The sequence below is a fragment of the Hordeum vulgare genome, chromosome 7H, assembly GCF_904849725.1.
Source record: "Hordeum vulgare subsp. vulgare chromosome 7H, MorexV3_pseudomolecules_assembly, whole genome shotgun sequence".
Taxonomy (NCBI): domain Eukaryota; kingdom Viridiplantae; phylum Streptophyta; class Magnoliopsida; order Poales; family Poaceae; genus Hordeum; species Hordeum vulgare.
Window position 1 is genome coordinate 95911170 of NC_058524.1, and position 72089 is coordinate 95983258.

The following is a 72089-nucleotide window of genomic DNA, read 5'->3' on the forward strand; positions in this document are numbered from 1 at the left end:
TCCAGTTTTTGTCATAACCCTCTAAACTTTCTAGCACATGCTATGTGGGTGAAATGATGACACCATGCCAAATTTTAACCTTTTCAGAGTTCATGTGTACTGTTTTTCAGTTTGAGGGTCATTTAGCTCAAAAAATCATTAAATGCATCAAAAATAGCAAATGAAGTTAAAAAGGGTTGAAAATTAATGATGTTTCTTTGAATGGTGCACATTGAACGCACAAAAAGTATGGAATTGAAGTAAGCTTAAAAAATGAAAAGCCTTTGTAAGAAACTTCGTGCGATACCCTGATATTTCGAAAGAGATTATCCGGTTTGTACACGAAGTGCATCCAGTTTTTGTCGTAATCCTCTCAGCTTTTTAGCACATGCTATGTGGGTAAAATGATGATATCATGCCAAATTTTAACCTTTTCAGAGTTCATTTGTAATGCTTTTCAGTTTGAGGTTCATTTAGCTAAAAAATCATTAAATGCATGAAAAATAGCACATGAAGTCAAAAGGGTTGAAATTGATGATGTTGCTTTGAATGGTGCATATTGAATGCACAAAAATTTTGGGGTTGAAATAAGTTTAGAAAAATGAAATGCCTTTGTTATAGATGAGTTTTCATGCGAAACCGTGATACTTCGAAACAGATTGTCTAGTTTGTACACAAAGTGCATCCAGTTTTTGTCGTAACCCTCTCAACTTTTTAGCACATGCTAGGTGGGTGAAATGATAATACCATGTCAAATTTCAACATTTTCAGAGTTCATTTGTAGTGCTTTTCAAATTAATAAGTGCAAAATTAATTATGCAATTTCCTTTCAAAATGATACTATTAGTTGATAGAAATCTTCAAGATGAATCCACAAAACTTTTAATCAACTCATTTGGTTTAATTTCAAATTGTTATGTATTTTTCAAGAATTAATTTCAATTTGTCAAATAATTAAAACAAAGTAAAAAGGTATAAAACTAAAAGAGCTAAACAAAATATGTTTTTGACTAAAACACCTATTTAATATACCCTAAAAATTCCCAAATTGAACATACTTATAAAACACACTGATAATAAACAGCAAAAAAAAGAATCACTCAAAAATCTGTTTTAAATTAAAGTTATTAACAAACTAGTGATTCACACAAATATCAAAGATTTTAAATTTAAACTATTCAAATCTGAAAACTACTAGCACTAACACAAAGTTTATAATTTTTTTGACCTAAAGCAAAACGATTCACCCAAAAACCCTAAATATTCTAACATTTATTCAAAAAACTAAAAAAGAAAATGTTGTGTTTAAAAAACAAAATAAAACAAAAGTCCATCTTTAGTCCCGGTTGTTGTCACCAACCGGGACTAAAGGTCCCTTCCCGTGCGGAAGATGGGACACCGAAAAGGACGCCTTTAGTCCGGGTTGCTGATACCAACCGGGACTAAAGGTCACGTGGTATTTAGCTGTCCTCTTCTCCTTCCCCTTCATTTCCATTGAAATAGAGGAGATCACTACCACCAGCTCTCGCGACGCCGTTAGGCTACTCGACCGCGCCCCTCGATGTCCGCTGCCGTCGGCCGCTCTCCGTCTTCGGTCGCCATCGCCAGCTCTCCCGCTAGCCACTCTACTCCATGCGCCGCCCGACCGTGCCCTCGATGTCGGCTCCTGCCAGCTACTCTCTGTCTTCGGTCGCCGCCATCGGCTCTCTCGTCGACCGCTCTCCTCCGCGCGCCGCTCCTCCACCTCCGGCGTCCTCCCCGCCTCCTTGCGCTCCGACGATCCCGACGGTGAGCCTCTCCTCCTTGTTCTTTTTTTTCATTTTTAGATGCTTAGATATGTATACAATGTGTATATATGTATGACGTACTAGCAAAAGATGATCTTAGCCTGAAAAGGCGCAATTTAAGATTCCACGGGTCTTCCATTTAAACATGTCTTGCATGTAGATTTTTTAAATGGTTAACAGATAAAATACCATCATATTCAGATTCTACGATTTTTCTAATCAAATTCCATATATAACATGTTAAATTTGGAGTTACAGTTTAGAAGATATGAGTATTTAAAAAAACATTTGATATGTACCGTGGGTTTAATGTCAGAAACATGAAGGGGTTTCTTACAAAATAGCATGACGAACTAAGAATACTTATTTTCTTTATTAGTAGGTATATAGATGTTGTAGTGACTTTATTTGTGGAATAGTGAATTACTTTACGTGATGTCAGTTAAATAAGGAAGTGTTGAAACACTAGTCTCACTAGGTAAAGACCCTAATGAATACATGAGCCTGATTTTAATGATCGACAGGTAATTTCAATCATTATCACTCTTTAGTTCATTTATTGATATCAAGTAACTAATAACTCATTTATTCATTTTCTTTGGCGGGCAGGGTTTGGACAAAGTTCATCAAAAAGGAAGCCGGTGCATGGCAATCAAAGCTGAAATGGCGATGGTCCAATCTGGTAATTAAGTAGTACTAGCTACGTCCGCGCATCTCTTTACTTCTAGTTTCAATATCATTATCATGCTTGATTATTATCTGATTTAATTCTATTTTGTAAAGTACATGAAGCAGAAACATAGGACTAGTTTATGTGCATACTACGTTTGCGAGAACATTCGCTTTATGACCGAACTGCGCAGAGATGATAAACATCGTTGGATATGTAAACACTATGCACAATTTTGTTTATCATGATCTAATATATACATACACAACTAATATATTCATATTGGTCTCCTTCTTTAAAGATGACGGAGATGCGGGATAGGCTCTTACCAACGGACCGCATACGAGCACTTCGAGAGGAAATTGCAGGATTTTTGGTTGAGGATGTCATATATTCCGACGAGAATACCATTACACCTGACGCTTGACTATAATGATCTGCAAATTATAGCACAAATTATATATACCAAATTGTGTGTGTGTGTGTATGTGTGTGTGTGTGCATGCATATGGTCGTACGAGAAAGTCTATGATATTCGTATGATTGGTCGTACGAGAAATTCTATTATATATACATAACGTGTGCAATACATGTACTAGCGGAGACAAGTTACGAAAGCCATAACTAAATTCTCTTTTCCGAGGCGGGAAAGATGGCTCCACCTACCTCTCGGGGCGACACGTCTCCTCCACCTACCATCATTAATGGCACTTACTACCCACCACCACCACTCGGCCTCGAGCTGCCCCACCGCACTTCCCACCAACCATCGCGCGACGCTTGCCTCGGGCAGAACCACCGATCATCTCCTTCCTCTGGCCCTCCTCTCCCGCAACCACTGCGCTCAATCGATGGCAGGAGAGAGGCGAAGATTCGAGTGGGACGACTTTGCGGGGTGATGGTGTCGCCTCCACGGGCCCTCGCCGTTCCAACGCAAGTGACGCTGCTGCCAACAGCAGAGTTTCACTCATCGGAGGCCCGCGCGGAGATGCTCCGGGTTGTTCGAGGGAAGTTCCCGGATCGAGCGAGCTGGCCTGGGATTATGGTGGAGATAATCCGCATGGCGTCGTTCGCGTAACGAGCTCGCTTCTACGGGGACAACGGAGGCATGGATTACGAACTCATATATTGGTCGATGCGGGAGGCGGAGGCTACGGATCCAGTGTTGGCGATGAAGTGGAGCAGATTCAAGACGGTGGTCCCGTTCCTCCTCAACGTCGACCCACCTCCGGTGCTGGAGCTGTCCCAGATGCCTCTCAAGCACTGCCGTCGGGGGTCAACCCCCCTCACACCCGTTGATCCCTCGGACTCCCGGCGGGCGTGCTTTGCGGTGGGCTATCTCGCAGCAAGGACATCAAGCGGGGAGGGGGCTACTTCATAGCTTCGAACCGCCACCATGGCCGGGAGATCGAGGGGAGGTTCATCCGCTCCTCCCTTAGGAACGTGCTTCCTTCTCTGCTCCTGGTTATCGTTTTCGTGCTTGGATTAGGGATGGGAATTTTGCTCCCATGGAATCTAGTGGTCAACATGCTATTTTTAGATGCGAACAGGTTGCTGTTAATCTCGCTACTATGCCTGAATCGTTGCCAAAAACAACTGACACCAATGTAAGGAATTTTATCAAAAACACTAGTTCTGCTCGATTTCTGTCGAATGCAGAGGTTCTGTTAGATGTTACTAAGAATGGAGTTTCTACTCCTGAAGCTTTAGATATGTCAGTAAACTCTCTGATCGAATTGACAGTAGGTATAGAACTGGAGTTTCTACTCTTGATGTTGTAGCTGGGACGGTAGGGTCCCGAATTGATAAGGAACATAGTGTCTTAGATCAAGGTAGTTTGCCTAAGCAATCTAATTATATTAGGGATGATCCTGCTCAAACAAATTCAGACAATATCAGTCGATTCCCTTGTGTGGATGGAGTTTCTGCTCCAATACATCATGGAGTGCTAGCAGTGAGACATCCTGATGACAGACACAACCAAATGCCACAAAAAATTACCAAACCAGCAGGAATTTTTGCTCCTGATGCTTTGACCTTGTCAGCTAACCTTTCTGATCTAAACGCCAGAGAGCCTGTGATAGGAGTTTGTACTCCTATTGTTTCTGTTGTTTCTGATGGCCTTAGATTCGACCCAGATCAATCCAATCCAGAGACTTCCAGACATTCTTCTCATGGTGATGGAACTTTTGCTCCAACTAAACATGGGGCTCTGGTGGTGGGGTCTCCTGAGGACAGAAACAGCCACCAACCAAAAATCACTGTCAGTGGCCCCAAACCAATTCCCCCTCCCCTCATAAGTGGATGTGTGGTTGGGAGGAAAGCGCATTTGAAGAACTTGTCTTCCCGTGTGGGAAACAGTTTGGATGAAACAGTGGAGGACTTTTTTGGGCAGCTGTGGGTTATCCCCTCCCCTATATCCCATCGTCCCCCTCCTTCCTCCCATCCGCCCCCATTGAACCCTAACCCTCCCTTCCCAAAAATCTTCTGGATCAGGAAGGATCTTTTTAGATCCAGAGTGTTCTCAAGGGATGACTGCTTCCCTGTGAAGAGACTAGGTAGATTTGATCCTGCCCCAACTCTTTTCAAGATTTTGGTGGAAGGAGTTGGCCATGGATCCCTCTCCTTTGCTGAGGTTGTTAAGGGGGACATGGATCCACGTCGTCAACAACAACAGCGACCTCCTCGCCGTCAACCCAGCAAGAAGGCTGCTCCTGAGCAGAAAGATCAGCCCCTACCTCAGCATCCTCCTCCCCCCATGGCTGTCAAACCTGTCCTGAACAAAGGGGGAGGGGGCCCTAGGAAGAACCAAGCAGGTGGGGGTAACCCTGCCCAGCCTGTTCCTACGGCCCCGGTGATCCCAACTCCTCCTCCTATCCAAGCCTTGGATCCCAGGTATAAGGGGATGACCATTTTAATTGCAGATGGCCGGGTCACTATATTGGCAATTGTGTTGAGCCCAAGAAATGCTTCATTTGTGCGGGTGGACATAATGTCAATAATTGTGCTGCTTGGGCTCGTCAACATCCTACAGCCACCTATTTTAGAAGTGTTGCAGCTGGTTTAGGTTTTTATCATGCAGGTGTCCCTGTGGCTGTAGAATCCAGTTGGATAAATTACAAGAACTGTGCATTGCTCCATGTTGTGAGAGGTGAGGTTTCTGCCTCTGAGCTATTGATGCAACTGAATGGTATCTTCTGCAAAAACAAGGAATGGCCGTGGCAGATGAGGGAACTAGAAGACAAGAAATTTCTTCTGAGGTTTCCCCCTTGGAAAAATGTAGATGACCTGATTGAATTCCAACCCTTTGATCTGCCTATTGATGGGGTTTCTGTAAAAGTGGTTGAATGGTAAGGTATGCTAAACCCTTATGGGGAATTGGTTGAAGCTTGGGTGCAGATAGAAGGTATTCCACCTAAATGGTGTGCACGAAAGTCTTTGCTCATATCATCTCCTACTTTGGCATCCTTGTGGATGTGGACTGGAATGGTATTTTTAAGAGTTTTTATGAGACTATCCATGTGAAAGTTGCTTGTAGAGATTCAGCCAAGATTCCTTTTGAGAGGTTAGTAGAAATGAAGAAGAAACTCTATTTACTTTTCTTCACGGTTGAGGGTTTTTATCAAATTAGGGAAGAAGGGGATGATGGAGATGATCCTGAGGATGATGGGTTGGACAATGATAAAGATGAGGAAGAAGACCTAGAGGGTAATGACCTGACTGACAAGGACGGTTTGGAGGATGGTGCTAACCCAATAGATGAACTAGACAAAGCCAATTTTGCTAAAAACAATACTTCAGGTTCAGCCACCAGTAACAAGCAAAAAAGTATTGTTTCTGTAGTTGATTCCCACCCCAAGCCTATGTCAGATGGTGAGCATGCAGTTTTTTAGGATAGATACACCCAGCCTCTTCTGCTAGTGACAAACAGATAGGAGTTGTTTCTGCAGCTGAGTTCCACCCCCAGTTTATGTCAGATGGAGACCATGAAGCTTTTGTGAAGGAGATTAAATCATGTGGTCTTATGGCCAACAATCCTGGTGACATTATGGATGACATGCTGGACTCCCCTATGAGGATATCCCCTCCTCTTGGTGGAATTCTCATGTCTGCCCATATGGACTACTGTTCTGAACAGCTCAAAAAATTTGATATGGTTGAATCTGATGAGGAATGTGTGGACAAGCTTCCAGAGATGCAATGCCTCCCTGATGAGATGATAAAAAATTTCAGCTCCACTAAGAGATCTCTCCTTGATACCTTGGAACAGACTGAATCACAGAAGAAAGGGAAATTTCAAGAGGAATCCACCAAATGGGGTCCAGTTTTATCCATCAGGCCTACTACTAGAGGACATGGGGGACATCAATATTATGGATAAAGCTAAGGAATATCAAAAGAAGAAAAATCTGGAGATTCCCAAGACTTTCAAAGGTAACTCCTTTTCTTGTCTTGATAAACATGTCCCTGGTGATCATGCTAAGAAAGTGGACATCTGTCTAGGTAGTAATGATAATGAACAAGATTCTATTATTAACAACATGATAGATAATGAGAAAATAAGATGTCTTCAATTTGCTCATCTTAACCCGGAGATTGTTCTCCCTGATTATCTAGATGTGGAGAATCAGTTTTAAAGTTCTCCTAAGGGTACTATTCCTAATTCTAAAACATGGGCCACTGTTGTTTTAGTTTTAGATAGTCCATGTTTTAAAACCCTTCTTACTAAAGGCAAGCCTTGTGGCTTATCTCACCCTTTTAAGATCACATGATAGGAGCCTTTCGGAACATTAGAGGTCTAGGGCAACATGGCAAACTAAAGTTCCTAGGAGATTTTATTAGTAAACACAGAATTGATTTTGTGGGTTTCTTTGAAACCAAGAGAGAGATTATTGAGAACCACATGTTGAAGACCATTGCTAGTGGGGGAGACTTTTGTTGGCACATTCTCCCTGCTGTTAATACTACTGCTGGCATCCTTGTGGGTCTTAGAAACAACGTCTTTGAGATAATTGGTGTTGTTAATAAGAAGTTCTGCATGGTTATTACTGTTAAAAATAAAGATGATTGTTTTGTTTGGCAATTGGTTGTTGTTTATGGTACTGCCTACAATGATCAAAAGATTGATTTCATTGCTGAATTACATGATATCATGCTCCAAATTTCCTACCCTGTGCTGTTTGGTGGGGATTTTAATCTTGTTAGATCTACTTTGGACAAGAATAATGGGCTGATTAACAGCCAGTTTTCCTACTTGTTCAATGATTGGATCAACAAATGGGGTCTTATGGAGATCAAGATTGCTAATAGGAGTTTTACCTAGAGTAACAACCAAATTGATCCTATCTTTGATATGATTGATCATGTCCTTGTATCCACTTCTTGGGATGCTCGTTTTCCTTTGTCTGTTCTCTCTGCACTTCCTCGGGTTGGGAGTGACCATACCCCTCTTTTATTAGATACGAAGGCTAGGAGGGTTACCTCCCACAAACCTTTTCGTTTTGAGAAATGATGGTTAGACCAACCTGATTTCAAAGACTTAGTTTGCAAGACTTGGGCTAACACTCCATGCCACAATGTGGTTGTTGAGAACTGGCTGAATAAGACTAGAATTCTTCGGAAAAAGATTAAGGGCTGGAGCATCAATATTGAAGCTGCCCTTAAGGAAAAGAAGAAGAACCTTCTTCAAGAGTTTGATATCCTTGATGTGTTCTCTGAAACTAACCGCTTAAATGAGACTGATAGGACCCGTATGGAGATTATTAAGAAATAATTAGATGATATCTGGAGGAAAGAAGAGACTGCCTTGTGGCAGCGTTCCAGGGATAGGAAGATTTTAGATGGAGACAAGAACAACAGATACTTTCATGCCTTAGCTAATCACCGCCATAGGAAGAATCACCTCTTTGAACTTAATGGAGATGATGGCCCTGTTCACTCTACTAAAGAGATGTTGGAGGTTGCCACATCTTTTTATAAAAATCTCTTTGGTTTTGAAGAGAGACACAATATCAGTCTGGGTCCTTCCTTTTGGAAGGATGATGAATTGGTTACTCTGGAAGAAAATGAAGTGTTACAGAAAGATTTTTCTGGAGAAGAAATTAAATATGCCATCTTCAATTCCTATGCACATGGTGCACCAGGACCTGATGTCTTTCTTTCCTATTTTGCCAGGTTTTTTGGGATCTGATTAAAAATGATTTCATGGCCATGGTTAGGGATTTCGAAATGGGGAATCTTGATATTTATAAACTGAACTTTGCCATCATTGTGTTAATCCCCAAAGAAGTAGATGCTAAAGATATGAAGAAGTTCATACCTATTAGTCTGGGGAACTGTGCAGTTAAGATCCTTACTAAGGCCATGACCACCAGACTATCCCCTATTGGGGATAGACTGATCTCCTCAAACCAAACTGCCTTTATTAAGGGTAGATTTATTCTAGAGAGTGTGGTGCTGGCCCATGAAGTTATCCATGAGATTAAGAGATCCAAAACTCAAGGGCTTGTGCTCAAACTAGATTATGAGAAAGCATATGATAGGGTGAGTTGGGAATTTCTTTTTGACATGCTCGGATCTAGGGGTTTTGGAACCAGGTGGATTTCTTGGATTAAGAGTGTAATTCTTAAAAATACTTTCAGCGTCCGAATTAATGATGTGATTGGGCCCTATTTTGTGGGTGGTAAGGGTCTCAAACAAGGGGACCCCATTTCTCCTCTTCTTTTCAACCTAGTTGCTCATGTGTTTTCCAAAATGTTGTCTAAAGCTGCTCAACAAAATTTGATTTCGGGGCTTCTGCCTCATGTGGTTAATGGAGGGATTATCAGTTTACAATACGCTGATGACACTCTCCTTTTTTAGCTAACTCCAAAGACAAAGCCAGAAATTTCAAATGGATTATGTCTTGTTTTGAAAACTTGTCTGGGATGAAGATCAACTTTCATAAGAGTGACCTTCTTACCATTAATATTGAGGAAGAGGTTGCTAAATCTTTTGCCCGGATTTTTAGTTGCAAGATTGGTTATTTTCCCATCAAATACTTGGGGGTTCCCCTTCATTTTGACAAATTGCGTAGAGAGGATCTGCAACCTATCATTGATAGGATTATTAGTTGTATTTCTGGCTGGCTGGGTCAGCATCTATCTTACAGAGGTAAATTAATACTGCTTTGTGCTTGTATAGTCAGTATCCCTGCCTACCTGATGGTTGTGATTAGGTTCCCTAAATGGGCGATAGATGCTATTAATTCCCAGATGGCCCATTTCTTCTGGGGGAATGTAGGTGACCAACACAAATATCATTTGGCTAATTGGGGCATGATCACCAGGAAGAAGGCTTTTGGGGGCATGGGTGTTCCCAACTTAAAAGAATTTAATATGGCCCTCCTAGCTTCATGGGGGAGAAGGTTGTCTAATCCTCAACCTAAAGATTGTAAAGAAGTTACTCCCTCCGTCCCTAAATAAGAGCCTGTTTGGGACTGCTCTGCTCCTCAAGATTCAGCTCTGCTCCAGAAAAGACAGGCCAAACGGGATAGCTTCACGATATGCTGCTCTACAAAAAACTAGAATCTGGGGTAGAACTTCAAAGTTTTTATGAAGCTCGTGAGAGGGTGCTTCAAAAAACTCTAGAAGCTGGAGTTGGGGGGAAATTACCAGCCACTGCCACCAGTAAGTGGATACCCCTTCATTTATTTCCCTTCAACCAATCAAATAGATTCTTTCCACCAAATTTTCTGTTATTGAAGTTGGAGCTAGAAGGAATCCAAACATTCTCTTGATGGTGATATAGCTTCTGTATGAAACTGCTTCAAAATAAATTTGATGAAGTGAAAGTGATTTTTAATGAATTGAAGCAGTCCCAGACAAGCCCTAAGTGTCTCAACTTTGTACTAGCTCTAGTACAAAGTTGTACTAGGCTTGAGACAGTTATTTTGGGACGGAGGGAGTATTTCCTTCAAGTATAACACTGTTTCCCCCAATATCTTTTAGGCTAAAGCTGACAATGGCTCCTCCTTTTGGAAGAGTGTAACTTGGGCATTAAATGCCTCGAGGAATTTTTATAAATGGGATGTTGGTAATGGGGAGATCATCAAATTTTGGTATGATATATGGTGTGGGGATTCTTCCCTCAAAGTTCAATTTTGGGATTTGTTTTCCATTTGTAACCGGTCTGAATGCACCATCTCACAAGTATGGGATGGTGTTAATCTCAAACTTTCTTTTAGGAGATGTGTTGACTATAATGGGTTAATTAGATGGAACCAGTTGCTTGAGATTGTTCAAGCTGTCCACTTAACAGAGGCCCCAGATACCCCCAATCTGGATGTTAGAAAAGAACGGGGTATACTCGGTTAAATCATTTTATCATACTATCAATTTTGGGGGAGTGGTTTCTACCATTGGGGAAAAACTGTGGAAAAATCTTTGCCCTCAAAAGATTCATGTGTTTCTCTGGCTGTGTGTGTATAACAAGGTCCTGACCAGGGACAATTTAGCGAAGCATAGGACTGTTAGTGATCCTACTTGTCTGTTCTGTAAAGAAATTGAATCGGTGCAACATCTATTCTTTGATTGTGTGGTGGCTAGATGTGTTTGGAAACTTTTTTCTATTTCTTTTCCAGATTATGATATTTCCTGTTTTAAAGACGTTTGTGCCTTATGGCAACTACATAAGAAACTGCATGTGCAAAATATGATTGCTGCGGCTTCCTTGTGGAGCATGTGGAGACTGAGAAATGACTTTTGTTTTCAGGGATGTTCTTCGAGAAGTCTTGCCCGCGTCCTTGTGAAACTTCGAGCTTTTGTTTTTAGGGATGTTCTTGGAGAAGTCTAGCCCGCGTCCTTGTGAAACTTTGAGCTTTTCTTCGACAATGGGTTGTGCTCTGCAACGCCACACAGGAGGAGCTCCTTCGTCAGTTCGTCGCTAAGATGGACAAGTTCAAGGGAGAATTGTTGAGCATCGCTTGGTCATAGGCCTAGTCCTGGAACTATGATATATTTGCGTCTGTAATATACTGTGCTGGCTGCTGTAGCTGAATATTTTCCTGCTTTCAATGGTTAGTTGTCTGGTAGTTTGCGAGGTTGAGATGTTTTGGCTGAATGCTTGGGCTGTAAAAACTATCTGGTTCGATGCTTCAATAAAATGGAGCAGGGGAACCCCTTTTATTTAATATATATATATATATATGTGTGTGTGTGTGTGTGTGTGTGTGTGTGTGTGTGTGTGTGTGTGTGTGTGTGTGTGTGTGGGTGTGGTATCGTAAAATAGGTTAGAAATGGAAAACACAAAATGAAAAAAAAAACATAAACCCAAAAAGCCTAAATCCCTAAACCCCTAAAGTCCTAGTCCCGGTTGGTGACACCAACCAAGACTAAAGGTCCCCACCCTCCGACGCTCGTTATTTGCCACGTGGTGGAACTTTTGGTCCCGGTTCGTGTTCAATCAGGACTAAAAAAGGGGAGGCTTTAGTCTTTAATTATTAGTCCCCGCTGATGAACCGGGACTAAAGGTCCTTCCCAATCAGGACTATAACCCTGTTTTATTACTAGTGTAAGTCACTGTTCACACTATTTTGATCAAAATTTTGACTTTTTTTAGAAGAAGTCAAAGTATAAAAAATTATGATTTTCTTCTTACAAGTATAATGAAAGATCAAGTTTATTGTATATACACCCAGGTTTCAAAGTTCCCCTCCAGGGTAACTATAACTAAGAGGCCACAGATAATAGAAAACTCTATGTATATCTCCATCCCTGACGCACAAGCATTTGCTCTAGCCTCTAGGCACCGTGCATTGAGACGGGCCTGATGGTGACTCGCACACGATCTCAACAGATAGAATTAACATATCACATGCATGCAACTGGATACACATCGTCCATGATCGCTCACTGATAGCGTCCCGGGGCAATGCGCGCACGCTTCCATGTCGAGCAACTGCCAGTTTTCTCTTGTCAACTTCCACCCTGCCAGCACCATCACACTGTAGCTACAGTGAGGACACAGGCAGTCTGTCTGCGCATGGCGGCCGGGACGGAGCTTCCAGTGTTGGGAATAAGTCGTGACGGAGCGCGGTGCGACCGGCGTTGATGCGTCAGGTCGGGTCCGTAACGGTGCGACCGACGTCGGTGCGTTGGGTCGGATCTGCGGGCTAGGTCACGGTCATGTGGGTATGTGTAGGTATAGACCGGACGCCAGTGCGCGGCTACGTCCGTGATCGAGTGTAAGTCGCAGTCAGTTGGCGCCGTAGTTAGTTATGTGCGTAGTTATTTTTGGTCGAGTCATGTGGAGCTCCGTGCTGGTTTGCATGCATGGACAGTGATAGTAGAACACTTCTACGGGTCGTGCGTCGTGCGGTTAGTGGCCGATGGGGCAGTGTGCGCTGTAAAAATGCTAGACTTATTAAAGCCTATATAACAAGTTTACTAAACCTTCCAACTAATTTAAACATGCCTTCCTGATTTTTAAGGATGGGTGGGCTTCATCCTTCTCTTAATCCAATCAGTTATTGTCAAGTCAGACTATTACGTAAACGTACGTAAACATTTACGTAGATGTAGCATTGCTCGTGTGCGCTGCGTTTTCAAGAGCTACAAAAGCGACTGTACTCTGAGTTTGTACCTGGGTGAATCAGTATGAGCTGAGATCAAAGGCTGTACGCGCAGCCGGAAACTACCGCGTGTTCAGCTCGTTCCTCTTCTTCCTTCGTCCAGTTGAGAGAGAGAGCAGTCCCAACACAGAGAGAGAGAGCAGTCCCAACATCCAGGCATGGACACGCGCTGCTGGCATCTGACACCGGCCCGTCTTGCCTAGAAACCTGCTCGGCACAAAGAAACGAAGCACGAGCTAGGCTAGTCCCTGTCCGGCTAGCCGGTCGCGCCACCCGAGTCGCTGTCTCCTCTACATATAGCTAGGCGGGTTGTAGCGACCAGCGGCCATGCATGCACAGATGAACGCACCGCACTGCGGCATCTCGATCGGAGAAGCTTCTGCTGGTTGGTCTGGTTGGTTCCACGTACCCGCTGGCCCGCCGTCGGCGCAGCGCGGAAAGCCACGGGATCGATCATCGGCCGCCATGTTGCGCGGCAGTGGCCTGACGCGATGCGCCGTCACGACGCGCTCGGCGTCTCGCGCCGGTGATATCCGTGACGCCGACGGGGTCTTGGTTGATGCGACCTCGTCCCGGCCATGATCGCGCCCTGGTGGTCGTACGGGGTGGGCGCGGCGTCCATTGCGCGCGGCCGGATCGAGGGAGCCGGTGGCGGCTTCTTCCCGGACGACAGGGCGGTACGGGCCGCCGGGAGCCCGACAAGCGCACGGCGACAACGCCCCGGTGGCCGGGAAACGACGCGGCCGGCCAGCTTGTAGGCAGGCAAGGCGGCGGGCCCGATATGGCGATATCATGCACTGTTACTGCACGCATTGCGTTGCGTCCCCGCGCCTCTTTCATCCGTTTCTTCCATCAGCACGTACGGTACGACGGTGGCATCTTCCTGCTATATGTCTTTCAGACTTTCACGCAACAGCGGCGCCACCACGGACGAGGGGGAAGCGTCCGTGAAGCAGGCCACGGCCGATGCCGATGGACGCGCCGCTGTGCGTGCCGTGGACGTACGTGACGAGGCCACGGGCAGCGCACGCATGGGAGCGCGGCGATCGAGACGAGAGGCAGCCACCAGATGAGAGCAGTCGCGTGAGGATCGGAGCAGTCTCGTTGCCCGGCTCTCGGCCGGCAGCGCAGTGGACGACGAGGGGCAAACGGTCCAAGGGCTTTACTGGTGCTAGGACTCGACTACTCGAGGCTTCAGCACCTTCTCTTTGCATTCTTATTGGACAGGGACCCTGGCTTATTATTCTCATTGTATTGGCATATCCAGGCCGGGTGGCCAGATTTCAAAATGACTTCCAAGTAGTAAAGGGAATGTAGAGTGTGATCGCCCTCTTTGGTTCACGGGATTCTAGAAACATGAAAATGGTGTTTCACCGTACCACGTTAAAAATAGAGTAAGAGCGTCTACAGCCCACGCTCCAAAATCGCCTCATACTCCCGGTTACTATCCGGTCATGAAATTTCAACTCAACCGGACACCTCAAACGACCGGGCTAACCGACACCCCTCATATACAGCCTGACTATGTGACGGATATAGGGACTACCATATGCATCCAGGCACGTCCGCCACGTTGGACCTAAAAGCCCAACCCCACTGCAAATTGCATCAAATTCATCCTGCGAAACTATCAGATCCATTTGCTCTTTCCTCTCTACTTCCTGCTCCACACCGTCTGTCTCGCAGCTCCGCTGTCGCGCGTGCTCCGCAGCCGTTCCTAGCCTCTGCTTCGACAGAGCAGTCATGTGTCCCGCCCTCGTCGTGGCGGACGTCATCGCCGGCCCGGAAGCCATCACGGTACATCCAGCAACTCTCTAGCTTTGCCTTGGGCTGATGTGTTCGACATATTGTTTGATCGGATTTTTTGTGATTTTTTTAGGAAAAACGATGGATTACGATGCTTCATCCAACGAGGAGTATGGACCAGTGAAGCTTGATCAAATGATTGAAGGTCAGTTCTTCGATTCGTCGTATTTGGACGAAGAAGTGAACATGATCATGCTTATGAGCATGCAAGAGCAAGGGCTTAGTCAAAGAGAGAATAGTGATCAATCGAGATAGAATATTCGAAGCAAAGCTACTACAGAGGGACTACTTTGTTTCAAACCCAACTTTTCTGGATGATCCATGGTTTCGTCACAGTTTTCGTACGTGAAACCCATTGTTTTTGCTCATTGTGGACGAAGTGAAGGCACACAATGACTACTTCAAGCTCACAAGGGATTGATGAGGTCAAATCTCTTTCTCTGTCAAGTAGAAGTGCAAGACACGGAAAAGTTGTTGGCTATGGATGTGGTCAGTGGGTTTTTAGGAATGCTCGGATTAATTGATTGCATCCTTTGGCAACGAAAGAACTACCCCAAAGGTTTGTGTGGAATGTATCAAGGTCACACCAAAGAGGCCACCATTATACTAGAAGCGGTGACATCACATGGCTTGGATTTCGTATGCTTTCTTTGGATGTCGGGTTCTCACAACGACATCAACATGCTTCAATGATCTCCGGTGTTCAGAAGGCTTTGCAATGGGAAATCACTGCCGTGCAACTACACCATCAACGGCCAAGACTATAACATGGGATACTATCTTGCCGATGGCATCTATCCTTAGTGTGTTGCGTTTGTAAACATAATGTTCAAACCAAGGGGCAAGAAACAAAATCACTTTGCATCAATGCAGGAAGTAGCTAGAAAAGGATGTGGAGAGGGCATTCAGAATGGTAAGCTCGTTGAAGAATTGTTCGTATGGCTCCAATGATGTAGAAATCAAAAACTTTATGATGGCTCATGACATGTTGAGTTATTTTCCACAATATGATCATCGAGGATAAGGATGATGGTGTAGCCCAAATCAATAATTTCAAAGTACCTGAAGAAGTTAAAATCCCAAAAGATCAAGATGCAGCTCATTTTATGAACTTTCTGCATATGCATCAGAATCTCCAAGATCATCAGGTGCACGCACAGATACTCAATGATTTGGTAAAGCATATGTGAACCCATAGTGCAACCAAAGAGCGAATAATTGATTGTGCACTTCAAATAAATTTTATGTAAACACTATTTAGATTCAGTACCAACACTTTACATGCGATGATGATTTGTGTAACCAACATGCATGATGTTGCATGGATTTAAGAGTACATATATCATATATGTTATATGTGGATACAGGGAACGAAATATAAGGGGCCATCCGAATGCGTCCACGGACATGCCCAAACGAGTCCACGAACATATAAGGGGACAGATTTACCCAGTCCGGCTATAGATGCTCTAAGTTTCATACAACTTCCTTTCCAATGAATAAAGCATGCATGCATTCCAACATTCAACTTCAACTGCGAATTGGACAAATGCTATATAAGTTACGAGACTTAAAAGTCATACTATCATTGAAAACTTCTTTTGAATACGAATACGAATCCGAGATATAATCTTTGTCACGCACAATCCATATTTAGTTTGTCGGACTGATGATCAAAGTTGAATTTTGAAATGAGTGCACGTCTTATTCATGGGAATGGAGAGAGTATGAGGTTTGGACTCAATGGGAAGTTTCTTTTCAAATTGTATCCTAAGACCTTCTAGAGATTTTGCTACATACTGGACGAAATGAGTGAATCTACACTCTCAAATATGTCTATATGCATGTGTATGTAGTCTATAGTGTTTAAAAGGTCTAATATTTAGGAACAAAGGGAGTACAAAGCAGATCACAGAAATCATTCTTATAGTAGCTAATGGATACATCATTTCAAATATGTTGGAGACTTCAACCGATGAGTTCACAAAAATTGCTACAATTTGTGTTTTTTTGTGAAAAAAGATGCTACAAATACGGAGAAAATAAAGAAGACTGTCTACAACTTCCTGCTGATTTATACATAGGCATATGGGAAGTAATCTCACCGTTCCTACGGAAGAAGTGAGCTGAATCAAATTCCTCGTATTAATACCTTCAACCAAATTAAGGACGGAACCATTATGTTACTTTTTGATTTCCAACCAAAGCAAGAACAGAACCAACCCATTTCACTTAAATGGAACCATGATATTTCATTCTGTTTGGTCCCTCAACTATACAAACCCACCCTCCTAAGTTTCAAACGCTAGAAAAACACAGTATCCAAGACAACTCTTCAAGCATATAACACTGCAATGCTGGCAATAACATATGTGTGTGTCACAACTCACAACCCAGTACCATACATAGAATAGTCAGTAGCAAGATATAGTCATGAGAAGACAAAATAATGCGGAGACGGTTGGAACATTTTTTAAACACGGTGAAGTGTTACAGTGTGCGGCGCTGTTCTTGATAATGGGGGCATATCCACTAACACCATTGAAAAGGACTCAATAATTTCACACAAAATAAAATTGGCAAGGCCAAAAGTGATGTGTTGTGTGTATTCAACAAAGATATTGATACTAAATCATGGGATCCAACGAATGAAGCGTCCCAGTGTGGTTGAAGCTGGCCCAAGTTATGCTTCATGTCTTTCAGGACTGCAAAACGGCTAGTGGACACCATCTCAATGATGGCTGCCACTACTCTGTGCAGAACTGTGACAGCTGACGACTAATTCAGGCCTACGAGAAAGAACAAACTGACCAATCACCTCGAGATTTTATCTTACCTACTATGAGTACTCTTTTTGTCGGAAGATTTGAAGGTTGAAGTTGAAAGAAAATGAAAGTGCTTACATGTATTCCATAACTGGTCCCTTTGATGTCAGCTCAGTCTAAAATGTAAGGCATAAGGAAAGCTAAATATCTTCCTTTTAGAAAACGGAAAGTAAAATCAGATCACACAGATTTGACCATCCATGGCAGCATGACCTTGTGCTGATGCACTTTCAGACGGGGTATTATAAGACATGTTACCTACCCCAGCCATAAGATTAGAGTGATTTGAATGGGATTTCTGCATCAATCATTAGTGCTTAGTGCAGCTTCCTTATTAATCAGTGGGTTTAACGTCAAAGTGTTACAGGACACATGAAGAAAAAGAACAGTAACGAAAATGTGGCCTCTTAGCTTCATGCAAGAATGATCGTTCATCAAAACCGAAGCTTGGATAGATATATCTGCAAGTTAATAACTTGAACCCAGCAGGAGGTATCACAATTGTGGGACCTAGCCTAGGATAATGATGGATAAGTGATTACATGATTGGCTCATATAATCAGTGACCTGCAACGGACTCAAATCACATGGAAGAATACTTACTATTTACAATTTACAACAAAATGGCCCAGCTAATGTGTTGACCTTTCATCAACTTGCCAAAAGCTTGGTCCGTAGCACAGCTTATATATTTTGGCGAGTAACGTTTTAAATAAACAATGCAACAATTGAGACAACCATGACTCTTTATTTATAAATTTAACAAAACGAGGTTCCATGACAAATTACAAGTCCATACCATTTATATTGACACTTTCCATTTGATACTGAAAGCAAAAGAAAAAGATCTGACAGAATTACCTTCAAAGTTTTACACTGAAATTCTTCAGTAAATGTCTGCAGCTTATACACATGAACATGGAAATCTCTTCATTCTTCATCATCCGATAGCCTTGTCTCTCCTAACAGAAGGAAATGTAGCACCACAGGAAAAGTCGTTAAGTATAAGCAATTTAGAACAGTGTGCTGATTTTAAGCAAAGAGACAAAGAGTGACAGCACATATCGAATGGTAGATTCACATTCCCCTTACAAACATACACTACCAGCTAAAATGGGGTATCAACTGGTCAGGTCGGTTGAGGAAGACACAGAAGATTGTGGCGGCAGGTGCAGAAAAATATATCAGCAATTGAGCTGCAGACATTTACTGAATATAGATCAAATCCTATCAATATATACTTGCATGTTTTAATCAGCACATAACCACTTTAACAGGAAGTAGGTAGTGCATCTGTAAATCAAAGTAGCTATGTTTTCATGTATAGTCTGGCACACCATTGTTAAAAGTAAAATCCAACAAACTTATATAAATATCAAGTTTCATAGAACTACAGGTTTACTGATCAACTGTATCACAAGCTACAGATTAGTGTGCTGTGCACCGAAGTCTCCACCCAGGTCACACCATATGGTACATGGAGCCAGGTCTACAAACAAAGTGGAGATCCAGGAAACCCTAAAATCAATAGTTTTGGGACAGTTTGTCCTCAAACCTATAGGCCTGCAAAATTTACTCGTAATACTGTTATGCAGTATTATCAAAAAAATATCAACACTATTGTCTTCCATTTCCCTTTTAGATAGAACTCTTCCCATTGTTTCAAAAAAAAGTATGGAGGTATACTGGCTTCTGGGCTTTGACCTCAAACCTATAGGCCTAAATATCAACACTATTGTCTTCCATTTCCCTTTTAGATAGAACTCTTCCCATTGTTTCAAAAAAAAGTATGGAGGTATACTGGCTTCTGGGCTTTGACAAACAATTTCACACAGCTTCCTGCCTACACGTTCCAGACTTACCAAAGTGTAAGGCTGCATTTGACAATGTGGTTGATTATCATAATCATGTTTGGTCCACCCAATTTTGCCAATTTTAGTGTTTGTTTGACCTGCTTGTGCCTATTTTTGTGGCTAATTTTCAACATCAGATTATAAAATAAGCACAGTTCAGCAACCACAAACTGAGCCTAATCCAGCACAAACTCTTTAGTCATTCTTCAACACTCAAGTAGAGGAAAATAACTCTTAACAATATGTGCTAACTTGCCCTACTATTATAAAACCAATCATCTTGGAACAATAATAGCTGAACGATTGATTCAGCAGTTGTCATTCTACAGTTCTACTTTTGAGCCCCACTCACAACGAGAGGCTGGCTCAAAAAACCCTGCTAGGATCCAGTTTCATGAAACCAATCAGAATTTGGTTGTTTTGCCTGTTCTTTCAACTGAACATGAAATCTGCTGGTCATTCAGGATGCAAATGTCGTAAGCTTTGTGAAGATACTAAAACCATCTGTAGATGCTTACAGGCAAGGCAGTGGTTTTGAGATTGTACAGATCGTAGGTTCAGAACCTTGTTTCCATGCCTGCATCGCCAAAGCAATTTTCTTCAAAGCAGTAACGCGTACTACCTCCATTCATAAATGTAAGACATTTTTGCAGTTCAATTAGAACAGAGGGTGTATGAGCTGTGAGGAAAAGGTTCCTGTGCAGAGTGTTCCTGTGACCCCTTACCCTCCCGCAACCCCCGCCGCGGCCGGGCCGCGCCCTCCGTCTCCTAGCCCCCCCCCCCTCCTCCTCCCTCCCTCCGTCGCCGGTGTGCTGCGCCCGCCCTTGGCCGGGCGGCCCCGGTGGCGGCGGACCTCTGGCCTTTCCCTCCTGGTCTTGGGTGGCGTGGGGCAGCCCTGGCCTAGGTGGTGCTCATCGGCGGCGACGGTCCGGCGCGGCGGCGGATCTTCCCTGGTGCTGCGCGGGTGGCCAAGGTGGTGATGGCGCTGCCGTTGATGGCTGGGGGCGGTGGTGGAGCTCCGGCCCTGCATGCCCAGATCCTGCAGGCCTGATCTGGGTCAAGGCGGGTCTGCCTCGTTGCCTCCGGTTGGCCTGATAAACGGCTCGTGATGGAGATGGCAGCAATGACATCACACCGCTGCAACATGGCGATGGGAGCTTCACGGGCCTGTTTGTGTCCGGCTGAGCCTATGGACTGATCAAGAGGGTAGCGGCGGCGGCGGGGACTTTACGAGCCATGGGGCTCGGCCGGGCCTGTTTGGCCTGGTGTGTCCCTGCTGCCATGTCCGGTCGGCACCCGCCGAGTTGCTGCCGCCCTCTGGTTCCAATGGCTCGGTGTGCTCTTGTCGTCACGTCCGGACGGCTAGCGTCTTTGACGGTGGAGGTTGTTCCCTCCTGCATGGTTGTAATATTGTCGGGCCTTGTCTATGGTTGTTTCGTTTCAGGCTGGCAGCCTTGCTACTTTGTCCATGGTGAGACGGCGATGGTGACCGCAAGACCATAGTGGCGTATGTTGGTGGATGGCATGATTGGTGAAGCGCCTCTGATTGACCGGGAGGTTGTATTTTGGGGGTCGGGAGAAATCTTTGTCATTTTGGCACCGACACGGTGATGCCTGAGGGTGTCACCCTTCCTTCCTGAAGGGCGTCGGGTGTACCTCTTCCCCACTCCCCGGAGCGTACCGGGGGAAACCCTAGGACCTGTCCAGGCAGCAGTGTCGTCGTCGTCACTATCCTTCTTGGAGGTGCTGCTTGGTACGCGGCGAATCAGAGTGCACCAAGCGGCGAATCAGAGTGCTAGGATCGTGGTGGGAATAATCCGGAGAGGACGCAGCAGTTGCGAATCATTTTCGTTTTCGTTGATCCGCCAGTGTCGGCATTGTTTTTCCTTTCTTTTCTTTCAGGCGTGGATGTGTTGTTTGCCCCAGCTGTGGTTTTCATGTTGTATCCTATGGTTGCTATATTAACATAGCGGGGCGAAAGCATATTTCGAGAGAACAAAGGGTGTATTTTACAGCAGAGGAATATGCTATTCGGACTGCAATTATGCTCATTTTCCTGAGCTGTGATGCTTGTTATGGTTGTTGGCAGAAACCAGAAGTCTTAACAAACAATTCTTTATTGCATCTTACGGGTAGGGGATGATATACAGAAACAGAACTTTCATGTGAATCATCAAATGCAGCAGGTAGAGAAAATGATGATGTACTGAAAGGGATAGACAGCTATGGATGCACTAATACTGGCAGTGAAAGGTACACATTCAGTATCTGTTGGAATGGCACTTCAGGCCGCACACCCCAAAGATAAGCTCGGCTTCCTGGAACAGGCCAGGCGCAGCCCACGCCCACGTCTGCCGCCTCTTATGCACGATGACCGTGTCTGCCACGGCTGCAGGCATGGCTCCCTGAATCCCCGCCTGAATATGATCTCATTTCAAAAACGCATTCATTCAATTTATAAGGAAAACTGGGTCAAAAAAATTAAACTGCCCAAGGGGCAATACATCTTGCTGAGGCAAGAAACACAATAAAACACCAAGTGCATTGATACAGGTACAACAAAGGGCAAAGATCAACTGCCTAAACATCCAATGAATCTAAGTTGTTGTTGTGATGCAGCACAGGATATGACATAAGCATATACAGGGTAGAACTAGCAGCAGAGAGGAGGCTATCAAGGTAGCACATCATGCCAGTCGGCAGCAGAGGCAAACTTCAAAGAACACCCGTGAGAGCTCCACCGAGGCAACACCGTAGCCACCGAAAGGGGGAGACTGCAGGTAGTTACGTCAAGGAGTTGTGCCATTACCAACTCCGTGCCATCCAGCACTCAAAGGAAGGGTGCTCATTGTCACACGGCAGATTGAGAGTGAAGACATGGAGGCTCTAGCTTGACAAGCATGCACAAGGGAGAAGCACCATTTCACCGCCGGAAGGGTGGGAGGTGGTGAGGTAAGGCGATAATGAAGAAGTGACATGCTTGTAGAGAATACCGCTAGTAAAAATGTATCCGCCGGAGGGTGTTTGTTGCCCAGAGTGAACTGTAAACAATGAGAGGGAAGACAACAATGGCCACCCAATGGTGGCTTGATGGAGAAAATTGGAGGGAGCTAACACAGAATGCACAGAAATTCACCGGTGGATGGGAAGAAGATGAAGACAGCACCACCTACATGGGCGACGGCATGGATGCACCGCGCTGTTGTGTCGGGGGAGCTGGCAAGGGATTTCTCCTCATACCCACACACACACCACAACAAGTGAGGATGACGGGGCCTGACATGCCACCAGGGGTGGGATGCAGAACTCACAAGCGTCGCCATAGTCGACATGCGGTCGCAAGGATCTCGTTGAGGTTGATCTGCGGTCGCAAGGATCTCGTTGAGGAGACCTTTGAACCCCTTCCCGAGAGAGCTGAATGAAGGAACAACGATGTCAACATCGCTCACGAGATGTATGCCACAATCATGGACAAGCTTTACAACGCCGTGCGGTTGACGATCAACACCGCCTACATCCTGTGAACTTGGCTCTACACCTTCTTCTGCGCCAACCAGCTAGGCTGCGCCATTCAAATCGGTGTTAAATTCTACACCACCATCCAAAAGCAACCAGACGATCCCTGCTTACTTCCTCTAGCTCAAGAGCCTGACGTCGCTAACTCATCTCCAACAGATCGCTCACGCTCCATACGATTTGAGGTCTCAACCGCCGCTTCGATAGATCATGGCCACTAGTTTGCCCATGCAGGTCCCATTCCCCAAGTTTGTTCAGCCATGATCTTGATCCTTCTCTAACAGGTCACCCTGGCCGAGAGTGAGCACATCTTTGGCAATGGATCTTCTCCAGACACTGATCGCTGCCACAAGGGTCAGCCACCGTCCGAAGGTGGCCAGCACAACACTAGACGCATACAACAAGTGTCAGCACCTGGATGGAGTACTTTGCAACATGGGGAACAACCATCCCACAAAAGGTGCGGGCATCGGCATTCGTGGCCCACACCCAACACCCAATCTTCCTGAGGAATAACACCCATGCCGCTCTATCTGTCACTAGCGTCAGAGATTTATGGCATCGTCACATCGGCCACCCGGTCCAACCAATTTTTGTATTCATGTGATAAGCCACTAAAAATTTCAATAGTTTGGGTGGCCAAGGCGGTGATGCCATAAATTTTCGGCTGGTCACGAATAGAGCAGCATGGGTTGGCGTTATTCCTCGGGAAGAACGGGTACAAATCACCATCTCCATTGGATCTTACCAGCATTTTCTTGGTGGCTCGGTCCTTCATAGAGAACCGAGGAGCAATATTGCATAAGTTATCATGAGTGCAAAGGTGAAAAAAGAACATTATGGAAAAAATTGGTTGAGAGGTGAGGAAAGCCAGACTATTAGCTACGATAGGGATCTTAGTACCGTTACATAGGACGATGTAATGAGGAGAATGCACTCAAGAGGAATAGAACCTGGAGAGGTCATCCACATCACCAGCGAAGTGGGAAGAAGTGCTAGTATCCACGAACTGGTCCATGTCGGAGTTCCATTGAGGGTGACACTCAGCATAGAGTATTGGTCCCATGCCTACAAAGACTTCATGGTAGGCGAGACAATCGGGAAGGCCACGTGTTAGGCACCAAGGCACGAGTCTAGATATTGGGTGGTACCTATGATGCACTCACCTTATGGTGTGAAGTACCCCACCATCCAGGGTTGATTGCCGGTGACAAGCACCAACTAGCCCTCGATGCGCTCACGCTCGGCGAAGCCTACTCTTCAAGGAGCCAGATCGTGCCTGAACAAGCGTCAAGAGGTGGGCAGGAGGTGGACCTGCATGGCAAAAGAGTGGCCATGATCTAGAAGCGGCGGTAGAGACCACAAAACATCTGGAGCATGAGCTATCTGTCGAAGACGGGTTTGCCGGCATCGACAAGCCTCTTGAGCTTGCAGCAGTAGGTGGCGATCGTCATGTCGACTTGGACATTCACGCAAAAATGCACACTAGCGTGAATGACGCAACTCAGTTGGTTGTTACGGAAGGTGCTTAGCCGAGTCCATGCCTCATGGAAGGTGTTTGGCAGAGTCCACGGGGCATAGACCGTGTTGTTCGTCGACCACACAACATCGTAGAGCTCATCGATGATGGTGGCGTAGATCCACATAACGATGATAACCTCATCGTTCCTCCATTAGGCACTGTCGTGGCGGGGTTTGAAGATCTCCATGTTATCTTGCATACGGAACTTGCAATGGACAAAGTGGAAGTATCCCGCCACTTGGAGTAGTTGCCCCCCACCGAATCAAGCTTGAAGTTGATGTAGTGCATTGATGATGATGTGGTGCATCGACAGCGCCGTCGGCATGGCTAGAGGTGTAGCATGATTGCTGCTGTCGACGACTGTAGTGTTCAATCCCGGAACCACCGTTGCGAGAGTAGCAGGTAGAGAAGTAGGCATAGGGGTAAAAATGTTATCATGGTTTCGACGATGTCACCAAGGGAGTGGCTACGAAGAGCTCTAATCCCAAGAACAGTGGAAATAGTTTGTACCTCGTAGCGGTCAAATAGTGCATGTGTATATACACGCACATGAGAGAGATACAAGGGGAGAAATCTAGTTTGGCGCTCGTGGCCGAGGGAGTTGCGTGTGTAGTCATGGGGTACACGGTCATCACACACAAGAGGCGACAAACATGGGTGTGCTCTATGCCTAACCCATTCCAAGAAGCTAAGCTAGACATTGCGGCGTATGGCCTAAAGTTCCATTCCAACATGGTCAGGTCTCCTTCATAGCAAGTAGCTTTTGGAATCAAGTTAGGGGTAAGTGGTAGGCCGGTTTCAAGGTTTTGAATTTCAACAGCAAGAAAATCCTGCTTACCCTCGAAACCATCAAAATTTCCAAAGTTACGTAAATATCGAAATTTGTTTCGTACAAATCAACATTTTTTTATTTAAAATTGGATAAATTTGAATTCAAACAATTGGATATACTTCTATTGTAGCGGCTCACATAAAAGCTCATATATCCAGCTTGTGCATTCCTAACATGCACTTCCGTAGACACGGGATCGTTTCTATGTAACCTCAAGTTTTTTGACATATTTTCCTACAGCAGGCATAAATTAAAATAAAATTAAAGAAATGGAGTCGTGGGTTCCAAAAACCGCAGACTTGTGGGATGAGAGCAGAACCTGACACTGGGTTATGCAAGGGGTTATGTACAAAAAATAATTCTTCTTATAATTTTCCACGTTCTTTATAAGAACAATTTTAAAATAACAAAATATTTTAAATGAAATATTTTGCTTCGTGAAATTTCAGAGATTTCATCGAATTCTTTTCCTTGGTAGGTTTGTTAGGGGGAAGTCCCGACTATAATTGGCAGCCACAACGATTTTATCCCAACTGTGTGCCCCTCTTGGCCTCACAATTGATGACCTACATGGGCCGCATATATGTAAGCAGGCTACCTCCCAGGACCATCCCCGATACTGTAATCCACCCTAGAACTACCTACCATAACATTGTCGCACAAGACACTACTAGAACATTCAGTTCAAGTGGCAAGCAAACTCAATCTAGAATCACCTAAAATTGCCATGCAAGGAACAAATAAATACTCCCTCCATTCCTTTATACAATGTGTATTTGTTTTTCCTAGAAATTCCACAATGTAAGGTGTATTTCTCTTTTCCTCAGTTTTCCATTTGTGCCCTTCCACCATCCAGTACATGCCTTCCATAAGTACTCCCTCCGTCCCATAATATAAGAGCGTTATTTACACTATACTAGTGTCAACAACGCTCTTATATTATGGGACGGGGGAGTAGTACGTAGTCCTCAATAGGAAGGTAGGAAAAAAAGAATCTCTCTCCCTAATTGCATGCACTCACATTTCTCTCCGTCCCATCCCACCGGTTTATTTCATTCAGTTGCCTTTTATTAGGTCACTGGTTATTTAGTTGCCTCTAATTAAGTTGCTAGGTAAGGATATTTTCCTCCAATTCTTCTCAACTCTGTGCCTTGGTCACCTCGCCCAAAAAAATACACCTTACATAAAGGAACGGAGGGAGTACATCGTTTGTGGGATTAGATATGAAAGTAACTAAAATGGTGAAATTAACTCTTCAACAAGAATAATTCTCATACACATTTAAACATGCTCTAATGTTCTCTTACATCACTAAATTCAGTATTACTACGAAGTTTGCTCACGGTTCTTTTTTAGAAAATTCTTGTTTTGCCACAAAAAATTAGTCTACTTCTGGATATGGCATTGGAACTTCCTCCGCCTAGACGTGCCACTAAAAATTTCTTGCTGTTATGGATTTTTACCAATTCAATTAGTTGACTATGTAATGACCCTTAAGTTTGATAGCTGAAAAGACCATTTTGCCCCTTGTTTTTTGTGCTTGTGAAGAGACATGTTTCAGCAGTTACTATTGATTGTCCCTAGTTTTTGTTTTGAAGCTGCCAAGGCCAGGGGAAGCATATCCCTTTTTTCTTATTAACGGGTTCAAAATGGTCATTATCGTATTGACTTGACGGTCTGATAGGAAGTGGCAAATCAAAATTCCATTCTGGATTATAGTCTCAGTAAAGGCAAGGTGTTGTTGGGAAAAAATTGACACTGACCAGGGAACAACCAATCTGCAAAATGCATTAGCCAGGATGCCAGAGGAAGAACACAAGCGCACAAAAAAGGCCAAATGATGAAGTCACAAGGGGATCCAACAAGCAAAGGAACCCACTAAAGTGCACCAAGCCCATGGTAGGCCAAGAGCATAGAACAATTAGACTAAAATACTCCAACCTTATCCTTCCACCTTAGTTCATCACTCATTTGACAAAGAGTTCTGCCTTTCCTAGGCGTGGCCTAAGGTTTTTTGAGGTGATACTTTTTGTACCAAAGGCTCTCCATCGGCCCAAGAGGAAGCATCCCAAATAAAAAGTTTACACTGTTGCCCACATACCCTCCATAAGCACGGAGCCGAGCAAACCGATTAATGGGTTTACCCTTCTCCCAGGGCACGCAAACCCAGTAAATGTCATTGTGCTTTGCGTTTGTGTTCAATGTCAAACATCACAGTCACCGAGCACGCCCTTTTTATTTTTTACGGCGATCCTATCCGGAGCTTGATAGACACCTCTTCTCTATTGCCAGTTTTTTTTATTTTTTATGGTGACAACACATCCCAAATCAGTTAAGAAATTAAACATTTGGCACTACATAATACCAAGAGTCACCTCCCCTCAATTAGTTCATCAACATATGACGTGACCAACTAGCATAACAAAGACAGTATTCCTCAAAATGTATTCTGCAGACTCCCCTTGTCTCATGTCTATCTTCGTAGTTAGAGAAGAAATGTTGTATATAAGTCAACAAGTGTATGTGCCCCATTTCCTTAGACCTACCTTTTGTAGCTTACAAACCCTAATTTTGTTGAATGGTTTATGTGAAAAGCAAGCACTACAGCTTGTGATCTCTCGGCTTAATTTTAAGTGAGGCACTTTCTTCCACTAAATCTCATATTAGTACTTCGTCGTCTCCAACAAAAATGCTCTAAGTTCACATATTATTTTTACCTATGAGTAGTATTGCCAGTTCATTAACCATGTACCCTATCATAATCATCATCATTCAAGCAAAGGCCAGGTAACAGCAAAGAGTAGTCTCTTATTGCTTCTAAAAGGAGTGCACATACATCTTATCTGGATGTCTTACTTTACTGCGGTGACTTAACCCATGACTTTTGAGCGCCATCCAGCAATAACATCCTCTGGCAGGCCCCGAGTATTGACAAATGAATCCATTGAGAAAATAGTCTGCAACCAAAAATTCAAATGTTACAGTTAAGATAGGATGTTGAAGATCTACACTCCTTAATAGTATGCCCCCAAATACTTTAACATATTAACAGTCAGATGGCTGACATAATATACTAATAAAAAATCAAAATGGCAGATTGCCCATAAAAAAGCCTAGGATTGCCCAGTTAATTATGGAAAACTGGGCAAAAACCGTTACAACCGTTGAGCGGCACACATAAAATAGCCCACGCACACCACTCCAAAGAGGGTCTCGACGAGACAACACGCAGGCGTCATTGTCATCACTCCTCCCCTAGAGGTGTCATCGCCATCCCTACACTCTGAGCAAACAACTCCGACTCCACCGAGGCGATCGTCAACTCAACCCACATTGTAGCGAACACGTGAAGCTGCATGACGATCTATGTTGGCGCCACGGGAGATCGCCGAACAGGCTATCTACAACCAATCATCGTGTACCACAGGGCCCCACGGACGCAGCTTCGACTCCATAGCAGCAAACGAAACCAAGGCAAAATCGTGGACACGCCGAAGAGCCGACTACAACAACCATTGTCGCGTCGCCGACATCGCTCCCACCATCGTCGTTGCCACAGAAACCTGGACGCCACACCCGCCGCCAACCGCCATCCACCTGTCCCGCTTGCCGACACCAAGCTCCCAAGATGAAGCCCCCAAGAGGGAATACGACACCGAGGCGCCGCCATTGTCCGATCACAAATCAAGGTTTTCCTCGGAGATGCTGAAATGGCTAGATCCGCGCGGGAGGAGTGGTAGAACAAAGCAGCGATGCCTCCATGGAGGTCAATGATGGCCACAGCCGCCACCATCGTTGGTCACGGCACGAGGCCAAGACATGGTTTTCACCAAGCTCCACACCACGTCGGCCGCACATCATCCCGCAATGGTGTCGGCAAGCCCACTAAATATCACCACCATCGAAGCTGCCCATCAACGAAGAAGCACCAAGACTCGCCGCAGCCAACCGCACCTCACGGAGACCACCGATGGTCAGAGACCAGATCCGCATCACACGCCACCGGAGCGCACTTCCTTGTCACCATGGGCCTCCAATCCGCGCACCCCGAGGGGCGTCCACGCGATGCCAGACCACGCAGACACACACCGGATGCGCCCCTCGCGGCCGAAGCCGCCGCTCGAGAGCCATACAGGCCGCTCAAGGCTCTCCACCACGAGCTCAGCCAGGGCAGCAACGCCGCCTGAGCACCAGCATCACGGCAGTCCCCCACCATGCCGCAGCAGGCACCTCACCGCGCCATCCTGGGCCTCCGAGCCGCGCCCCCAAGCACCAGATCCACGGCGCTCGAAGACCCCACGACGCGTTGTGCGCGCCCCCCGACGCCGGATCCCCGCGAGTCTGAAGCCGTTGGCCCGAAGCCGCCAGATCTGTGGCCTCCCTGACGCAGCCATGCCGCGCCGCCCTGCGCGTGCCTCCACGTGCTCGGCTGCCCCGGCCGTGCCAGCACCCGCACTGAGCATCGTCGTCCTACCGCCTCGCTGCGCTGCCCCCAACGACCGCAAGCTCGAGCTCCCGCCGGTGTGACGGCCCGCGTCGCCCGACCAGGAGGAGGGAGAGGGCCCCGCCGCCGCCGAGCTGCGCAGGCTTCGTCCGGCGACGGCAAGGGGAGGGTACGCCGGTGAGAGGCGCTGGCGGCAGGCTAGGGTTCGCTCCCTGGTCGCCCGCGGGATCGACCGAGGGGAGCGTATTTTTTCCGTCAATCTATAGTCTATTCACATAATATAATAATAATCTGTGTTCAAAGTACTAATAATATTCCAGTTTCTCTGAGGGTAACTTGCACCATGTAGTCAACATAAAAATAGGCCATTATGACTTCTAAATAAGTAGGCCACTTGTATTATATTCAACTCATAATTAGGCATGGTCAATTGTTCATATAAATGCCGGAATGATCTAAATAACATTTGTACATTCAGTTTCCATCTGCTTAGTCATGATTCGTACTAAATAGTGAAGGGCAGAGCACACATGCCATGAAAATACTCAAGAACTAGTATTTTCTGCTTACGCAACAGACAGAAAGACAAGCCTGTAGCACCTTTGATAGTTGCACTAGGTGAAGAAAAGCGTGGAAATCCATTCAACCAAAAAAGCAAATGTGAATTTCTTGTACAAGATAAAAACATACCAAGACGGTTGCACCTTTGATAACTAGTTAACTACCCTAGACACATATAGCTTTGATTGTTACACTAGGGGAAAGATGGCATGGAACTCCACTCATTGATATCATTAAGTACCAACTACCAAAAGAACAAACGTAAATTTCTTGTACAAGAAGAAAAATATATACCTTCATGTATGTTTTCACATGTGCAAGTGCATCTGGGACAGACCAATTCTTATAGTGACCTAGAGCAATCTCCATGTGATATAATTTCGGAGCAAGAGAGAGATCAGCGGCAGAAATTGTTCCACCATTGATAAATGGACCCTGCATTAAACAGCATCCAAGATCAATATCTAGTAAATTTAATTTATACAGGCAAAGCCAAGTAAATATCAACAACAAAATTAGTGATTATAAAACTACTACCATGACTATATATCGTTACTGCAATAGGTCAGCATAAGGTATCTGAAGAACTATGAATATCAAACTCGAGTATGTCTTCATGAATGTATAGGCTGGCAATAATTTCTAGAATGAGGAGAAACGGTAGAAATAACCTTAGTTATATACAGAATTAAGGCCGGAGGGGTATCTTTAACAAGAAAGCAAAAAAAAAAAAAAGTAATGGGCACATTAGAGCCACAAAGATGATGGAGCGTGCTAGTGGTAACAAAAAATGCCTAACATGAAGTACTCGTACACGCTCGCACTGTTGATGTAAAACCTTGTGTACTCTCATTTTACATGATTCAGCTACAAACCAAAAGAGAAAAAGGTATGCAAGCAGGTATCAAAGCGAAACAAAGAACCAACTTATTCCTTGTTTGTTTTTTGTTTAATTAGCTCAATAAGTTTAATTCACATTCGTGCGTACTACACATATCATATACTACCTCCGTCCCAAAATAAGTGTCTCAACTTTGTACTAGCTCTAATACAAAATTGTACTAACCTTGAGACACTTATTTTAGGACGGAGGGAGTATAAACCTAAGTACAATTCTAATGTGAGTTTACAGTTCCCCTATTCAGTCCTATAAATGCAATAATATACAGCTCTACTTCTTCCAGGGGAGACGTTTGCTCGGGGCTCATATGCTCAGTGTGAACAGCAAATAGGAAAAAATAGTTAAAAAAAAAACAATCTGAAATCATATGCTCCTGATTTTTAATTTATTTTGCCCAGACCTCCACACATGTCTTTTCTTCACAAAATATTGCATGTAGTTAGAAGATACATTCATGTTGATTGTAAAAAGAACTGGATTTTCCCCTTTTTTTTACTTTTCTTTCGATTTTAGTGTTCACTTAGGAGCATATGAGCCCTAGCCCGTTTTGATATTCCATACTTTTTCCCAACTATTGTAGGAAGTACTTATTTTGCATTTGTTTTTGTGTTTGCAAAAACCGATGGCATGTAAGGCACACAGATGGATAAAACTGTGACACTCCACATTTTATTTATATCACTGTACAGATATGGAAAGCAGATAGAGCTACAACATTGCAGAAGTAACTATTCTCGTCAAACTTATATTGGTCATACTATCTCCTGAGACATTGATATTACCACCAAGCACACTTACATTGTCTTTTAGATAGCTATCAAAAGAAGTCAGCTCACTGAGTAGTGTCTGCTCTGTTCCATCATTGGTATCTTTGCTCTTGAGAAAGCCAATGAATGTGGAGAATATTTTTGACCCTCTGGAAAAAAAATTGTGCAAATTGTTAGGATGGCAGTACCAACTGTGACATCCTGGCTTAAGAGGAATGGTAGACTACTCATATCAACAAGGTGCACCTTCTTTTCCAGGAGCCCATGCAGAAGGAACCTCAAACTTAAGCGTGCTCAGCTTGGAGCAATTTGAGGATGGGTGCCCGACCCGGAAGCTGATCCCGGGTGCGCACGAATGAGGACAAAGCGCGCAAGAAAGTGTTGGTGTGTGGGGCCAGTCTAGATCCCAGGCGCAATGGCCAGGAACCGATGGGTGAACCGGTGGGTTTGGTCGAGGCATTACACCAACCCAAATGCCTTATAGTAAAGGGGAAAAAATCCATAACCAAAAGTAACAAAAAAAGGGCCATAAGCTAAAGCTACAATTGTTGACAACATAGAGATATAATCATATAAGGGATGTGCATGTAACAATTCTAATTTCATGTAATACTATTGACAAAGGCACCGGAAATACCACTTACATTGAAGCCTTTTCTGGTGGAGTTGCCAAGGATGGTTGAGGATACTTTTCTTCTAACACTTGTGTTATAACATCAGAATCAGCAACCCATTTGTCCTCGAGCTTGACAATAGGCACCTTACCTTCTGGGTTAATGGTAAATAACCTAATGAAGTGCCAAAAAAAGATGATGACAATGGAACTATCAACAAAAGTAACAGCCACTAATAATATGAATTTCAAAAGGTTAGTTTTCTCATCCAGATGCTTACCAATCTGGTTTGTTAGCAAGATCAACTAGTTTTAATTCATAAGGCAGGTTTTTCTCCTCTATCGTCAACAAAACTCTCTGCGTGAAAGGACCTGCAACCAACATGTAAATTTAACACAGAATAAAAATGTTTAAACAATCGATTGTCAAAGTGATAAATATGCAATGCAGTCAAATTTATCAGTTGGGGCATTGCACTCCCAATATCACAGAAGACGGTAGTTCATGCTCTTGGATTCTAGGAATACACTGCTGCCCACATGTTGTTGTCCTTTTGTAAAATTTCAGACACCAATATAGATGGCCATCACTAACTTGCAGGATGAATACTTCTATTTAAAAAAGTGATTACTGACAAGAAAAAAACAATGTGGTATTCTTATTACTCTAATCAAGTGAAATGTGCATCTCTTACAACCCACACAATCTTCGGTTCTCGGCGCATTTACGTATTGATGTAAACAGAGTTTGATTGGTCTCTAGTCCATTATGAAGCCCGGTCATCTTAAATGACATAGACAAATTATTTGAAAAAAAATGCTAAGATTACTCTGCATAATAGACTCTTAAACTGAGGAAAAACTGAAATGGTGGACTAAATGGAATTCTTAGTCTGTCAAACTAGCAATATAGTACCAGAGTCATCATCAACATTCTCAAAAAATTCAAGACAACTCGTGAAGATGAAGAATTACCAAGAAAAGACGAGTCAATCTTCTATAGTGCATTGGGGTAACCAATTATGTTTACATATATATCTTATGGACAAGTATTTGACACCCAGAACACAGAGATGATAACTCAAAGAATCACACAAACCCGAATGCCGTTTGTCAAATCTGGTTCAGCCCCAACTATGCGCTGTAAAAACTAAAACCACTTCGCTGACTCTGATATCTCCTTTGCTCCATGTGCCACTAAGCTTCAAACCATCAAATATCTGATGCTCTTACCTGCAGTTTTCCCCACTTCTTTTGCACAGCTAAGTATACTTCTGCCCAGACCAAAGGCAGAGCAAAAATAACGGATATGCCATAAACAATCCTATACATTACTAATACGCCCAGTCCCTTGCATTTCCAATGCATATGACAGAAACAAATCGAGCAAGCGGGGGCTCAGATATATAGAGAGAGAGCTCACAATCGCCGAGGCGGTCGGGGACGGTGATGGAGGCCTTGGCGCAAACCTCCAGCGGTTCGGCCGAGGCGCGGGTAGTGAAGGCACGGCGCGCCGGCGAAGCGCGGGACGGGAGGAGGCGGCGGTCGCGGCGGAAGGTTGTGGCGAGGAGGGTCGAGGAGGAGCCGGCGGTCGTGGCGGCGGCGCAGCTGGTGGTGCGGAGCAGGACAGCCATGAGTAGGTCTTCGAGGGTGGTCTCCGGTGTCAGGCGGCGGCGAGCTGTGGGTGGAAAGGTGGAGGCGGCAGGAAGCTTATCTCGGCGAGCGTGGTACGTGCGCTTCCTTCGGATTCCGGTGCGTCTCCGTGTCCAGAGGCTTCTCGTCGCGGGTTTCCTGTGCAAGGCGTGAAGCATTTGGAGCCCATTAGGCCTTCTTGGGTCCATTTAAGCCTTTCTCAGTCACCATTTAAGCCTTCTTGCCTTCTTGGTTGTTTTTTTAATCACACGTTAAGTGTTCAAGCGTACCCCTTGTAGAAGTCACTTCGACCTTCTCTTGTGGTGATAAGTAGCTCACTCCATATGCAACTATAGTCATAACTTCGGAGTTATGTGCATTTTTTTTTGTTCATTCGGGTTTTCTCTTGTCGTGAGTTCAAATTACGAACAATTTTCACTGTTGTAGCAAATTCCCTAATTCCCTCCGGTGCTTGGTCGATTCATACGCAAGCTCGCTTCGCTCGAGCGCCAGTGGGCTGTACTATTCGGGCGGCCGCTGTGCACTCTCCTGACAATATGCGCAGTACAAGTCAGAGCTCCCCAATACTGGGAGTACTTGCGACCAACATGTGCACCGTAGCGAGCCAGTTCACTTTAGTGAATATCTATTCTTTTAATGAGAACACTTCCTGAAAAAAGTGAACACTAATTAAAACTCTAGCATTTTTTAAAAAGCCCAAAATAGTTATTTCAGAAACAGAAATATTTTTTTGAAACATAAACAATTTTATAAATTGAAATTTCGCTAAAAAATACTCTGTTTTTTAAAACAAGACAGCTCTTTAGAAAAATAAATATTTTAAAGAAATATCAAATTTCTTATTAAAAAGGAGCATTTTGTGGAAAGGAAATCCATTTTTTTCTTGAAAATTATGATCTTTTTAATAAAAAATGGAAAAAGTGAAATTATAAAATTGAAACATAACCTTCTAGAAGGTTCCTAAACATGTAAAACCCAGACAGGGACCCTCTCGAATGTTTCTCAAAGCAAGATTTTTTATAGCACCTGGCTGCTGAATTGGTCAGCCCATTTCTCGCTCACTCTGTCGTTCGCCTTTGTGAAGCACCGATTGTTTGTCATGCAATGCGTCAAATAGGTATTTGTGAATTTTCCACCCGTTTTGTGTGTATGTTGTGTGCGTTTTTTTTATTATTGGTGAGGTAAGCACACCTTGCTGCTGCCCTAGCCTATTCGGCGTTTTATCATGGGCATTTCGAATGATGTGATCTTTTCAGAGGGACAGTCATTGTTACTCCGTGTCAGAAATGATATGTGTTGCCCGTTGTTAGTAAGGGCATGTACAATGATGTTATTTTAGAAATACCATGTAGGATAAATGCTGAGGTGAAGAAGAGAGAAAATTTGTAAGAACAAACTTGCCTTCTCTTATTTAAGAGATCATCTCTTAGCACAATATGTCTTACCACGTTTTTAGGAATATCTAGTTATTGTAGAGGATCCTAAGAAATAACCCATCATAGACATGTTTTCATTGTCATTTCTAAATTACATGCAAATCTTAAGGTAAAATTGTCTTACCAACCATTATACATGTCCTAATGTGCTTCTCAGGCACGCTCGTTTGTGGCCTGGCCCATCAACTATCTTCAAGTGTTTTCCCTTGGAGTGGTTTTAGGAAGGTTCCACGAGGTTCTCATTCAGTTTTCTTAATTCTTTTGCAGATTTTTGTTTTATTTTTTCCATTGTTAGTTTCATAAAGATTGTTTGAATTTGGAGAATATCTTTTGTATTCTCATTTTTTGCATTCGTCAATCTTTTTAGTTTCGCGATGGTTTTGAATTCGTCAATATTATTTCAATTGGTGAATAATTCTTGGATCTCATGACATATTTTGAGTTTCGTGAATGGTTTTTAAATTTGCTAACATTCTTTCAAACACATGAACATGTTTTACATTACAAAATATAATTTTAAATTTCAGGAACATTTCCAAAAGCATCTATTAATTCGTAAAGTTCTTAAAATAAACAATTTTCTAATTTTTGTAGATTTTTTTCATTTATGAACCTTTTTTCAAATTCATGAACATATTTGGAATTTGTATTATTCATCAATGGTTTTGAATTTCGTGATTTTCTTAAAATTCATGAAGATTTTAAAAGTTAAACCAATCTTTTGTATTCCTGATTTTTTAATTGCAAGTAAATTGGCTGGAATAAAAAAAGGTGTGCATTTGTCTCGCCGTCTCTGCTTGTGCTCGTTGTGCTAGGCCAATGTCGCATGGGCGTGTGAGTACCGCGTGGTGTGGTGCCCGCGACGACCGCTCACTCTGCATTGATAATATGGCGGGAGGACCCTCCCCCCCCCCCCCCCCCAGCAGTTTGGGTCAATTTCTTTGTAAAATTCTATTGGTGCACGACATGTTTTTACTCCTATTGTCCGTATTTTCAGTTTTTTCAAGACAAAAATCAAGAACATTTTTCAAATTGAATAATTCCTTTTAAAAATTGTGATTTTTATAGAACCTCTCTTTTAGTTTGTGAGTAATTTTCATATTCGTGAACTTTTTATCAAATTCATGAAGATTATTTAAAATTTAGGAACACATGTAATTCATAAACATTTATTTATAATTAGTGCACATATTTTCAAGTTCATTGACATTTAAAAAATCAGACAAACAAATTATGGTTCTTTCAATTTATTGCTATTTTGAACATGAACCAGTAGCTTTTTTTAGCTAAAGAGCCAGCGTGCGGGCAAGGCGATCCAGCAAGGGAAGTGAGAGGTCCGGTCCAAGCCTAGCTTTTTTAGATAAAGTAGTAATGGGTCGCGTCCCACCAACATATTACCCGAGCAAGCTATTGGGTTACAACTGTACTGCTCTTTATTTGTGTGGAAAGTGATGGTCGAGCCGGTGGCCTTGTTCTGTTTTATCAAAGTATGAATAAAATTGTGTTGAGCTATGCTTCGTCTCATTTTATTAATATTTTGTTTATGCACGACGACACAGTGGCGATTCATAGGCTTTTATGGTTATCCAAACTGGGCTGAATGCAAATTCTCATGGGACGCAAATTCTCATGGGATGATATTCGCAACCTGCATAGCAAAGGGGAATACCCTTTGGTGGTTATGGACGATTTTAACGAAATTTTATATCCCTAGGAAAAAGAGAGTGGTAACTCAAGACCAAATGTAATGATGAGGGATTTCCGTGAATGCCTTATAGGTTGCGGTTTGGAGGACTTAGGTTATATTGGGGATCCTTTTACTTGGAGTAAAGATGAAACACGAGAGCATCTTGATCGGGTAGTCTGCAATATAGGATGGGCAAGTAAATTCCCCCGAAAAATGGTGATTAACGAAGAACATGTCCATTCCGTTCATTGCCCGTTGGTACTGGACATGGATTATTTGGATGAAAATATTTTCAGGCGCCCTGAGAGGCATGTAAAACAATTTGAAGCTAGGGGCCTAAAAAAGATACCGTTGCAGAAATTGTTAAAGCATCTTTGGAAAAGGTCAAGTTAGCGGGTATTGGTCCGTCACTCGCGAATCGCACGAGAGGTGTGCAATCTGATCTACACTCTTGGGACCGTGATATTCTCAAGGGTCCGAAACTAAAGGATTGATAAATTAAAAAAGGAGTTAGAAAAATTAAGGCATGGTCGAGTGACTACAGAAACACGTTACTCCTACGGCAACAAAAGTCCTTTCCCCGCAATGGTGTCAGAAATCCTTCTGTCGTCTCTTGAGCTTGAGTTGGTTTTTCCCTTGAAGAGGAAAGGGCGATGCAGCACAGGAGCAGTAAGTGTTTTCCTCAGCTTGAGAACCAAGGTATCAATCCAGTAGGAGAATCTCGTCAAGTCCAGAGTACCTGCACAAACACAAAGAGCTTGCACCCAACGCTATAAAGGGGTTGTCAATCCCTTCAAGATTGATTGCAAAGTGAGATCTGAAGGCGGAAAGTGCAACGAAGAAAAAGAGTAAGGCTCAAAATATGGTGTGGAGTAGACCCGGGGGCCATGGTGTTCACTAGAGGCTTCTCTCAAAATAGCAAATATCACGGTGAGTGAACAAATTACTGTCGAGCAATTGATAGAACCGCGCAAAGTCATGATGATATCTAAGGCAATGATCATACATATAGGCATCACGTCCGAGACAAGTAGATCGATACTTTCTGCATCTACTACTATTACTCCACACATCGACCGCTATACAGCATGCATCTAGTGTATTGAGTTCATGACGAACAGAGTACCGCCTTAAGCAAGATGACATGATGTAGAGGGATAATATCAAACCAATGATGAAAACCCATCTTTTTACCCTTGATGGCAACAACACGATGCGTGCCTCGCTACCCCTTCTGTCACTGGGTGAGGTCACTGATGGGGTTATAGTCCTAGGGTAGGGTCATAGGCCTGCCCTGTAGGTCCTACCCAAGGACTACCCCTCACAAAGGACAAGGCCCTTAGTCAGTTCCGACTGAACTAAGGAGTCCCCATCATCCAGTCGGTAACAGGTCCTCGATCATCCAGTCGGAGACTAGCATTCGGAGGATATCAAGCTAACCGACTGTATACCACTCGGAACATCGTAACCCCCCTGGAGGGAAACGATCGTACGTTTCCAGGTGCATTTATTAGCATTTAGGGTGTACGTTACCTCTAACGTACGCATTCAATCGCCACTACTCCACCCCTGTACCGGAACCATTGTGGAGGGCAGCGCACTCTATATAAGCCACCCTCCCCCGCTGGTAGAGGGGTTAGCAACTCATTGTATTCCATATTTCCACTCGACAACAAGCTCCCTGAGCACTGAGACGTAGGGCTATTACCTCCACCGCAGAGGGGCGTGAACTCATACAACCTCGCCGTAGCTAAGGCTCTGCCCATCCTTTTCGTACCCTACACATCTACTGTCAGGCTTATACCCACGACAGTTGGCGCCCACCGTGGGGCAGGCGTCTAAGCGACTTCTGGCGAGTTTGCGACTACTTCCTTTCGTCATGCCGTCCGGTGGAGGTTCGAGCATGCGTCACCAGATCTTCTTCGGCGCTCTCTCCTTCATCATCGACGATTCGGCGTGGCTTCGGGATGCTCCTCTCGACGTCGAGGCGCTTCCCCGTCGTGGGGCTACGCACTTCCGTGCCGGCTCCCGCGACATTCTTCTTCTCCAACAGTCGGCTCCGCTGTCGACCTGCACCGCCGTCACGCGCCGTAGCAAGCGGTCTCGCCGTCCGCGGCTCCAACGTTGGGTGCAACACGCCCAGGCGCGCCAGAACACGTCTTCACAAGTGACGGTTCTAGAATCCGTTGTGGTTGCCCCGCTGTCCCAGCACTCGGACTCGGTTCCGACTGAGTTCCCTTCCGAGTATGCGGGTCGCGGGCCCGCAGCAGAAGTACACATGGCCAACTCCCATGAAGATCCCCGTCAAGCTGGCCGGAGCGAGCGCGAGGTCGGCGAAACGTGCGGCGCGCGCCGTCCACCTCGCCATTCTGCCAGTCGGCACACTCGACGGAGCAACGTAGAGTTGTTCCGCACACCCCTCCTCAACTTGGCTGCGGCTGCCAAGATAGCTGATTCCCTCCAGCCGACTGATTCGGAGGCTGGTAGCGGGATCGAGCAGATCCGAGCCCTGTTGCACACGGCGCAGCAACATAATTCGGCGGTCTCCCAGTCGCACAACAAGATCCATAATAGTTATGTTCATGCGAATACGCATCGGGCGGTTCACAACCCTGGTTCCCATCAGCGGCATAGGGGAGGCACCCATTCCATGAATCACGAAGATCGTCGTCGTTCACACACCCCTCCGCGGGGTGGGCCCTATGGGTCCCGACATCATGATGATCGGCGTTCAGTCGGCGACACTTACGACCCAAGGCCCGACGCAAGAGGGCGTATCGCCCAGCGAAGGGTCGACAGGGGCCGAGCCCACCGCGATGGTCACGATATGGACCGTCCAAGTGGAAGTAGGACCATCGTGTCTGGTCTCGAGTGTTTTAGTCGAGCCATCCGCTCGGCTGACATCCCGCCCAACTTCCGATTGGCGACGGGAATCAGCAAGTTTACAGGAGAGTCCAAGCCGGAAACATGGCTAGATGACTACCGAGTGGCGGTCCAGATCGGAAGAGGGGACGACCATGTCACCATGAAGCACCTCCCTCTGATGCTCGACGGCTCGGCGCGAGCGTGGCTGAATCAGTTGGCCCCCTCAAGCATCTACAGCTGGGCAAATCTGGCCCGAGTGTTCATCAGGACCTTCGAAGGGACGTGCAAGCGCCCTGCTAGCCTCGTGGAGCTCTAGCACTGCGTCCAGAAACAGAATGAGCCCCTGCGAGATTTCATTCAGCGTTGGACAACTCTCTACCACACGATGGAGAACGTCACTGAGCATCAAGCAGTCTGCGCCTTCAAGGCAGGCGTGCGGTACAGGGATCTGTACCTGAAGTTCGGCCGAACAGGCGACATCTCCATGAGCAAGATGATGGAGATAGCGACACGCTATGCAAATGGCGAAGAAGAGGACCGCATCCGAAGCGGCAAGCACAAAACAGTCGCTGATGGAGATGGGGGCAACACTCGGAAGCAGAAGCGGAAAGCTCCGACCGCTCCGCAAGCAAAAGCTGCAGCCGTAACCAATGCCAAGTTCAAGGGCAAAGGGAAGGCTCAGTTCACCCCCAAGAAGAAGCAGTTCAATAACCCCATCCTGGACCAGCCATGTCCGGTTCATACGAAGATGGATGAAGAGGGCAACCCCATATATGCGAAGCATACCACTCGACAGTGTCGCCTCCTGATCCAGGGGTTCAGCGAAGGGCAACCGAGTGAGAAGGACCATAAACAGGATGAGGAGGATAAGGAGGATCCGTTCCCCCAAGTCCATGCAACCCTGATGATTTTTGCTGACGTCGAGAGCAAGAGTCGACTGAAGCTGGTGAACAGAGAGGTGAACATGGCCACCCCTACCAACCTCAAGTTCCTCAAATGGTCTCAGACTGCGATCACCTTCGACCACTCGGATCATCTGGCACATGTACCCACCCCGGGGAGACAGGCTCTGGTCGTCGATCCGGTGGTGGAAGGAGTCCGACTGCGCAAAGTCCTCATGGATGGCGGCAGCGGCTTGAACATCATGTACGCCGACACACTCAAGGGGATGGACATCCTGATATCCAAACTCAGCGAGAGCAGCATGCAGTTCCATGGAGTCGTCCCTGGACGGAAGGCCAAGTCACTCGGCCAGATCGCGTTGGACGTCGTTTTCGGCTCCGACAAGAACTTCCGCAAGGAAAAGCTGACGTTCGAAGTGGTCGACTTCCAGAGCACTTATCACGCAATTCTGGGTCGCCCAGCGTATGCGCGTTTCATGGCCCGTCCATGTTACGTATACCTGAAGCTGAAGATGCCAGGCCCGAAGGGTGTGATCACCATCACGGGCAATCGACAGCGAGCCGAAGAGTGCCTGCAGCAGGGATCAAGAATCGCCAACCAGCAGATGGCCGTCCTCGAGCTCGACGAGTACAAGAAAACAGTCGACCCCGCCGACCTGATGCGCTCAAAGAAGCCAGCTTCTGAATCCGCATTCCAGTCGGCGGGAGAGACGAAGAAGGTCAGCATTCACCCGACAGACGACACTGCTGCCCCGACGAACATCTCCACCACCCTCGATCCTAAATAGGAAGCCGAGCTCACCCAATTCCTCCGTGAGAACTGGGACATCTTCGCATGGAAACCCTCTGACATGCCAGGTGTACCCAGGGAGTTGGCTGAGCACCGACTGCACGTGGATTCCACCGCTCGGCCCGTCCAAGAGCGCCTGCGCCGGTCCGCCGCGCACAAGAGGAAGGCAATCGGGGAAGAGGTGGCCAAGCTGTTGGCAGCCAACTTCATTCGCGAGGTTCACCACTCCGAGTGGCTCGCCAATGTTGTCATGGTACCCAAGAAGGACAAGTCGCTCCTAATGTGCATCGACTTCAAGCATCTCAATAAGGTCTGCCCGAAGGACCATTTTCCGCTCCCCCGCATAGATCAAATTGTCAATTCGACTACGGGGTGCGAGCGTTTGTCATTTATGGATGCCTATTCGGGCTATCATCAGATCCGTCTGTATGGTCCCGATGAGTTAAAAACAGCCTTCATCACCCCATTCGGGTGCTTCTGCTACATCACTATGCCATTCGGTTTGAAGAATGCAGGAGCTACCTTTATGCGCATGATCCAAAAATGCCTTCTCGACCAGATCAGTCAGAATGTGGAGGCATATATGGATGATATCGTAGTCAAGTCACGCAAAGGTTCCGACCTGCTGACTGACTTGGCAGAAACATTCGCCAACCTTCGTAGGTATGATATCAAGCTCAACCCCGCCAAATGTTCATTCGGCGTTCCCAGCGGAAAGTTACTCGGTTTCTTCGTTTCCGAACGAGGGATCGATGTCAACCCCGAAAAGATCGGGACCATCGTCCGAATGGAGAGGCCGGTCAGAATACACGATGTTCAACGGCTCACAGGTTGCCTAGCGGCTTTGAGCAGGTTCATCAGTCGACTCGGCGAGAAAGCACTTCCTCTGTACAGACTCATGAAGAAATCAGATACTTTCGAGTGGACAGACGAAGCCCAAGTCGCATTCGACGATCTCAAAGTCCTACTTTCCACCTAGCCGGTTCTTACTGCTCCGCTCAGTAAAGAGCCCCTTCTTCCCTACATTGCAGCTACAAATCAAGTCGTCAGTACTGTTCTTACAGTCGAACGAGAAGAAGAAGGCAAAGCATACAAAGTTCAGCGGCCAGTGTACTACATCTCCGAAGTCCTGACTCCTTCCAAGCAGAGGTATCCCCACTATCAAAAGCTTATCTACGGGATCTACATGACTACGAAGAAGGCGGCCCATTATTTCCAAGACCACTCGGTGTCTGTCGTTTCTGATGCTCCATTGTCGGAAATTCTCCACAATCGAGACGCGTCAGGCCGAGTGGCGAAGTGGGCGATGGAGATGCTGTACTGCGATATCAAGTTTGAGGCCAAGAAAGCGATTAAGTCTCAAGCTCTGGCTGACTTCATAGCAGAATGGGTAGAACAACAGCAACCGACCCACATCTACTCGGCCCATTGGACAATGTTCTTCGATGGGTCCAAGATGCTGAATGGCTCCGGCGCTGGCGTTGTGATCATATCGCCAAAGGGCGACAAGCTCAAGTACGTGCTACAGATACACTTCGATTCCTCCAACAACGAGGCAGAGTATGAAGCTCTCCTCTACGGGTTGCGTATGGCCATCTCACTCGGCGTCCGTTGCCTGATGGTCTACGGAGATTCGGATTTGGTGGTCAATCAAGTGATGAAAGAGTGGGACGTCAGGAACCCCACCATGACCACAGACTGCAATGCAGTGAGGAAGCTTGAGAAGAAGTTTGAAGGTCTAGAACTTCACCGTGTTCCGAGACTGAAGAACCAAGCAGCGGATGAGTTGGCTAAACTCGGATCCACTCGGAGACCAGTCCCGAGTGACGTCTGCCTCGAGCACCTCCACCTTCCCTCAGTCAAAGAAGATCCTTTTACAGAGGAACCAGTACAACCAAAGAGTTCAACAGATCCGACTGAAGTCGATGTACCTGCTGTGGTTGATCTAGTCATGGAGATTCTTGCTGTCATCCCCGATTGGACTGTGCCGATCATTGCATATATCCTGAGGCAGGAATTACCAGAAGACGAAGTCCAGGCTAGGCAGATAGTCCGCAGGTCGAAGTCATTCACTGTCATTGATGACCAATTGTACAAGGAAAGCGTTTCAGGCGTTTTTCAACGATGCATCTCCCCAGAAGAGGGGCAGCTGATCCTGGAAGATATTCACTCGGGAACCTGCGGTCATCATGCTTCTTCGAGAGCAATCGTCGCCAAGGCATTCAGGGCTGGTTTCTTCTGGCTGCAGGCAAACGAGATGGCTAAAGATATGGTTGACCGATGTGAGGGCTGCCAGTTCTACTCCGATAAGTCCCACAAGCCGACGTCGGCGTTGAAGACGATCCCTCTTGTGTGGCCGTTTGCAGTGTGGGGATTAGATACAGTCGGTCCATTCAAGACAGGCCAAGGTGGATACACACATCTGTTGGTGGCAGTCGACAAGTTCACGAAATGGATCGAAGCCAAGCCCATCAAGAAGCGCGCTGGATACACACATCTGTCCGTGTCCATGGGGTCATCCTCTTGGCGCGCTGGAGAGGTGGCAGAAGTAGCGACTCTGTTGAGTGAAATCCATTCGACCAATAAACAGGATTTCACTCGGATATCAGAAGAAATTAGAAGATCGATACACTTACGTGGAGGTGACGGGGACGGCAACCCTCATCCGCGGCAGAGCCTTCCGAGGTTTGGGCCCACTTGGTTTGGCCGCCTTGGAAGACTGACCCGCAGGCTCAGCGGCAGCGACCCTGGCCCTCTTGGTGCTCCGAGCACTCGGGACCACTGGGGTAGTGGGCGGAGCACTCGAAGATGCCGGAGGGACCGAGGGAACGGCAGGCTCGTGTCGGCGCTTGGTCCGATGCTCTAATTGCGGAGGCGGCGAGTCCTGCTCTTCGCCTTCCTCCTCTTCCTCGCTAGTCTCTTCCTCTGACTCCCCGCTGTCGGAGACATACTCAGCGCTCTCCATGCTGCCCTCTTGGCTACCTTCTTCCTCCTTGTCGTCCGGGTTCTCGTTCGAGATAGGAGAAAACCAGTTGGTCCACTTCTGCGTGAAATACAGTCGGCGACATCAAGTGACGAGCAGAGATTCAAGAAAGCAATAAAACTAAAACAGATACGTGCACTCGACACATGGTACTCACCTGATTCGGAGGAGGATTGTCCGCGCTGAAAGCCCTCACTCGCCGAGACCCTCTGGGGTTCTCGCAGGTGCCTGTGATCTGGAGCACCCACGACGCCACCTTCTCCTCGGTCACGCTCAAGACGTTAGTCCGAGTGGAGTCCTTGGTCCCCGAATAGTGCCACATGGCATGGTCGCGAGCCTGCAGTGGTTGTATGCGCCGACCAAGGAAAGTCTCCAGCAAATCCATGCCGGTGACTCCCCTCCTGACGACGTCTACGAGTGCATTGACCAAGGGCTGGATGTCGAGCTTCTCCGCCTTCGTGAGCACGAGCTGCTTAGGTGGAGCGGGACGATCAAGGCTAAAAGGGGGCAACCCTGAAGAGGCGTTCGGACAAACAACATCTTGGCAGTAGAACCACGTCGACTGCCAGTTCCTGACCGACTCGCTCAGCTGAAGAGCAGGATAACTACTCCGACTCTTTTTCTGGAAACCTAAGCCTCCGCAGAGTTGGAGAAGATGCGTTTTATTATCCGACTGTCTGAGTCATTTGATAGTCTGAGATCTAGCAGAGAATATATGTTTGAACAACCCCCAATGGGGGGGGAGCAGCCGATGAAGCACTCGCACATAACGATGAAAGTAGAGAGATGGGCAATAGCATTTGGAGGGAAGTGGTGAAGCTGTGCCCCGAAGTGGTTCATGATGCCCTTAAAGAAAGGATGCGGGGGCAGGGAGAAACCTCGGTAGACATGGTTGAGCAGCAAGACGCGCTCCCCCTCCCGGGGTGCCGGTTCGACCTCATTCTCCGCCGGCAGCCTCCAAGACTTGTGGACGGTCATCCCGTCCTCCACCAGCTGCAGCAGATCCCCCTCCGTCACCATGGAGGGGAGGAAGTCACCTTGAATCCACCCCGCCGGCAACGGCTGCTGCCGCCGCTGAGCAGGAGCCGCCGCCTTCCCCTTCTTCTTCCTCGCCTCCATCTTACTGGTCTGACCCTTGGTCATGGCAGAAGTTGCGAGTTCGTGGAGAGGGAGGAGGAGTGGATAGGTTAGGTGCGCTGGAAGAGGCGAGGAGGACGAAGCAAAGGCAAAAGATCCGGCGGGCGTAACGAAAAACCCTTGCCGCCGGGATTTAAGTAAGGTTCCGACTAGGTCGCTGGCAGGTGGCCCCGAAACCTTATCCCCCGACTGGCCGTGGCGATATCAGTGGAGGAGTTGAAGGCGCGAGAATCGAGGCGTCAGGCGCTACTTGAGCGCGCTGGCGTCATCCCCGCTGAGCGCGCAGAAACCGAAATTTGAAGGTCCCGGAAAATCCGCTGCTGTCAGTTGACGGGTCGCGTCAAGAGATACCCCGAAAACACTCGGTTTCTGACAGTTTGTTCCACGGAGATTTCCACTCGGATCGTTGGTCTGAAAAGATAAAATGGATCGAGGCAAGCAACACCCAAGCCAAATCCGTTCCAGTCGGATCCAAACTTCAAGCATCGCTTCATCGTTCCAACCCCAATCCATTCGGGGACTAATGATGGGGTTATAGTCCTAGGGTAGGGTCATAGGCCTGCCCTGTAGGTCCTACCCAAGGACTACCCCTCACAAAGGACAAGGCCCTTAGTCAGTTCCGACTGAACTAAGGAGTCCCCATCATCCAGTCGGTAACAGGTCCTCGATCATCCAGTCGGAGACTAGCATTCGGAGGATATCAAGCTAACCGACTGTATACCACTCGGAACATCATAAACCCCCTGGAGGGAAACGGTCGTACGTTTCCAGGTGCATTTATTAGCATTTAGGGCGTACGTTACTTGTAACGTACGCATTCAATCGCCACTACTCCACCCCTGTACCGAAACCGTTGTGGAGGGCAGCGCACTCTATATAAGCCACCCTCCCCTGCTGGTAGAGGGGTTAGCAACTCATTGTAATCCATATTTCCACTCGACAACAAGCTCCCTGAGCACTGAGACGTAGTGCTATTACCTCCACCGCAGAGGGGCCTGAACTCATACAACCTCGCCGTAGATAAGGCTCTGCCCATCCTTTTCGTACCCTACACATCTACTGTCAGGCTTATACCCACGACATTCACCGCATGGTATGAACCCAAAACCAAGCACTTCTCCCATTGCAAGAATCATAGATCTAGTTGGCCAAACAAAACCCACAACTCGAAGAGAATTACAAGGATATGAAATCATGCATAAGAGAGATCCGAAGAAATTCAAATAAGGTTCATAGATAATCTGATCATAAATCCACAATTCATCGGATCTCGACAAACACACCGCAAAAGAAGATTACATCGGATAGATCTCCATGAAGATCATGGAGAACTTTGTATTGAAGATCCAAGAGAGAGAAGAAGCCATCTAGCTACTAGCTATGGACCCGTAGGTCTATGGTGAACTACTCACGCATCATCGGAGAGGTCATGGTGTTGATGAAGAAGCCCTCCGTATCCGAATCCTCCCTCCGGCAGGGCACCAGAACGTGCCCCAGATGGGATCTTGCAGAGACAGAAGCTTGCGGCGGCGGAAAAGTACTTTCGATGATCTCCTGATTTTTTTTGGGATTTTAGGGAATTTATAGGCGAAAGTCCTAGGGCAGAGGTGGCCCAGGGAGCCCACAAGCCAGGGAGGCGCGGGCCCCCCTGGCCGCGGCTAGGGGGATTGTGGGGTCCGTGCAGGCCCCCTGCCCTGATTCTTAGGCTTCCCGATATTTTTCTGTTTCGGAAAAAATCTTTTTAGCAGTTTCGTTCCGTTTGGACTCCGTTCAAAATTCTCCTCTGAAAGGGGTCAAAAACATGGAAAAAACAGAAACTGGCACTTGGCACTGAGTTAATAAGTTAGTCCCAAAAAATATATAAAAGGCATACAAAACATCCAAAGTTTGACAAGATAATAGCATGAAACCATAAAAAATTATAGATACGTTGGAGACGTATCAAGCATCCCCAAGCTTAACTCCTGCTCGTCCTCGAGTAGGGAAGTGATAAAGACTGAATTTTTGATGTGGAATGCTACCTAGCATAGTTGTCCTTTGTAGTTTGTAACCTATTTCATGTGACATGAATGTTCAGATCCGTAAGATTCAAAAAAATAGTTTGCTATTGACATGAAAACAATAATAATTCAAGAAAACTAGCAAGGTAATCATGAACTTTCAAAATAACAAGGCCAAGGAAAGTTATCCCTACAAAATCATATAGTCTGGCTATGCTCCATCATCCTCACACAACTAATGTAAATCATGCACAACCCCGGTATTGGCCAAGTAATTGTTTTCGCACTCTTACTTTCTCAAAAAAAATTATAACTATCACGCAATACATGAGCGTGAGCCATGGATATAGCACTATAGGTGGAATAGAGTGTGGTGGTGGTTGTGAGACAAAAAGGAGGAGATGGTCACATTGGCTCGGCGTATCAAAGGGCTATGGAGATGCCCATTAATAGGCATCAATGTGAATGAGTAGGGATTGCCATACAAGGGATGCACTAGAGCAATAAGTATGTGAAAGCTCAAAAGGAGAACTAGTGGGTGTGCATCCAACTTGCTTGCTCACAAGACCTAGGGCAATTTTGAGGAAGCCCATCATTGGAATATACAAGCCAAGTTATATAATGAAGATTCCCACTAGCATAAGGTAGTGAAAAAGCAAGAAGCTCTCAATCAAGAAGAACATGGTGCTATTTGTTGGAAATATGCCCTAGAGGCAATAATAAATTAGTTATTATTATATTTCTTAGTTCATGATAATCGTTTATTATCCATGCTATAATTGTATTGATTGGAAACACAATACTTGTGTGGATACATAGACAAAACACTGTCCCTAGTAAGCCTCTAGTTGACTAGCTCGTTGATCAAAGATGGTCAAGGTTTCCTGGCCATAGGCAAGTGTTGTCACTTGATAACGGGATCACATCATTAGGAGAATCATGTGATGGACTAGACCCAAACTAATAGACGTAGCATGTTGATCGTGTCATTTTGTTGCTACTGCTTTCTGCGTGTCAAGTATTTGTTCCTATGACCATGAGATCATATAACTCACGGACACCGGAGGAATGCTTTGTGTGTATCAAACGTCGCAACGTAACTGGGTGACTATAAAGATGCTCTACAGGTATCTCCGAAGGTGTTCGTTGAGTTAGTATGGATCGAGACTGGGATTTGTCACTCCGTGTGACGGAGAGGTATCTCGGGGCCCACTCGGTAATACAACATCACACACAAGCCTTGCAAGCAATGTAACTTAATGTAAGTTGCGGGATCTTGTATTACGGAACGAGTAAAGAGACTTGCCGGTAAACGAGATTGAAATAGGTATGTGGATACTGACGATCGAATCTCGGGCAAGTAACATACCGAAGGACAAAGGGAATGACATACGGGATTATATGAATCGTTGGCACTGAGGTTCAAACGATAAGATCTTCGTAGAATATGTAGGATCCAATATGGGCATCCAGGTCCCCGCTATTGGATATTGACCGAGGAGTCTCTCGGGTCATGTCTACATAGTTCTCGAACCCGCAGGGTCTGCACACTTAAGGTTCGATGTTGTTTTATGCGTATTTGAGTTATATGGTTGGTTACCGAATGTTGTTCGGAGTCCCAGATGAGATCACGGACGTCATGAGGGTTTCCGGAATGGTCCGGAAACGAAGATTGATATATAGGATGACCTCATTTGGTTACCGGAAGGTATTCGTGCATTACCGGAAAAGTTTCGGGCTCATCGGTAGTGTACCGGGAGTGCCGGGAGGGGTGCCGGGGATCATCGGAAGGGGTGTCACGCCCCAAGGGGTCTCATGGGCTATGGGAAGAGATAAACCAGCCCCTAGTGGGCTGGAATAAGTTCCCACTAAGGCCCATAAGGTTTGAGAAGGAAAAAACACAAGGTGGAAAGAGTTTCCAAGTGGGAAGGTGGAATCCTACTCCAAGTAGGATTGGAGTAGGACTCCTCCACCTCCAATTTCGGCCAAACCTTTAGGTTTTGAGGCTGCCTCCTCCCCTCCCTCCCACCTATATATACGGAGGTTTTAGGGCTGATTTGAGACGACTTTTCCACGGCAGCCCGACGACATACCTCCACGGTTTTTCCTCTAGATCGCGTTTCTGCGGAGCTCGGGCGGAGCCCTGCTGAGACAAGGTCATCACCAACCTCCGGAGCGCCGTCACGCTGCCGGAGAACTCTTCTACCTCTCCGTCTCTCTTGCTGGATCAAGAAGGCCGAGATCATCGTCGAGCTGTACGTGTGCTGAATGCGGAGGTGCCGTCCGTTCGGTACTAGATCATGGGACTGATCGCGGGATTGTTCGCGGGGCGGATCGAGGGACGTGAGGACGTTCCACTACATCAACCGCGTTCTCTAACGCTTCTGCTGTACGATCTACGAGGGTACGTAGATCACTCATCCCCTCTCGTAGATGGACATCACCATGATAGGTCTTCGTGCGCGTAGGAAATTTTTTGTTTCCCTTGCGACGTTCCCCAACAGTGGCATCATGAGCTAGGTTCATGCGTAGATGTCTTCTCGAGTAGAACACAAAAGTTTTTGTGGGCGGTGATGTCCGTTTTGCTGCCCTCCTTAGTATTTTCTTGATTCCGCGGTATTGTTGGATTGAAGCGGCTTGGACCGACATTACTCGTACGCTTACGAGAGACTGGTTTCATCGTTACGAGTGACCCCCTTTGCTCAAAGATGACTGGCAAGTGTCGGTTTCTCCAACTTTAGTTGAATCGGATTTGACCGAGGAGGTCCTTGGATGAGGTTAAATAGCAACTCATATATCTCCGTTGTGGTGTTTGCGTAAGTAAGATGCGATCCTACTAGATACCGATGGTCACCACGTAAAACATGCAACAACAAAATTAGAGGACGTCTAACTTGTTTTTGCAGGGTATGCTTGTGATGTGATATGGCCAACGACGTGATGTGATATATTGGATGTATGAGATGATCATGTTGTAATAGATAATATCGACTTGCATGTCGATGGTACGGCAACCGGCAGGAGCCATAGGGTTGTCTTTATAACTAAAGTTTGTGCTTGCAGATGCATTTACTATTTTGCTAGGACGTAGCTTTAGTAGTAATAGCATGAGTAGCACGACAACCCTGATGGCGACACGTTGATGGAGATCATGGCGTGACGCCGGTGACAAGAAGATCGTGCCGGTGCTTTGGTGATGGAGATCAAGAAGCACGTGATGATGGCCATATCATGTCACTTATAAATTGCATGTGATATTGATCCTTTTATGCACCTTATTTTGCTTAGAACGACGGTAGCATTATGAGGTGATCTCTCACTAAAATTTCAAGACGAAATTGTGTTCTCCCCGACTGTGCACCGTTGCTACAGTTCGTCGTTTCGAGACACCACGTGATGATCGGGTGTGATAGACTCAACGTTCACATACAACGGGTGCAAAACAGTTGCACACGCGGAACACTCGGGTTAAGCTTGACGAGCCTAGCATGTGCAGACATGGCCTCGGAACACATGAGACCGAAAGGTCGAGCATGAATCGTATAGTTGATATGATTAGCATAGAGATGCTTACCACTGAAACTATTCTCGACTCACGTGATGATCGGACTTGAGATAGTGGATTTGGATCATGTACCACTCAAATGACTAGAGAGATGTACTTTTTGAGTGGGAGTTCTTAAGTAATATGATTAATTGAACTAATTGTCATGAACATAGTCTAATGGTCTTTGCAAATTACGATGTAGCTTGCGCTATAGCTCTACTGTTTTATATGTTCCTAGAGAAAATTTAGTTGAAAGTTGATAGTAGCAAACTTTGCAGACTGAGTCTGTAAAACCGAGGATTGTCCTCGTTGCTGCACAGAAGGCTTATGTCCTTAATGCACCACTCGGTGTGCTGCACCTCGAGCGTCGTCTGTGGATGCTGTGAACATCCGACATACACGTTTCTGATGACTACACGATAGTTCAGTACAAAAATACTTAATGGCTTAGAAGCAAGGCGCCGAAAACGTTGTAAAACGTCACGGAACATAAGTGATGTTCTAAAGAGATGAAATTGTGATTTCATGCTTGTGCCCTTGTTAAGAGGTACGAGACCTCCGACAAGATTCTTTGTCCACAAAGCACAGGAGAAAAGGCTCAATCGTTGAGCATGTGCTCAGATTGTCTGAGTACGACAATCGCTTGAATCAAGTGGGAGTGAATCTTCCAGATGAGATAGTGATAGTTCTCCAAAGTCACTGCCACCAAGCTGTGAGAGCTTCGTGATGAACTATAACATATCAAGGATACATACAATGATCCTTGAGCAATTCGCGATGTTTGGCACTGCGAAAGTAGAAATCAAGAAGGGGCATCAATAGTTGATGGTTTGTAAAACCACTAAGTTTCAAGAAAGGCAAGGGCTAGAAGGGATACTTCGTGAAACGGCAAAACAGTTGCTGCACTAATGAAGAGACCCAAGATTAAACCCAAACCCGAGACTAAGTGCTTCTGTAATGAGGGGAACAGTCACTGAGGCGGAGCAACTCTAGATACTTGGTAGATAAGAAGGCTGGCAAAAGTCGAAAGAAGTGTATTTGATATACATGATGTTGATGTGTACTTTACTAGTACTCCTAGTAGCATAAGGGTATTGGATACCGGTTCGGTTGCTAAGTGATTAGTAACACGAAATGAAAGCTACGGCATAAACGGATACTAGCTAAAGGCGAGGTGACGATACGGGTTGGAAGTGTTTCCAAGGTTGATATGATCGCACGCTCCCTCTACCATCAGGATTGGTGTTAAACCTAAATAATTGTTATTTGGTGCTTGCGTTAAGCATGAACATGATTGGATCGTGTTTATTGCAATACGATTATTCAATTAAGGAGAATAATGGTTACTCTATTTTCTTGAATATTCACCTTCAATGGTTTATTGAATCTCGATCGTAGTGTTACACATGTTCATGATATTCGTGCCAAAAGATACGAGTTAATGATGATAGTACCACTTACTTGTGGCACTGCCGCTTGAGTCATGTTAGTATAAATTGCATGAAGAGGCTCCATGCTGATGGATCTTTGTACTCACCTGATTTCGAATCACTAGTGACATGCAAATCATACCACATGAGCAAGGCCTTGTTTTCATTGAGATGAAATAAGATAGTAACTTGTTGGAAGTGATACATTTTGATGTATGCAGTCCAATGGGTGCCGAGGCACGCAGTGGATATCATTATGTTCTTACTTCACTGACGATTTGAGTAGATACATGAGTATTTACTTAATGAATCACAAGTCTGAAATATTGAAAAGTTCAAATCCGTTTTAGAGTGAAGTTCGTCGTAACAAGAGGATAAACTGTCTACGATATGATCATGGAAATGAATATCTGAGTTACGAGTTTTGGTACGCAGTTAAGACAATGTGGAAATTGTTTTGCAGTTCATGCCACCTGGAACATCATAGTGTGATGATGTGTCTGAACGTCATAGCCACGCACTATTTGGTATGGTGCATACTATGATGTCTCTTACCGAATTACCACTATCGTTTATGGGTTATGCATTAGAGACAACCGCACTCACTTTAAATAGGGCACCGCGTATTTCCGTTGAGATGACACAGTAAAGACTGAGGTTTGGAGAAATCTAAACTGTCGTTTCTTGAAAGTTTGGGGCTTCGACACTTATGTGAAAAAGTTTCAGTCTGATAAGCTCGAACCCAAAGCGGATAAATGCATCTTCATAGGATATCCAAAACAGTTGGGTACATCTCCTATCTCAGATCCGAACGCAAAGTGTTTGTTTCTAGAAACGGATCCTTTCTCGAGGAAAGGTTTCTCTCGAAAGAATTGAGTGGGAGGGTAGTAGAACTTCATGAGGTTATTGAACCATCACTTCAACCAGTGTGTAGCAGGGCGCAGGAAGTTGTTCATGTGGCGCCTACACCAATTGAAGTGGAAGCTGATGATGATGATCATTGAGCTTCGAATCAAGTTACTACAAACCTCGTAGGTCGACAAGGTCGCGTACTGCTGCAAAGTAGTACGGCAACCCTGTCTTGGAGGTCATGTTGTTGAGCAACAGTGAACCTACGAGTTATGGAGAAAGCGATGGTGGGCCCAGATTCCGACAAATGGCTGGAAGCCATGAAATCCGAGAGAGGATCCATGTGTGAAAACAAAGTGTAGACTTTGGTAGAACTACTTGATGGTCATAGGACTATTGAGTAAAAATGGATCTTTAAAAGAAGACAGACGATGATGGTGATAAGTCATTATTAAGAAAAGCTCGACTTGTCGCAAAGATGTTTTCGATAAGATCAAACAATTGACTATGATGAGACTTTCTCACTTGTAGCGATGCTAAATGTCTGTTAGAATTATGTTAGTTGTTGATGCATTATTTATGAAATATTGCACGTAGGATGTCAAAACATTGTTTTCTCGACGGTTTCCTTGAGCAAACATTGTATGTGATACAACCAGAAGGTTTTGTCGATCCTAAAGATACTAGCAAGTATGCAAGCTCCAGTGATCCTTCAATGGACTGGTGCAAGCATCTCGGAGTTGGAATATACACTTTGATGAGATGATCAAAGATTTTGGGTTTGTACAAGGTTTATGAGAAACTTGTATTTCCAAAGAAGTGAGTGGGAGCACTATAGAATTTCTGATAGGTATATGTGGTTGACATATTGTGGATCAGAAGTAATGTAGAATTTCTGTAAAGCATACAAGGTTGTTTGAAAGAAGTTTTCAAAGGAGTACCTGGATTACGCTACTTGAACGTTGAGCATCAAAGATCTATGGAGATAGATCGAAAGCGCTTAATAGAAGTTTCAACAAGATGCATGCCTTGACAAGTTTTTGAAAGAGTTCAAAATAGACCAGCAAAGAAGGAGTTCTTGGTTGCGTTGTGAGGTGTGAATTTGAGTAAGACTCAAAACCCGACCACGGCAGAATAAAGAGAATATACGAAGGTCGTCTTCTATGCCTTAGCCGTAGAATCTAAAGTATGCCATGCTGTGTACCGCACCTGAAGTGTGCCTTGACTCAAAGTATGTTGAGAGGTACAGAGAGTGATCCATGATTGAATCACTAGCAGCGGTCGAAATTTATCCTTAGTAACTAATGGACTAAGGAATTTTTCTCGATTATGGAGGTGGTTAAAGAGTTTGTCATAAAGGGTTACGTCAATGCAAGCTTTGACACTAATCCGGATAACTATGAGTAGTGAAACGGATTCGTATAGTAGAGTAGATATTTGGAGCATTTCCGAATAGCACGTAGTAGCAGTATCTATAAGATGACATAAAGATTTGTAAAGAACGCACGAATCTGAAAGTTTCAGAACCGTTGACTAAAACCTCTCTCACGAGCAAGACGTGATCAGACCCCATAACTATATGGGTGTTGGATTCGTTGGAATCACATGGTGATGTGAACTAGATTATTGACTCTAGTGCAAGTGGGAGACTGTTGGAAATATGCCCTAGAGGCAATAATAAATTAGTTATTATTATATTTCTTAGTTCATGATAATCGTTTATTATCCATGCTATAATTGTATTGATTGGAAACACAATACTTGTGTGGATACATAGACAAAACACTGTCCCTAGTAAGCCTCTAGTTGACTAGCTCGTTGATCAAAGATGGTCAAGGTTTCCTGGCCATAGGCAAGTGTTATCACTTGATAACGGGATCACATCATTAGGAGAATCATGTGATGGACTAGACCCAAACTAATAGACGTAGCATGTTGATCGTGTCATTTTGTTGCTACTGTTTTCTGCGTGTCAAGTATTTGTTCCTATGACCATGAGATCATATAACTCACGGACACCGGAGGAATGCTTTGTGTGTATCAAACGTCGCAACGTAACTGGGTGACTATAAAGATGCTCTACAGGTATCTCCGAAGGTGTTCGTTGAGTTAGTATAGATCGAGACTGGGATTTGTCACTCCGTGTGACGGAGAGGTATCTCGGGGCCCACTCGGTAATACAACATCACACACAAGCCTTGCAAGCAATGTAACTTAATGTAAGTTGCGGGATCTTGTATTACGGAACGAGTAAAGAGACTTGCCGGTAAACGAGATTGAAATAGGTATGCGGATACTAACGATCGAATCTCGGGCAAGTAACATACCGAAGGACAAAGGGAATGACATACGGGATTATATGAATCGTTGGCACTGAGGTTCAAACGATAAGATCTTCGTAGAATATGTAGGATCCAATATGGGCATCCAGGTCCCCGCTATTGGATATTGACCGAGGAGTCTCTCGGGTCATGTCTACATAGTTCTCGAACCCGCAGGGTCTGCACACTTAAGGTTCGATGTTGTTTTATGCGTATTTGAGTTATATGGTTGGTTACCGAATGTTGTTCGGAGTCCCAGATGAGATCACGGACGTCATGAGGGTTTCCGGAATGGTCCGGAAACGAAGATTGATATATAGGATGACCTCATTTGGTTACCGGAAGGTATTCGTGCATTACCGGAAAAGTTTCGGGCTCATCGGTAGTGTACCGGGAGTGCCGGGAGGGGTGCCGGGGATCATCGGAAGGGGTGTCACGCCCCAAGGGGTCTCATGGGCTATGGGAAGAGATAAACCAGCCCCTAGTGGGCTGGAATAAGTTCCCACTAAGGCCCATAAGGTTTGAGAAGGAAAAAACACAAGGTGGAAAGAGTTTCCAAGTGGGAAGGTGGAATCCTACTCCAAGTAGGATTGGAGTAGGACTCCTCCACCTCCAATTTCGGCCAAACCTTTAGGTTTTGAGGCTGCCTCCTCCCCTCCCTCCCACCTATATATACGGAGGTTTTAGGGCTGATTTGAGACGACTTTTCCACGGCAGCCCGACGACATACCTCCACGGTTTTTCCTCTAGATCGCGTTTCTGCGGAGCTCGGGCGGAGCCCTGCTGAGACAAGGTCATCACCAACCTCCGGAGCGCCGTCACGCTGCCGGAGAACTCTTCTACCTCTCCGTCTCTCTTGCTGGATCAAGAAGGCCGAGATCATCGTCGAGCTGTACGTGTGCTGAATGCGGAGGTGCCGTCCGTTCGGTACTAGATCATGGGACTGATCGCGGGATTGTTCGCGGGGCGGATCGAGGGACGTGAGGACGTTCCACTACATCAACCGCGTTCTCTAACGCTTCTGCTGTACGATCTACGAGGGTACGTAGATCACTCATCCCCTCTCGTAGATGGACATCACCATGATAGGTCTTCGTGCGCGTAGGAAATTTTTTGTTTCCCTTGCGACGTTCCCCAATACTATTATGAAGCAGAAGTGTGGAAAAAAATAATAGCATTGTCCCTTCTCTCTTTTCTGTTTTTTTATATATTTGGGCTCTTGGCCTCTTTTTTTATTTGGGCTCTTTACCTCTTTTTTTTATTTCCTCACATGTGACAATGCTCTAATAATGATGATCATCACACTTTTATTTTCTCACAACTCAAAGCTTAGAACGATGATGACTTTATAGGAAATGCCTCCGACAGTGTACCAGGATGTGCAACGATCTAGCTTGGCATATGGCGTTGAAACATCTTGCTAGCTATCTTACGATCATGCAATGGCAATATGAGAGTGACGATATATCTTGGAATGGCTATGAAAATGCCATAGTAGGTAGGTATGGTGGCTGTTTGGAGAAGGCATATGGTGGGTTTGTGCACCGGTGAGAATTGCGCGGCACCAGAGAGGCTAGCAATGGTGGAAGGTGAAAGTGCATCTATACCATGGACTCACATTAGTCATGAAGAACTCACATACTTGTTGCGAAAGTTTTTATTAGTAATCTAAACAAAGTGCTAAACGTATACTCCTAGGGGAAGGGTTGGTAGGTGTTAACCATTGCGTGATCCCGACCTCAACACAAAGGATGACAATCAATAGATCAATTATGCTCCGACTTCCTAACATAGCGGTTCACCATACATGCATGCTACGGGAATCACCAACTTCAACACAAGTATCTCCAGATTCACAACACCCTACTAACATAACTCTTAATATTACCAAATCCACGCCTCAAAACTAATTGAGAGGAATCAATACTTCTCTTTCTACTCAATGCACATGAAGATGGAGGTTTTTGTATCCTCTTTGGGTACCTATCACCTTTGGGACTACTTTCATAGCATAATCCAACTACCAAGTCACGCACCGCCGTGCTCTAAAAGATATAAGTGAAGCACATAGAGCAAAATTATCTAGCTCAAAAGATATAAGTGAAGCACTATGAGCATTCTAGCAAAATCATGGTGAGTGCATGTCTCTCTCTACAAGACGCTCCAAGCAAAACACATATCATGTGGTGAATAAGAATATAGCTCCAAGTAATGTTACCGATGGATTGAAGACGGAAGAGGGGGTGCCTTCCCGGGGCATCCCCAAGCTTAGGCTTTTTGGTGTCCTTGAATTTGGCTTGGGATGCCTTGGGCATCCCCAAGCTTGAGCTCTGATACGTCTCCATCGTATCTACTTTTCCAAACTCTTTTGCCCTTGTTTTGGACTCTAATTTGCATGATTTGAATGGAACTAACCCGGACTGACGCTGTTTTCAGCAGAATTGCCATGGTGTTGTTTTTGTGCAGAAATGAAAGTTCTCGGAACGTCCTAAAAATTTACAGAGAATTTTCCTGGAAAATATGAAAAATACGTGCGAAAAATCCACCGGAGGGGATGGGCCAGTGGGCCACAAGCCCTATTGCCGCGGGCTCCACCCTGGCCGCGGCAACCAAGCTTGTGGGGCCCACGCGGCTCTGCCGCCCCCAAACTCAGCTCTATAAATTCACTTTCGTCCCGAAAAAAATTAGAAGAGAAGATTTCGTCGCGTTTGCAATACGGAGGCGCCGCCACATCCTGTTCTTCATCTGGAGGACAGATCTGGGGTCTGTTTTGGGCTCCGGAGAGGGGAAATCGTCGCCATCGTCATCATCAACCTTCTTCCCTCTCCAATTCCATGAAGCTCTTCGTCGTTCGTGAGTAATCTATTTGTAGGCTCGCTGGGCGGTGATGAGTAGGATGAGATCTATCATGTAATCGAGTTAGTTTTGACAGGATTGATCCCTAGTATCCACTATGTTCTGAGATTGATGTTGCTACTACGTTGCCATGCTTAATGCTTGTCACTAGGGCCCGAGTGCCATGATTTAAGATCTGAAATTATTATGTTTTCACCAATATATGTGTGTTTTAGATCCGATATTGCAAGTTGTAGTTACCTACTATGTGTTATGACCCGGCAACCCCGGAGTGACAATAACCGGAACCACTCCCGGTGATGACCATAGTTTGAGGAGTTCATGTGTTCACCAAGTGCTAATGCGTTGTTCCGGTTCTTTATTAAAAGGAGAACCTTAATATCCTGTAGTATCCTTTTGGACCCCGCTACCACGGGAGGGATGGACAATAGATGTCATGCAAGTTCTTTTCCCTAAGCACGTATGACTACACACGGAATGCATGCCTACATCACATTGAAGAATGGGAGCTAGCCACATATCTCTCCGTGTTATAACGGTTGCATGATGAATATCATCCAAACGAACCACCGACCCATTGCCTACGAGTTTGTCCCACTGCTGTTGTTACTTGCTCTGCTGCTACTGCTGTTACTACTGTTGCTGCTATTGATACTTGCTACTGCTGTTACTTGCTACTGTTGCTACTTGTTACTGTTGTTACTACTGCTGTTCCTTGCTACTGTTGTTACTCGTTACATTGCTGCTACCTGCTACAATACTTGTTCGCACGGTGTTGACGGGGAAGAATATTTCCCGTCCACAGGCAACTTTTGGCGCCATTGATACAACCGTTAGGAATAGTTTGCCGTCAACAGATCTTTTCTGGCACCGTTGTTATCATAATACTTTGCTGCTGATACTTTGCTTGCAGATACTAATCTTTCAGGTGTGGTTGAATCTGACACATTCAGCTGCTAATACTCGAGAGTATCCCCTCACTTCCTGCCTGGCGAACCAACAAATTTGGGTTGAATACTCTACCCTCGAAAACTGCTGCGAACCCACGCGCTGGTGGGCCATTGCAAGACAATTGCTAATTGTTGAGCAACTGGGAGCAGTTCTGGCTCTGTTGTCGCGAAGGCATCAAGCGAGGGACACGTCAACAACATTCTTCTAGTGTCGTTGCCGGGGACTACCATTAGCAAGCTATTTCCACTCATTATCTCTTTGTCCATGAGAACATCACCCAAAACTTGAAAACTTCACAACACAAAACTTAAACAGAAACTCGTGATAACATTAGCACAAGAAAACAAACTACCACCTCTTTTGGTATTGTAGCAATCTTGATTTCTGTTTATATTGGTGTTGGGCTACTGTATTCTCACTTTTTCATGGCTAGTACCCCCCGATACTATCCATAGTTTCATCAAAACAAGCAACCAACTCAACAAAAACAGAATATGTCAAAAACAGACCAGTCTGTAGAAATCTGTATACTTCGTATACCTATGGTACCTCAAAAATTCTGAAAAATTACGACTACCTGGGAAAAAGTCATATCAGCCAGAAGCAAAAAGAATCAACTCAAAACTCTTTCTGAATAAAAATGAAAAATCATCTCGTGAGCGATAAGTTTCTCTCTTTTTCCAGCAGGATTAAACAACCATCACCAAGACTAGTCATAAAGGTTTTGCTTGGCTCAAACACAAAAAGAAACACAAAAAACACAATCACAACAGAATTATGATGGTGTGTACGCAACAAAACAGAAATAAAAAAGATGAATTCATTCGGTTGCCTCTCAACAAGCGCTATTGTTTAACGTCCTTAGCTAGGCATAAGTTGATAGAATCACGTATCGTCGTCTTTGGTGCTCAAACCATAAGTAGCGTGATCACTCATCATCTTAAGGTATTCATCTTTCTTACTAGATGATTCACCACTATTTTTAGGAACAAAAATAGACTTGGTGACCTTATTGTGGGCAAAATTTGGAGTATTCTGCACAGCGACAAAAGCGGAACCCAAGTTGGTTATAACATCCTCTAGTTTGCCAATCCTAGCGGAATCATGACCTAGTTTTTTGTTAACTGTGGGTTCCTTCTCCTTTAAATTTTTCAAAACCATTCCCACCTTGGATCTGTACTGAGTGATTTGATTGTGGATCTTTTTATCCAGGTTTTCAATAAGTTCGATCGTAGCAACTTTATTTTCAATGACGTCCAGCCTACGCATCACATGTTCCAGAGTTAAGGTAGTTCCATTAATCATGAGTGGGGGTGAGCCTACCAAATTTATTGCAGCTCCGTAAGAATCGACGGTATGGCTACCCAAGAAATTTCTGCCCACGATGGTGTCAAGAATATACCTATTCCAAGGAGAAACACCCACATAAAAACTGCGAAGCAGGACGGTAGTGGATTGCTTATGAGTAGATCTACTCTGAGCATTGCAAATCCTATACCAAGCGTCCTTTAAGTTTTCTTCCTCAATTTGTTTGAAATTGAGAACTTCGCTCTCGGGAGTATCGTTCGAAGTCGTGGATCTAGACATGAGGACATGTAGACTATCCCACACAGACGAATAGAAAGCAAGCAAGAGAAAAGGGCGAACGAAAAAGGCAAACGAAAAAGGCGAACGAAAAAGGCAAAGATTTTTTTGTAATTTTTTGTTTTTCAGAAGTGGGGGAGAGGAAAACGAGAGGCAAAAAAGTAAATGCAAGGGATGAGTTTGCGACACTTACTTGGATGAGTTCTTGACTTGATCCTCCCCGGCAACGGCGCCAGAAATACTTCTGCTACGACAACAAAAGTCCTTTCCCGGCAATGGTGCCAGAAATCCTTCTGTCGTCTCTTGAGATTGCGTTGGTTTTTCCCTTGAAGAGGAAAGGGCGATGCAGCACAGGAGTAATAAGTATTTCCCTCAGCTTGAGAACCAAGGTATCAATCCAGAAGGAGAATCTCGTCAAGTCCAGTGTACCTGCACAAACACAAAGAGCTTGCACCCAACGCTATAAAGGGGTTGTCAATCCCTTCAAGATTGATTGCAAAGTGAGATCTGAAGGCGGAAAGTGCAACAAAGAAAAAGAGTAAGGCTGAAAATATGGTGTGGAGTAGACCCAGGGCCATAGTGTTCACTAGAGGATTCTCTCAAAATAGAAAATATCACGGTGGGTGAACAAATTACTGTCGAGCAATTGATAGAACCGCGCAAAGTCATGACGATATCTAAGGCAATGATCATACATATAGGCATCACGTCCGACACAAGTAGACCGATACTTTCTGCATCTACAACTATTACTCCACACATCGACCGCTATCCAACATGCATCTAGTGTATGGAGTTCATGACGAACAGAGTAACACCTTAAGCAAGATGACATGATATAGAGGGATAATCTCAAACCAATGATGAAAACCCCATCTTTTTACCCTTGATGGCAACAACACGGTGCGTGCTTCGCTACCCCTTCTGTCACTGGGTGAGGTCACCGCACGGTATGAACCCAAAACCAAGCACTTCTCCCATTGCAAGAATCATAGATCTAGTTAGCCAAACAAAACCCACAATTCGAAGAGAATTACAAGGATATGAAATCATGCATAAGAGAGATCAGAAGAAACTCAAATAAGATTCATAGATAATCTGATCATAAATCCACAATTCATCGGATCTCGACAAACACACTGCAAAAGAAGATTACATCGGATAGATCTCCATGAAGATCATGGAGAACTTTGTATTGAAGATCCAAGAGAGAGAAGAAGCCATCTAGCTACTAGCTATGGACCCGTAGGTCTATGGTGAACTACTCATGCATCCTCGGAGAGGTCATGGTGTTGATGAAGAAGCCCTCCGTATCCGAATTCCCCCCGGCAAGGCACCAGAACGTGCCCCAGATGGGATCTTGCGGAGGCAGAAGCTTGCGGCGGCGGAAAAGTACTTTCGATGATCTCCTAATTTTTTTTGGGATTTTAGGGAATTTATAGGCGAAAGTCCTAGGGCAGAGGTGGCCCAGGGAGCCCACAAGCCAGGGAGGCGCGAGCCCCCCTGGCCGCGGCTAGGGGGCTTGTGGGGTCTCTGCAGGCCCCCTGCCCTGATTCTCAGGCTTCCCGATCTTTTTCTGTTTCGGAAAAAAATATTTTTGGCAGTTTCGTTCCGTTTGGACTCCGTTCAAAATCCTCCTGTGAAAGGGGTCAAAAACATGGAAAAAACAGGAACTGGTACTTGGCACTGAGTTAATAAGTTTATCCCAAAAAATATATAAAAGGCATACAAAACATCCAAAGTTTGACAAGATAATAGCATGAAACCATCAAAAATTATAGATACGTTGGAGACGTATCAGTTCCCGACAAAAGAAAAATAGTGTGCTAATTGAGAATCTATTAGATCAAGAAGAAATATTCTGGCTTTAGCAAGGTCGAGCAAACTGGTTGATGCATGGGGATCGTAACACTTCGTTTTTTCACAACGCAACCACAACTAGGAAAAATATATATTAAGAAACTACTCGATGATTCTAGAACCTGGAGGGAAGGCAAGGAATTGAAGGATCACATAACTGAGTATTTTTCTAAACTCTTTACTTTGGAAGTTTCGGATCCAAATCAAGAAGTTTTGTCCCTTGCGCGTAGGAGAGTGTCCACTGAAATGAACAATGCTCTACTAACCCCTTATACTTTGGAAGATGTTCGTAAAGCTTTATTTGATATAGGGGACTTGAAAGCCCCTGAACTAGACGGTCTTCATGCTATCTTTTATAAAATATTCTCGACCATGTTAGGGGAGGACCTAATTGAGGACGTTCTACATGCAATCAGTACATGTACGATCCCAAATGGATGGAATAACACTGCGGTTGTGATGATCCCTAAGATCAATAATCCAAAGAAGGTTACCCAATTCAGGCCTAATAGTTTATGCAACGTGGTATATAAGATAATTGCAAAAATGGTGGCTACTCGGTTGAAGGTTTTCCTACCTTATATATTAGCCCAACTCAAAGCGCCTTTGTTTCTGGGAGATTGATTACAGTCAACATCCTTGTGGCTTATGAGTGTTTTCACACAATCAAAAACAAAAGGAAAGGTAAAGAGGGCTTGTGTGCTACAAAGCTCGATATGCACAAAGCTGACGACAAAGTTGAGTGGACGTTCCTAAAGAAGATTATGTTGAGACTTGGCTTCAGACAACAATAGCTGAAATTTTATATGCAATGTGTCTCAATTGTCGAATACCGAGTCCGGATTAACGTGGAGGAAAGTCAGAGTTTTAAGCCTACAAGGGGGTTGAGACAAGGAGACCCCTTGTCACCTTATCTTTTTTTGTTGTGCACACAGGGGCTGAATGCTTTATTAACGCGGGCAGAGGAAAATAAAAACATCTCGGGAGTGAAAGTTTGTACAGGCGCACCACCCATTACCAATCTTCTCTTTGCAAATGACTCACTAATTCTTATGAAAGCTAACCCTCACTATGCGGAAGTACTGAAATCGGTGCTAGACTTATATTGCAAGGCATCGGGATAATTGATAAGCGTTAAAAAATCCAGCGTCTTTTTTAGCCCAACACACGAAGGTGGAGATCGGAGAACAAATGTGCATCACACTGAATATTCTAACTGAAGCACTTAATGATAAATATTTGGGCTTGCCAGTGGGAGTAGATAAAACAAATTGTTTCCAATTCCTAATTGAACGAATTGTGCAAAAAATAGTGGTTGGAAGGAAAAATTACTGTCTGCGGGAGGGAAGGAGATCCTGCTCAAAGTTGTTGTCCAAGCCATATCCACCTATGCAATGTCGGTCTTTAACATTCCTAAAAAATTGTAAAGGAATCATTGATGCGATAACGCGTTTTTGGTCGGGAGACGAGGAGAACCACAGGAGGATGCATTGGATGGCTTGGTGGAAAATGTGCGTCCCTGAAAATAAAGGAGAGGTGGGATTTTGTTATATTCATTGTTTTAACTTAGCTATGCTCGCAAAACAGGCGTGGCGTCTTCTCGACAATCCTGACTCATTGTGTGCTACTATTCTAAGAGCTAGGTACTACCCCAATGGCGATCTGTTGAATGGTAAGCTGAAAAAGGCACTTCTTTTACGTGGTAAAGTATTATGGCGGGCATTAAGTCTCTAAAAATGGTTACATTTGGCGAGTGGGGAATGGAAAGAAAATTAATATTTGGGAAGACGCCTGGATTCCTAATTGCGCAAATAAGAAAATTGTGATGTCAAAGGAGAGACAACTTTTATCTAAAGTGGGTGATTTGATTGATCCTGTTTCGAATAGTTGGGATGAAGAACTGCTTAGACAAACTATGTGTCCCACCGATGTACAACGGATTCTTTAAATCCCCCCACCACAACACGATATGCCAGATTTCATAGCTTGGACTTATACGAAAAATGTTATATTTTCATTACGGTCTCCTTACTCAGTGGAAATGGGACAATCAGTATGGAAATAAACCGAGACACTCTAATGGGTGGGACGAGCCACAATTAATCCTATTTGGAGTAAGGTATGGAGCTTATCCTATTCGACAAAGGTGATTTTTTTATCTCGCGTACACTACATGGTATATTACCATGTCGTGCTGCTCTAGCTAATAGACATATGAAGATCTCGCCTACTTGCCCTACTTTCTATGAGGGTCCAGAGGATACAAAACACATGCTTTTTATATGTAGCAAAGCAAAGGAAGTTTGAAAAAAGTTGGGTATGGATGATTGATACGTCTCCAACGTATCTATAATTTTTTATGGTTCCATGCTATTATCTTGTCAACTTTGGATGTTTTATATGCATGAATATGCTATTTTATATCTTTTTGGGGACTAACCTATTAACTCAGTGCCAAGTGCCAGTTTCTGTGTTTTCCGTGTTTTTGACCCTTTTTCACACGGAGTCCAAATGGAATAAACTTTTTTTGGACCAAAAGAGACCCCCGAAGCTTTGGAAGAAGGCCAGAAGAGCCACGAGGGAGTCACAAGCCCAGGAGGCGCCCCCGGGGTGGCTGCGAGGAGGGGGTCGCCGCGGGGAGGGGGTCGCCGGTGGGAGCGAGGCGGTGCGGCGGCGGGGGGCGAGTGACAGTGAGCGCGAGGGGGAGAGAGACAGTACTGTGTGGGGGGGGGACAGAGAGAGACAGTGAGCGTGAGGGGTGTTGGAAATATGCCCTAGAGACAATAATAAATTAGTTATTATTATATTTCTTAGTTCATGATAATCGTTTATTATCCATGCTATAATTGTATTGATTGGAAACACAATACTTATGTGGATACATAGACAAAACACTGTCCCTAGTAAGTCTCTAGTTGACTAGCTCGTTGATCAAAGATGGTCAAGGTTTCCTGGCCATAGGCAAGTGTTGTCACTTGATAACGGGATCACATCATTAGGAGAATCATGTGATGGACTAGACCCAAACTAATAGACGTAGCATGTTGATCGTGTCATTGTGTTGCTACTGTTTTCTGCGTGTCAAGTATTTGTTCCTATGACCATGAGATCATATAACTCACGGACACCGGAGGAATGCTTTGTGTGTATCAAACGTCGCAACGTAACTGGGTGACTATAAAGATGCTCTACAAGCATCTCCGAAGGTGTTCGTTGAGTTAGTATGGATCGAGACTGGGATTTGTCACTCCGTGTGACGGAGAGGTATCTCGGGGCCCACTCAGTAATACAACATCACACACAAGCCTTGCAAGCAATGTAACTTAATGTAAGTTGCGGGATCTTGTATTACGGAACGAGTAAAGAGACTTGCCGGTAAACGAGATTGAAATAGGTATGCGGATACTGACGATCGAATCTCAGGCAAGTAACATACCGAAGGACAAAGGGAATGACATACGGGATTATATGAATCGTTGGCACTGAGGTTCAAACGATAAGATCTTCGTAGAATATGTAGGATCCAATATGGGCATCCAGGTCCCGCTATTGGATATTGACCGAGGAGTCTCTCGGGTCATGTCTACATAGTTCTCGAACCCGCAGGGTCTGCACACTTAAGGTTCGACGTTGTTTTATGCGTATTTGAGTTATATGGTTGGTTATCGAATGTTGTTTGGAGACCCGGATGAGATCCAGGACGTCTAGAGGAGCTCCAGAATGGTCCGGAGGTAAAGATTGATATATAGGAAGTCCTGTTTTGGTCACCGGAAAAGTTTTGGGCTCATCGGTAGTGTACCGGGAGTGTCGGGAGGGGTGCCGGGGACCATCGGGAGGGGTGTCACGCCCCAAGGGGTCTCATGGGCTATGGGAAGAGATAAACCAGCCCCTAGTGGGCTGGAATAAGTTCCCACTAAGGCCCATAAGGTTTGAGAAGGAAAAAACACAAGGTGGAAAGAGTTTCGAAGTGGGAAGGTGGAATCCTACTCCAAGTAGGATTGGAGTAGGACTCCTCCACCTCCAATTTCGGCCAAACCTTGAGGGTTTGAGGCTGCCTCTTCCCTCCCCCTCCCTCCTATATATACTGAGGTATTAGGGCTTATTTGAGACGACTTTTCCACGGCAGCCCGACGACATACCTCCACGGTTTTTCCTCTAGATCGCGTTTCTGCGGAGCTCGGGCGGAGCCCTGCTGAGACAAGGTCATCACCAACCTCCGGAGCGCCGTCACGCTGCCGGAGAACTCTTCTACCTCTCCGTCTCTCTTGCTGGATCAAGAAGGCCGAGATCATCGTCGAGCTGTACGTGTGCTGAACGCGGAGGTGCCGTCCGTTCGGTACTAGATCGTGGGACTGATCGCGGGATTGTTCGTGGGGCGGATCGAGGGACGTGAGGACGTTCCACTACATCAACCGAATTCACTAACGCTTCTGCTGTACGATCTACAAGGGTACGTAGATCACTCATCCCCTCTCGTAGATGGACATCACCATGATAGGTCTTCGTGCGCGTAGGAAATTTTTTGTTTCCCATGCGACGTTCCCCAACAGTGGCATCATGAGCTAGGTTCATGCGTAGATGTCTTCTCGAGTAGAACACAAAAGTTTTTGTGGGCGGTGATGTGCGTTTTTCTGCCCTCCTTAGTCTTTTCTTGATTCTGCGGTATTGTTGGATTGAAGCGGCTTGGACCGACATTACTCGTACGCTTACGAGAGACTGGTTTCATCGCTACGAGTAACCCCGTTGCTCAAAGATATCTGGCAAGTGTCGGTTTCTCCAACTTTAGTTGAATCAGATTTGACCGAGGAGGTCCTTGGATGAGGTTAAATAGCAACTCATATATCTCCGTTGTGGTGTTTGCGTAAGTAAGATGCGATCCTACTAGATACCCATGGTCACCACGTAAAACATGCAACAACAAAATTAGAGGACGTCTAACTTGTTTTTGCAGGGTATGCTTGTGATGTGATATGGCCAACGATGTGATGTGATATATTGGATGTATGAGATGATCATGTTGTAATAGAAAATATCGACCTGCACGTCGATGGTACGGCAACCGGCAGGAGCCATAGGGTTGTCTTTATAACTAACGTTTGTGCTTGCAGATGCGTTTACAATTTTGCTAGGACGTAGCTTTAGTAGTAATAGCATGAGTAGCACGACAACCCCGATGGCGACACGTTGATGGAGATCATGATGATGAAGATCATGGTGTCACGCCAGTGACAAGAAGATCGTGCCGGTGCTTTGGTGATGAAAATCAAGAAGCACGTGATGATGGCCATATTATGTCACTTATGAATTGCATGTGATGTTAATCCTTTTATGCACCTTATTTTTCTTAGAACGACGGTAGCATTATGAGGTGATCTCTCACTAAAATTTCCAGACGAAATTGTGTTCTCCCCGACTGTGCACCGTTGCTACAGTTCATCGTTTCGAGACACCACGTGATGATCGGGTGTGATAGACTCAACGTTCACATACAACGGGTGCAAAACAGTTGCGCACGCGGAACACTCGGGTTAAGCTTGACGAGCCTAGCATGTGCAGACATGGCCTCGGAACACATGAGACCGAAAGGTCGAGCATGAATCGTATAGTTGATATGATTAGCATAGAGATGCTTACCACTGAAACTATTCTCGACTCACGTGATGATCGGACTTGAGATAGTGGACGACTAGAGAGATGTACTTTTTGAGTGGGAGTTCTTAAGTAATATGATTAATTGAACTAATTGTCATGAACATAGTCTAATGGTCTTTGCAAATTACGATGTAGCTTGCGCTATAGCTCTACTGTTTTTATATGTTCCTAGAGAAAATTTAGTTGAAAGTTGATAGTAGCAAACTTTGCAGACTGAGTCTGTAAAACCGAGGATTGTCCTCGTTGCTGCACAGAAGGCTTATGTCCTTAATGCACCACTCGGTGTGCTGCACCTCGAGCGTCGTCTGTGGATGCTGTGAACATCCGACATACACGTTTCTGATGACTACACGATAGTTCAGTACAAAAATACTTAATGGCTTAGAAGCAAGGTGCCGAAAACGTTGTAGAACTTCACGGAACATAAGTGATGTTCTAAAGAGATGAAATTGTGATTTCATGCTTGTGCCCTTGTTAAGAGGTACGAGACCTCCGACAAGATTCTTTGTCCACAAAGTAAAGGAGAAAGGCTCAATCGTTGAGCATGTGCTCACATTGTCTGAGTACGACAATCGCTTGAATCAAGTGGGAGTTAATCTTCCAGATGAGATAGTGATAGTTCTCCAAAGTCACTGCCACCAAGCTGTGAGAGCTTCGTGATGAACTATAACATATCAAGGATACATACAATGATCCTTGAGCGATTCGCGATGTTTGACACTGCGAAAGTAGAAATCAAGAAGGAGCATCAATAGTTGATGGTTTGTAAAACCACTAAGTTTCAAGGAAGGCAAGGGCTAGAAGGGATACTTCGTGAAACGACAAAACAGTTGCTGCACTAATGAAGAGACCCAAGATTAAACCCAAACCCGAGACTAAGTGCTTCTGTAATGAGGGGAACAATCACTGAGGCGGAGCAACTCTAGATACTTGGTAGATAAGAAGGCTGGCAAAAGTCGAAAGAAGTGTATTTGATATACATGATGTTGATGTGTACTTTACTAGTACTCCTAGTAGCATGAGGGTATTGGATACCGGTTCGGTTGCTAAGTAATTAGTAACACGAAATGAAAGCTACGGCATAAACGGAGACTAGCTAAAGGCGGGGTGACGATACGTGTTGGAAGTGTTTCCAAGGTTGATATGATCAAACGCCGCACGCTCCCTCTACCATCGGGACTGGTGTTAAACCTAAATAATTGTTATTTGGTGCTTGCGTTAAGCATGAACATGATTGGATCGTGTTTATTGCAATACGATTATTCATTTAAAGAGAATAATGGTTACTCTATTTTCTTGAAAATTCACCTTCAATTGTTTATTGAATCTCGATCGTATGTTACACATGTTCATGATATTGGTGCCAAAAGATACGAGTTAATGGTGATAGTACCACTTACTTGTGGCACTGCCGCTTGAGTCATGTTAGTATAAATTGCATGAAGAGGCTCCATGATGATGGATCTTTGTACTCACCTGATTTCGAATCACTAGTGACATGCAAATCATACCACCTGAGCAAGGCCTTGTTTTCATTGAGATGAAATAAGATAGTAACTTGTTGGAAGTGATACATTTTGATGTATGCAGTCCAATGGGTGCTGAGGCACGCAGTGGATATCATTATGTTCTTACTTCACTGACGATTTGAGTAGATACATGAGTATTTACTTAATGAATCACAAGTCTGAAATATTGAAAAGTTCAAATCCGTTTTAGAGTGAAGTTCGTCGTAACAAGAGGATAAACTGTCTACGATATGATCATGGAAATGAATATCTGAGTTACGAGTTTTGGTACGCAGTTAAGACAATGTGGAAATTGTTTTGCAGTTCATGCCACCTGGAACATCATAGTGTGATGATGTGTCTGAACGTCATAGCCACGCACTATTTGGTATGGTGCATACTATGATGTCTCTTACCGAATTACCACTATCGTTTATGGGTTATGCATTAGAGATAACCGCACTCACTTTAAATAGGGCACCGCGTATTTCCGTTGAGATGACACAGTAAAGACTGAGGTTTAGAGAAATCTAAACTGTCGTTTCTTGAAAGTTTGGGGCTTCGACACTTATGTGAAAAAGTTTCAGTCTGATAAGCTCGAACCCAAAGCGGATAAATGCATCTTCATAGGATATCCAAAACAGTTGGGTACATCTCCTATCTCAGATCCGAACGCAAAGTGTTTGTTTCTAGAAACGGATCCTTTCTCGAGGAAAGGTTTCTCTCGAAAGAATTGAGTGGGAGGGTAGTAGAACTTCATGAGGTTATTGAACCATCACTTCAACCAGTGTGTAGCAGGGCGCAGGAAGTTGTTCATGTGGCGCCTACACCAATTGAAGTGGAAGCTGATGATGATGATCATTGAGCTTCGAATCAAGTTACTACAAACCTCGTAGGTCGACAAGGTCGCGTACTGCTGCAAAGTAGTACGGCAACCCTGTCTTGGAGGTCATGTTGTTGAGCAACAGTGAACCTACGAGTTATGGAGAAAGCGATGGTGGGCCCAGATTCCGACAAATGGCTGGAAGCCATGAAATCCGAGAGAGGATCCATGTGTGAAAACAAAGTGTAGACTTTGGTAGAACTACTTGATGGTCATAGGACTATTGAGTAAAAATGGATCTTTAAAAGAAGACAGACGATGATGGTGATAAGTCATTATTAAGAAAAGCTCGACTTGTCGCAAAGATGTTTTCGATAAGATCAAACAATTGACTATGATGAGACTTTCTCACTTGTAGCGATGCTAAATGTCTGTTAGAATTATGTTAGTTGTTGATGCATTATTTATGAAATATTGCACGTAGGATGTCAAAACATTGTTTTCTCGACGGTTTCCTTGAGCAAACATTGTATGTGATACAACCAGAAGGTTTTGTCGATCCTAAAGATA

General features: G+C 45.0%; 1 protein-coding gene across 11 annotated transcripts; it reads right to left on the reverse strand.

Annotated features, from left to right (window-relative positions):
* Positions 1 to 15481: 15481 nt before the first annotated feature.
* On the reverse strand, positions 15482 to 34543 carry LOC123408438 (probable glutathione S-transferase DHAR2, chloroplastic). Of its 11 annotated transcripts, none has more exons than XR_006612751.1 (9): positions 34109 to 34473; positions 32967 to 33057; positions 32717 to 32860; positions 32104 to 32221; positions 30699 to 30839; positions 28236 to 28356; positions 18538 to 18638; positions 16957 to 16961; positions 16050 to 16385 (listed from the first exon to the last, which is right to left on the reverse strand). XR_006612751.1 is itself a non-coding variant. In XM_045101550.1 (7 exons), the coding sequence occupies exons 1-6, from the start codon at positions 34317 to 34319 to the stop codon at positions 28270 to 28272; spliced, it is 792 nt and encodes a 263-aa protein (XP_044957485.1). In that variant the 5' UTR covers positions 34320 to 34473; the 3' UTR covers positions 18405 to 18638; positions 28256 to 28269. The 11 variants fall into 11 exon arrangements, 5 of the variants coding, with proteins under 5 accessions (XP_044957485.1, XP_044957484.1, XP_044957487.1 ...); XR_006612749.1 differs by having other exon boundaries at positions 16957 to 17003; XR_006612746.1 differs by lacking the exons at positions 16050 to 16385; positions 16957 to 16961 and adding exons at positions 17186 to 17640; positions 17755 to 17792.
* Positions 34544 to 72089: the final 37546 nt, after the last annotated feature.

Coding starts and splice junctions, on each gene's coding strand:
- LOC123408438 (XM_045101553.1), bottom strand. CDS start 34,526: ATGGACCCAAGAAGGCCTAATGGGCTCCAAATGCTTCACGCCTTGCAC. Junction 33,058..34,108: donor CCCCGACCGCCTCGGCGATT/GTGAGCTCTCTC, acceptor TGTTGGTTGCAG/GTCCTTTCACGCAGAGAGTT. Junction 32,861..32,966: donor CTTGCTAACAAACCAGATTG/GTAAGCATCTGG, acceptor GCACTTCATTAG/GTTATTTACCATTAACCCAG.